The following is a 69,169-nucleotide window of genomic DNA, read 5'->3' on the forward strand; positions in this document are numbered from 1 at the left end:
TTAGTACATTTTGCAAACAGGTTCTGAAACTTCATTGCAGGATCCATAACTTAAATCTCTCCCAAAGGTAGGGGGTATCCTATATAGTGTGCATAAGTAGGAAGATTACACCTATTCTGTTGTAGGATTTTCCAGTGTCCATCAATGAGTATCCAAGATACCCTATTGGGACGCAAAAAGAAAAGGAGTACTTGTGGCACCTTAGAGACTAACAAATTTATTTGAGCATAAGCTTAGTCTCTAAGGTGCCACAAGTACTCCTTTTCTTTTTGCGAATACAGACTAACATGGCTGCTACTCTGAAACCTATTGGGTCTCAGGAGAGCTGGGTTGCATTCCCAGCTCCACCACTGACCTGCAGTGTGACCTTGGGTAAGTCACATCACCTCCCTGAGCCTCAATTTCCCCATCCATAAAATGGGATAACAATACTCATCCTCCTTTGTGAAGTGCTTTCAAATCTATGGGTGAGAAGCACTACAGAAACGCAGCCTATGATTAAACTCTGCCCCTGTTTTTTTGTTCACCCCGTCTGTGGAGAATGGGCAATTAAATATTTCTAGCACACTGGAAAGCATTGAAGGCAGCACACAGAGCAGGCTCCAACAGATTGTTAAAGGAATTGTGGCTTGCAGTGGTATGCTTTATTAATACTAGGCTGAGACCAAAAACATGCTCAATCAGGACATTCCATTCTTAGGTAGCAAATGCCTAGAGAGTTCGAAGAACAAGCCCGAAGCGTGGAGGAGGCAGGGCTGGTAGCTGTCTAGGGCAGCAAAATGTTTAATAATTGGCTGGCTGGCTGCAGCCCAGTAAGAGTGTGGGAGTTCAGGAGAGTTACTGGTTTGCTTATGGCAGCAGAATGTTTCAGGCCCTGTGAGATGTGCAAGGGGGGACACATAATATATCCTGGATTTCCAAGCCACCCACTCTCCTCTCCCTCCCTTGGCGCCAAACACACCACAATATCCCTATTGTTTAGCCAGAGCGCCTGTTACACAAAATCCTGCTGTTCTCTCCAGCTGCCCTAGGGAAGGAGCTCAAATTAGGCCATCCCTGCCAGGCTCCTGAGTAATGGATGCAGTCCATTTTTCTCCCCTGGGTTAGTAAGTGTGAAGGGAAGGATCTGCATAGAACAGCACCAACAAAGCACACGCCCTACCGCACCCAATCTGAGTCACACCCCACTCCAGACTCACTCATCTAACCAGTTTCTGATTTGGTTTCCAGCATCCCCCGCTGACGTACACACCACGCCTGCTACCAGATACCCAGGTACACGGTTTTAACTGACACTGTAAACTCCCTGGGTTGGGCCTGTGACTTCATTATCTGGTAAGCACCATGCATACCTATGGGGCTGTATACAGAGGGTAAATAAATTTTATTCTCAGTATGGTCTTCATCCTCAAAGGAAACCTGCACAACACTTTCCAAAGATGAGCCTGAGAGCTTAAATTCATTACTCTGCTAGACACTAAAAATCATGGACTGAACAGAAACACTGGATTGATGGTTTATTACAAACAATATGGAGACCGGTGCCTGAATAAATCTGTTAAGTCTTTAAAGTGCCACTGGACTCCTCCTTGTTTTTGTGGATACAGACTAACAGGGCTACCCCTCTGATGTAACTATCTGTAACCCATTAACCCCCCCCCATCCCCCTTTCTGTCCTATGATTGCAGAAGTGTTAAAGGGCCACTCTACCTTGAATGGTCCCTTAAAATACAAGTGGTAACTATTATACTTATAAAAAGAAAAGGAGGACTTGTGGCACCTTAGAGACTAACACATTTATCTGAGCATAAGCTTTCGTGAGCTACAGCTCACTTCATCGGATGCATGTAGCTCACGAAAGCTCATGCTCAAATAAATTGGTTAGTCTCTAAGGTGCCACAAGTCCTCCTTTTCTTTTTGCGAATACAGACTAACAGGGCGGCTACTCTGAAACCTTACTATACTTATATGTTGCACGTAGCTGAGCGGCTTCAGGCGGGGAGATAGGGGAGAACCTTTCCCAGCCCTAAGAGCTCCCTGCAGCTCCAAAGCGTGTCTCTCCCACCAACAGATATTGTGCCCATAAAAGCTATTGTCTCACCCACCTTCCTTTTGGCTCTATTATTATTCTCAGTGCCAGGAGAGCTGGAAGCCCCCCGTGGCTAATAGCAGGCACTCAGGGAGCCCCTTGGCACGTCCCCCTCCCCTCCATGGCTCGCTGCGAGACCCCCGGCGTGCTCAAACAGCGGACATGCCCAGGGACAGCTGGACACGAGGTACCGGGTGGCAATGCGGGACACTCCCCCTGGTCCCAGGCTATGCCGAGCGCCCGGGCCCTGCCCCATGGCCGGTGCCAGGCTGGGACCCTCCCCGCCGCGGCTCGGGCCGAGGCAGAGCCGGGGCGCGGGGCTGGGCGGAGGAGCGGCGGGGACAGGTCTGAGCAGAGCCCGGCGCGGGGAGGGAGGCGCAGCCGGCGCCCGCAGGGGGTAGGAGGGAGCTGCGAGCCGCGGCGGGGCACGGGGCGCAGCGGAGCCGCGGCACCGGAGCCCTGCGATCCCCGCCCCGCAGGCGGAGCCCCCCGCCCGCCGGGGCCGAGCGCAGGGACCGGAGCCCGCAGGCCGTTCCCGGCAGCCGCCCAGGCCCGAACCGCCGCCCCGGGCCGGAGAGCGCGGAGCCCTGCCCGCCCCCCATGCGGCTCCCCTCGGCGGCGGCGCCCTGACCTCGGGATCTGTCCTGATGTCCGGTCCCCGGGGCGCCCTGCAGGCCTGGTGCCGCCGCCAGTGCGAGGGCTACCCCGGCGTGGAGATCCGCGACCTCAGCAGCTCCTTCCGCGACGGCCTGGCCTTCTGCGCCATCCTGCACCGGCACCGGCCCGACCTGCTGTGAGTACCGGGGCGGGAGCTGCACCAGGCCCAGCGGCGCCGGGCTCGCCTGAGCCCCGACCCGGCCCCCGCCCGGCCGCCCGGGGGCGCCGCCCCGGCCCCTTCACGGGGCGGGGAAGACCGCACCCGGGAACCCTGAGGGACTGGGGGGACCCTGGGACAGAGGGGTAGGGCCACCGAGAAACGCCCTAGGATAGGGGAAAGGGGGCCTAGGGCCCCCCAGCTCCATGGGGCAGAGGTACCGGGGAGCCATCCTCATACCTGGGCTATAGGGGAAGTGGCCCTGACACCCAGATGTGCAGGAAGCTCTGGGACCCCTCCTGCCTCTGGGGTTGACAAAGGGCGTTAACGGAGTGTCTTTTAGTCCTGGGATTTAAGGAGAGTAGGGGGAGCTGGGCCAGAGGGGCAGCGCTCTGGGGTGGGATGCTTGGAGACTGGCTCCTGGGTGTTTGTGTGTGGGAGCACCTTTAAAGCATTTCCTGGACTGTAAATGCGGTTCTTTCACATTTATTGCATCTGAACAGCCGCATCCCTTGGAATTTAATACTAATAATACATTATATGTGTCTAAGGTCTTTAATCCATGGATCTGAAAACATTTTATCAACCCCATGAATTAAGCTTCGAGTATCTGTTGTTTATTACCCACGTTCTACAGAGAGAGAAACTGAGGCACAGAGTGGTTATGTGACTTGCCCACATTATCCAGTCAGAGTTGGGAATAAAACACAGAATTCTTGATTCCCAGTCCCCTGTGCTAATCACAGGACAAATTACTCTCTTATTTGAAAAAATAAATAAAAATAAAAATGAGGCTTGGGGAAGGAGCCCTAACCCCTATCTCTGGAACTGTCACTATCAAATCCTTCAGGATAATCTGACCAAGACAGTAGGAAGTAAATGGGAAGTGATGTTCCTAATACCATCCCATACCCTGTCGTCCCCAAAATGGGCCTAGACAGTATTACTGCAGCTTGTGTCTGATATGCACTATTCTGTTGGCTAAGGCATTTTTGCATTTATTTTGAAAATTCCCAGTGCTATCTCAGTCAATAAGATTCTTCCTTTCCAACAACTGTTTATAAATGCAGAGCATGTATGGACAAAGCGCTGGAGAATATGCTGTAGGAAATGATCCTGCATTGGCCAGGAATGAGGGATGGACAACTGTTACCTAACAGATGTCCTTCCTAGGCTCCTGTGATTCCGTATGTATGCATATTTTTCAGTGGAGGAGGGTTGTGTGCTGATTCAGCTTCTTCTTGGTCTGATTAAGTGCCAGGGAGGAGGGCATGCTGCTTCAGTGGGGGACTTTCTGATCTTGGGTTAGGGGAGTGCCAGGTGCAGGCTTAACTAGTATAATGCTGCGCTGAACACCAGAAACGAGTGGTGATGACAGTGGAAAATAGCCACTAGGGCTTCCCACCATGCTACTGGCTTGGAATTTAGTATTCTAAATTTTGCAGGAGGCTCTAGGGTAGAAGGGGATGGACTGACAGACAGATTAATGAGAGGGACAGAGACAGGTGAGTTTGGAAATGGTGTTGCTGGGGGTGATGCTCTCCTCCTGGAGAAACCATATAACCAGATAGGCAGCTGAGATGATTTCCACTCCTCCCCCAAGCTGCATGCTGTGGCCAGCTCAGAAATCCACCACCTGTCTGTTCCAGTTTTTGCTGCGACTAGTGATCTGATGCTCTCCCCTTGCCCCCAGTATACACATTTCTTCTCACCCATAGGCAAGTGTCTTAAATCTGACATACAGCACTGCATGTTCCTTCCACAACCAAGGCATTTTTCTTACCACCCCAGCTGAGGTTGCTTAGCACAATAGACTCCTCTTTTGTTTAGGTGCCCTCTGGATGGCCTTCTATTCCAATAAAGATTGCTACCCAATTAACAGGAGACACTGTTTTAATATTAATGTGGCTGAGGAGCTGCAGCACACATCCTGTTGCAGAACGGGCCCATGTAGTTAGGAGAAGGCACATGGGCGATGGGTATAATAGACCCCTGGCGCTGCTGCAGCTGCTGGACCCCCATTTGCGGGCTTTTGGGGGGAATTTTTTGATTTATTATGCCCCATGCAGGTTCCGGGGCAGCTGAGGAGGCGGTATGTGCTATCCAGCTCCCTGGGTTCATCAGTAATCTCCCTGGATCTGGCCAATTTGGGGGAAGTGGCGCTTGGGCCTCTGGCCAGCTCAGAGGGCTACTCTGTCTGACGGGGGGCTGCTCTCGGGGCTCCTCCAGGTGTGTGTGGGGTGTCTCAGGGCTCCAGCTGCGGGGGTGGGAGGTGCGGGCAGAAGGGGCGGAGCCGGGGCTAGCCTCCCTGAAGGGGGGCTCCAACCACCACCCATGAGAAGGCGCTATCTGAACAGGTGGGCTAGAGATCAAGTCTATTGCCTGCCTATTTCAGGAGTCACCTGCACAATGCTCACCGTGGGTCACTAGTGTGGAAGATGCAAACTAAAACAGGGATGAGTAGCAATTCATACTGTTTTTATTTTTGCATTTATCTTGGCAATTGAGGGGCTGAAAAGCAAACCAACAGGGCCAGCATGAAAGTGAGATACCCAAAACCCTACAGTAAGCACCCCGAAGTCATCTGAAGGCTTCTGCGTTAAGTGGAATTACCATCCCCTTAAGCAGCGGTCATTGCTCTTAAATATCAGTGGGCTCAAATCTGTTCCCTGGCAGATGTCCTAACTAAGAGCATCTCAGTTAAGTGGAGTGAACTGTATTGTAAAGACAGACCTAGGGCCTTACAAGGACATAGCAAGTTAAGGAAGAATTTTTCAAGGGGTGGTTGAAGGGTTTGTGTCATCTCCTCTGATTTCAGCCGCTTCAGCATGTCTTGATTTGGAAACTCAAGGATATGGAGTAATAAATCTCTCAGACAGCAGAGCAAAAGCATTCCCCCTGTTCTTCTAAATTGTATTTATAAAGCACCTTCAATCCTCTTGGTAATAGGATCTGGCTGGTAATTGTGAATAGCCTTCTACTACAGTTGCATGGGCTTCCAACGTGATGGGCCATTCCAGCCGCTTTCAGACAACTGTGCTGCTGCTGCTCAAGCCGATTGCAATGGTGTGAACCCAAGAGACCCTGAAGTTCTGGATACACATGCATTCGTATGCTAACACGTTCCAGCTCCATCAGGGTGTGAAACAGCATATGCATGCAGCGGCTGTGCTGAGGTGGATGGCGCTCAGTCATGGAACTCGCTCCTGTGTAGTAATGCTCACCCAGCGCTCTGCTCCGTAGGGTTTCTCCTGGTTCTAGAGTGTCTCAGTTTGTGTCTCTCCTATTTATCTATCAGTTATGTGTAAAGCATCGAGCCTGTCTATTATATGGATGCTCTTGCTGCATGGGGTGTCTGAGTGTTCAGCCCAGAACAGCTGCTGTACGCCCAGGTGAGATGTACTTGTCTTGACAAGTTCTTCCCCTTCACCTCCAAGCTGTTTGAGAAGAGGGATGTGATGCCTTTTCATGAAATTATGCAGAGACCATAGCCTGTCTCTTGTCATTGTTGAAATTAAAGCTAGTTTCCATCCTTGCTCTCCTAAGTCCACTCAAACGAGTCCAATTAATTTGAAATTCCACAGGTGGGATCTTATTGCTGGGTGTAGTTACACCATCCTGGAAAGCTTCAGGCAAACGGGACAAGACTTTTGGAAGCAAGGAGAGTCTAAAAAAAGCAATGAGAGGTGCAAGTGCTCAGCACCTTTAGAATCTGGCCCAAGATAGCTGAAGTTGGGCACCAAAACAGAGGGGTGTTAAAAAGATGAGCCTAAGCAATTTGCTGCTAGGGTACTGTGGTCTCTGGGGCTAGGCACAGGATTGGGAGTCTGGAGATGTGGGTTCTAATTCTGGTTTTGACCCTCACTGGTTTTGTGACCTTGGGCAAGTCACTCAGTTTCTCTGTGCCTGTTTTCCCCACCTGTAAAATGGGCAACAAAGGTCAGTCTCCTGGCTGAGACCTGGACTGAGATTCTGAAAATTTGGAAAAAGAAAAGGAGTACTTGTGGCACCTTAGAGACTAACCAATTTATTTGAGCATAAGCTTTCGTGAGCTACAGCTCACTTCATCGTACTCCTTTTCTTTTTGCGAATACAGACTAACACAGCTGTTACTCTGAAAATTTGGGTTCAATTTGTGGCTTTGCCACAGACTGTGAGTGTGACCTTGGGCAAGACACTTAACTTCTTTTTCCCCATTTGTAAGACTAGAATAATATACCCAGCCCTACTTCACAGGGGGCTGAGAGGATTAATTAGCTAATGCTTGGTCAGTGCTTTGAAAATCTAAAGCACAATCTAAGTATTTAGTGGGCTTCCCTTGCAGCTTGGTGAAGCAGGAAGCAGCTATGTATGTGGGAGAATGAACATCTCTTCCCATTTCCTTGCACTGCTGCCTTGCGCAGAGGTTGTGGAGGGAGACTTTCAGGGTATAGACACCGAAAGAATAGGACAATGTCTGGCCTCGGCATTTTTGGTGGAGAGAGAGAAGTAGACGTACATTGAAAACGAGAGGAGAAGGAGGGACACACCATAGCAACATCAGATCTGAAATATATAGTCTGCTTCGAGTCATCGGTTCAAATCCCGGCAGGGTCAGCTCAACTATTCCTCTTTGAGAGAGGTAGATTTCTATGCAGTATGCTGTGTGGATTTTTCAGACAGGGTCTTAAAAGCTGAAGTCCTCCCTGGTATGTGTGGCCATTAAAGAGCCCACAATGTATTTTGGAAAAATACAGGAGTTTGCTCTAGTATTTGCTGTACAAAATGCCCCCTGGCTCCCAATATTTTGTGGGCTTGTTGGCTGCTGTCCTAAACCACAGAGGCCACTACTGCTGCTGTATCTATGTAGTTGGCAAAGCACTTTTGGATGAAAGATGCTATATCCATGGAAATTATGACTCCAAGTGTGTTCTGCTTTGTTGGGACTTGCTGAATCAGGGCAATCATGCTCCTGGGATGTCTTCCAGGAAACTGATTTAATAATGAGGAATGGTAATACAGATGCTTCATCAGGACAGTATTCCCATGAATCAGGTATTATGGGACTGCCTTAGGCTGATGCCAAAGTAGTGGTATGTATTTAGTGAGGTGCCAGATAGTTGTGAAATTCTAAATTCTGGTATTTCAATCCAGGAGTCGCCAAATAAAGCTAAAGGGGTGTATTTTACTGGAGGCTTACTGATCTGCAGCACCCAAATGCACTGGAAGGCCCTACCCCAATCTGTGTTAGTTATTCCCTCCCTGGGTGCTGTTGTGTGCCCCAGGGAGCAGAACTCGGGCTCCTCAGGGCCATATTATGGAGATCTAAAAGAAGGAGTGTGAGGGACGGGAAAAGAGGGGGATGGGCTGAAACCTATCCACCATTTGTGTGCTACTTTCTCACCATGTAGATCTGAGGGAGGAGACCAAGTGGAGTATAGTGTTTGTGGAATTTATTCTCTGCAATCAAAGTTGAGACCCTTCCACCCTGCCTTACTAGCAAAGCAACCTGTGTCTTCACACTCCCAATCTTTGGTAACGCTCATCATCATCTTCTTTTCACATGCACACCTCACCCATCCAAGCAGAATGGGCCTGTCTGAATAAAGTGGTTTTGGGTTGGCAGAAGAGATTAGGGATAGGGGTGAAGATTATTTTGTATTTGGTCTGGCTTTGGATGCTCCTCATTGGCCAGTGCTATGGTTGCTACAAACTCCACCAAAACCAGTGCCCAGTTTCCAAGCCAATCATGTACACAAGGAAAGCTAGGAAATTCAAATGACAGTTATTATTTTTGAAAAGGGAGATACAAAGTTAACATACTCCAGTCAGCCTTCACTCTGGTCTCGTGTCACTTCTCTCGTGTTGCTGAGCTTCTTGTTTTTAAGAAAAACAGAATGAACAAAGAATTCCCAGACCAAAAAAGCCCTTTAGTTTGAGTTATGATCATAAATATTTATGGGGAAAACACCTGTATGGACCCTTGTCTTTAAAAATAAACCACACAGACAGCTGTGAGCCAGTAAATCCAAAGTTAAGGTTATGGATGATAGAAAAAAATGCCAAATATGAAAACGAAGAGCTAAAATACATCAAATAACCTTAACTCAGCCCTTGTATTCCCACATCCTCCCATTACAAGGTACAATGCTCAGCATACATGGGGATGCGGGTTGGGGTGTGTGTGGACGCATCTGTATGTGCCACTTGCTTGACCAGGGTCTAGCCTCCAACTCCACCGGTCTTTGGTGAGAACAGCAACACCAATGTTTTGCTTCTGAGCAGAGGAAGTATATTCTTGCTGTGTCAGAGACTGTGACTGGGGTTTATTTCAGTCTCTCTCACAGATTTCCTGTGCAACCTTGGGAAAGTCACTAAGGGACTTTCTTCCATCCGTTCTCATGCTGGGAGTAGTCTTATTGCCTGTCTTTGCACTAAGCTTTGTTGTGAAGCTAAACTGGGACAGTAATGATGAGGACATTTTGTTTTCAGTGTAGCCACAACCCGTAAGATTCCTCCTGGGTTAAAGTACTAAATGTAAGTAAGAGTGGCCCATTCTGACCTTTAATTTCTGGGCTTGTGTCCTCGTATGTAAAATGGAGATGATACTTATCTACCTCACAGGTATGCTGTGATGCAGAGTTCATTGTTTAGTGTAGAATGCTGAGATCATCAGCTGGACGGTGCTGTAAAAAGCACAAAGTGATGCTGTCATTACACTTCTTATGCACACCACAGACATATGCAACTCCTATCCTATATTTTCCTCACACCAGGTACTGGAAATCTTACAACCATTTTAACCCATTACTCTCCACACTGGTTGGGCCTCCCCGGCACAGGATATTTTAAACCCTTGCAGATAGGCTACATATATGCTCCACTGGCTATGATTTAAGTTGTCTACAGTTGCATGTGAAATGCCAGAGTATGCTATGGTTTAAAGTGTTCCCAGATGCCTAGATTCTTGTCTGAGTCAGCAAGGCATCCAGTGTTTAACATTTTATCTAGCTGCAATACTGTATTTGATTGATCATCTGCCTCAGATGGGGGTGTTGGGGAGATGAGGGCAGAGTTGTTGTAGTCTGGGACACTTTTTCTGTATTTCTCCATGTTTGGGGTTTTTTTTGATGCGTAATCTTAAATCTTCTACTCTGTCACAGTGGGGCTTCAATACTGGCTGGAGCCTTTAGGTGCTATTGGAATACAGATGATGATGATAAAGTCTGAATTTCCTGGCTTTCAGCCCTTTGTGTTTTTTCAAATAACAAAATTCTCTTATGGTCTCTTGCCCTGTTTGCAGTCTTAAATCTACTTTAAGAAAGGTTTTGTTTGTCTGGGAGTTAGGCTTTTTGTTGTTGAAATGCCCTTGTAATATTGGTTGTCCCTTGAACCTGTTTGTGGTGTCTTGCAGAGCCATTCCTCCCCTTTCTCATATCAATCCTCTGTGCTTTCTTGTTCCAGAGATTTTGATTCACTCTCCAAGGACAATGTCTACGAGAACAACCACCTGGTGAGTCCCCCTGACGCCTTGCACTGAGGGAAAGAGGGAGTCATGGACGTGGGAAATAACATGATAGAGTACGCAGTGTTGGCATAATGTGCACTCGAGGGCTGGGGGATGTAGTGGGAGTCATCTGTACAAGGCAATCTGTTCACTCTGGATAAGGCAGAAGCTTACCTGGGTGAGTTAGGGGACCTAAAGTGTCTTCTTTCGCACGTTCTAAGCTTCCATTAAAGAAAATATAAGCTTCTAGTTTGTCGTTGCCAAGATAACTTTCCAAGTGGGAAACCAATGTGGTGGCATCTTGACAGTTCCATTGTTTCTGCTGTTCTGAACTTTGCCAAACAGCTGAAGATTGAAGCTAACCAGTGTCTGGTTAGTTTCACAGCTGCTGTTCCCAACCTCATGGGCATCAGTACAGCTGTCTAGATTCTTGTCAGCTTCACAGCGCTCCTTGGAAAAGCTATCATTTGCAGTAGAGGCAGGCACTGGAGTTAGTGACAGGGGAGGAAGGCCCAAAAACCAGAGGCTGAGAGTAGAGTTGAAGATCAGTGACCACATAGAATATCAGGGTTGGGAGGGACCTCAGGAGGTCATCTAGTCCAACCCCCTGCTCAAAGCAGGAGCAATCCCCAATTTTTGCCCCAGATCCCTAAATGGCCCTCTCAAGGATTGAACTCACAACCCACATCTTCCCTGTCTTCCTTGCAACAGCCAGGAGGCATGGGTTGGCTTAAATTAGTGGAGACCCTCCTTCTTCACAGCAGCCAGGAGGCTCTGGAGGAGAAAGGAGAGAGAGAAAGCTCCTGTCTCTCAGCAGCTAAAGGTATGGCAGAGCGGGAGCTTCACATCTATCAGACACTAGCCAGAAGCTGACATAAAAGATGGAGCCCCTGAGCATGGTCTAGGGACAGCATCCTCATACTTCCCAGCAGCTGGTGGCACGAGAGCTGGGTTTCTCACCAGGATGGACTTTCATGTCTTGACAAGTAAACGACTGGTAGATGTTTTCAAGTTTTGTTTGATGGGATGCACAGCAAAGGTGCTAGATACACACAAACCACAACCGGAGCGGCTAGTGAAGTATCACGCTTGAGGAAAGAGCGATTCCTGGGCTTTGGTGGCCCAAAGGGCAGTATGATCCTAGGGGAGGGACATTCCTGAGGCCAGCACAGTTTCTGGTGAAGTGATGGTCCCAGAAGTGGTGTGGTGCCAGGTAGAGCCACTGCTCTAGGAGAAGACATGATCCCAGGAGTGCCCTCCATGGAACAGGACTGAATATGGTGTCCTGGGGATGATAGTGTTTCAGTGAAGCAGTGTTCCCTCACCGCCCCATCTCCTCCAGCAAGCCCCACTGTTTGGTGCTCACTGGGGTTGGAGAAATATGCTTATTTGTTCCCCTTTGGCCTGAGAGGTTAGTGGTGGAATGTGCTTGGATCCCCTTGTGGCTACCAAGTGAGTGTAAACAGGAATCCAGTGAGAATGGAATGGTGAGGTTGTCTGACAATATGTGACATGGGAGAGAGCTGGAAAGTCAAGGAGCCATGGAACATAGGCATCACCAGGGCTCATGGAAGGCTTGGGTTCAAACGAAAACAAGTCAGAGGAGCAGCTGGGGATCCCAGGAGTTCGCCCGAAATAATCACACACTCCCATGAACTGAGCTACAACATTTGGGGTTCATTCAATCTCAGAGCTTCCCATACACTATACTCCCACAATGGGATTCTAGCCCTGCTGTCTTCCACAGTCAGTCTGCTTAGACCCTTAGCCCTTCTGCTGTCTGGCTCTGCCTGTAGAGTATTTGTGAGCCCCTTTATGTTATCTCAGGGTTTGTTTTGCCAACCCTGGTTGAGGCACTTGAATGGCAAAGTAGCAGGCCTCAGCAATCCTATCTCAGGGCAAAGATGCAGTAGGTCAGCTACAGACATCTGGGCTGCTGCCAGAGAAGCAACAGCAAGCACAGATATTTCGCTGCAGTGAGGGCAACAGCTCCCTCTGCTGGGCAAGCTTTGATGGCACCACAGAGTCCAACCATGTCCTGTGTGCTGGGCCTCATTATTCCTGGCTGGCAGATGTCCTGTTTGACCACGAATTTATCTGTCCATGAAGGTACTTGATCTGCCCCCCATCCCAGTAGTATCTGCGCACCCTACACATAGTAATGGATATATTCCCCATAACACTGCTGTGAGGCAGGGCAGTATTGTTGTCCCCATTTCGCAGAGAGGGAACGGAACCCAGGCACACACAGATTCCAGGGCTTGCCACAGGTCATACAGGCAGTCTCAGATGGGGCTAGCAATTGAACCCTCAGCCCCCATCCAGTGCCTTAACCACAAGATCATTCTTCATCTCTGAAGATGAGACTGGAATCTTGGCACGGTTCCTAGTGTGGCAAGTGCCCACCTGGCTGAAACCACTGTCCCACGTAGTACTACTGGGCCATGTTATAGGTGGGAGACTGGAGACTGAACTTCTTGCTTTCTCCCCCCTCAGGTCATAACTCTGAGGAGACTTCCTGGAAAGAGTTGGGAACATGATAGAACAAGCACACTGGGTGGTATAGCAGGGGTGAGAGGAGAGGGGAGGGGTGATGGCTGGAGGGTCACTGAGAACAAGGGCACCTCCATCACTAACCATCCCTCCTTTTTATTTCCTCTGATATGCAAGTATGTGCATGAGCCTCTGTTTTCCACAGGGTGGATTTGATTTAAATCAAATTGATTTAAATCATGATTTAAATCACTAGTCAGGAAGACTCGATCTAATCATGGATTTCTACATAAAAGTGCATTCTTGTTGGTTATTATAACCTTAATACATATTCTTCACAACTCAGAGATAGATGTAGGTTTCATTTTTAGAAGGTACACATTATACATTTTTAAACAGTGATTTATTTTGAAAACTTTTCAGATTAGTTTTACAGCTGTATCAGAAAATGAATGATTGTTTGGTTATTTCATTTATCAGAAGTAATTGAAGCAGATATTTATGACGTCATTTTGGGAGGTGAACTATCTCCAATTCAACAGGATAATTATTAATATTTGGAGAATTTTCTTGCTATGCTGTACTAGGAGAAGAACATCACCAGACAGACATTTAAATTGTTTTATTTAACTAAAACAACAATGTTAAGTATTGTGGATTTTTTTCTTCAACAGCAAACATAATATTTTAACAAAACAAGCATATGTCCCTTGCTTCTCACATTTAACTCCAGACTTCTTCTCCTTGTCCAGATCTATTCCACCCCCAACAATCTTCTATTCATTGAACTTTTTGAAACTTTTCACTTTTAGAGAGAGGTAAGGGATTGTCTCTGTGTACACAAATTAGCAGAGGGACAGTAGGGTTCAGGTCTGTTATTTCTCACCTCTATATATTTAAAAACATTTTTGCTGTTAACAAGCATGTTATCTCTGGAGACACAAATCCACAGTTTGAGAACTGCAAAACTAAGCATCTCTGATGGTATCTTCTAGACTGAGCACTGAGTCCCATTGGGTAGATAGAAAGATCAACCTAAATAATCTGTACAGAAGCCACTGGAACCCCATACAACTGGGTCCCTAATCCATGAACTATTTGAACTCATTTACAAAACTTTTCTTAAACATTACATGAATATATTGTCTCATACTATAGAATTAGAATTTATAATCCCTATTTCATGCTGAGATGTTATAGCTCAAAGATATATCTTAATTAACTATCTTTAGATAGGTTTTTTTCCTCAAAAAGCATTTTATCCAAAAAATCCGATTTTTTAAAAAAAATTTTTAAAAAATCATTGATTTTTATCCATCCTGGTTTTCCAGTGGGCTTCAGTTTTAACTCCTGTCCTCCCTCTCTGGAACTCTCACAGGCCTTTGAGTTGGCAGAGCGGGAGCTGGGGATCCCCGCCCTGCTGGATCCCAACGACATGGTCTCCATGGGGGTCCCCGATTGCCTCAGCATCATGACCTACGTGTCTCAGTATTACAACCATTTCACCAGCCCCAACCAAGGTGAGAGCTACGGCCTATCCTTCCAGCTTCCGCCCTGACCCCCTCTGTGTTATTTAAGGGAACTCAACCATGCTTTTGCAATCTCTCACTGTGGCAGTGTCCTCTGTCCCTCTCCACTCGGATAGTGAACTCATCACAGCTTCCTGTTTCCAACCCAGTGCTTCCTTTTCCAACCCAGTGCATTCCTGTGGAATGTGCCACTTCAGGAAGTGACTGGGGAGGAGCGGGGGTGATTTGGCCTCCTTAAGTTAGCAGAAAGTATGCTTGAGTTAATCACCATTCTCATAGCCCAGCAACAGCTGGGAGGGCAAGTAGGTCTCATGGCCAGGAAGTTGGTGAGGAGAGAGTACCCAGATCTTCCCTTGTTTCCATCTTCCTTTGGGGATAGGCATCGCAGCCACAGGTGCTGTTGTACTTCAGGGTGCCCTGGATGGTACCTGGCTCTCACTGGTCCCACTTGAACAGTGAACAAAGGGCGGGGGGAACTGGAGTGATAAGAAGCTTAGTGCCAGCTGCCCAACAGAGCATCTTTCCTGTAGGGAGCTGGGCTTCCCACTCATCCTTCCTAGCTCTACTCCCCTGATCTAACCCCCCAGCCCATAACAGCTTATAGTAAACCTCCTCCTGTCTAATATGCACACCAGCCCTTCTCAAGAGAGACCCTGTGTCCGATCTGAGGACTCCGTCCACGTGTTAACAGACTACAGGTGCTCCCCTCCCTCCAGGTGTTAGTGAGTGTCAGCCCTGGTTGTAGTAGGGGTTTTGTCATATCCTGAGGTCTGCACTCAGGAGCGTGAGCCCCAGGGGGCTGTAATAATACTTAGCACTTACCCAGTGCTTTATATTCTTTAAGCATTATCTAGCTGATCATCACAACACCCTGTGAGATAGTTAAGTGGTGTTATCTCCATTTTACAGATGGGGAAACTGAGGCATAGAGGAGGTGAGTGATTTGCCCAGGGCCAAAGAAGGGAGTCGTCAGAGCTGGGATTAGAATGCAGGGCTTCTTGATTGTCAGTCTTGTGGCTAATCCATTAGCCCATGCCTCTCCCTCCTTCCTGGAACAGGTACTGAGGTGTAAAAAGTGGTGAGGTCCCATCCTGGGTCACAAGGCCAGATGATTTTCCTACACCATGTGCTTTGGATGAATCATCCACTTCTGTCAGTGGCTGATTCCCCTTTTGCTCTGATTCTCTCTCTCTCTCCCTCCAGCCAGAGTCCCTCCGCCCATGAGGCACCCGGCTGCTGCCTCATCACCCCCTCTGCCAGCTCCCAAGAAGCCTGTGCCTGCAGCGGAGAGCACCCCAGCACCACAGGTACCTCATCTATTGTAGCAAGGTTAACTCCATCTTTCAACTTTCTGTGCACTGTACTCATCAATGGAGCATCTGAGTGAGCATCTGGCACAATGAGAGGAATCCAAACAGACGGTCTGTTGCATTCTCATGGCGATCGGGGGAGGTCCCGGATGACTGGAAAAAGGCTAATGTAGTGCCCATCTTTAAAAAAGGGAAGAAGGAGGATCTGGGGAACCACAGGCCAGTCAGCCACAAGTCAGTCCCCGGAAAAATCATGGAGCAGGTCCTCAAGGAATCAATTCTGAAGCACTTAGAGGAGAGGAAAGTGATCAGGAACAGTCAGCATGGATTCACCAAGGGCAAGTCATGCCTGACTAACCTAATTGCCTTCTATGACGAGATAACTGGCTCTGTGGATGAGGGGAAAGCAGTGGATGTGTTATTCCTTGACTTTAGCAAAGCTTTTGATACGGTCTCCCACAGTATTCTTGCCAGCAAGTTAAAGAAGTATGGGCTGGATGAATGGACAGTAAGGTGGATAGAAAGCTGGCTAGATCATCGGGCTCAACGGGTAGTAATCAATGGCTCCATGTCTAGTTGGCAGCTGGTATCAAGCGAAGTGCCCCAAGGGTCAGTCCTGGGGCCAGTTTTGTTCAATATCTTCATTAATGATCTGGAGGATGGCGTGCATTGCACCCTCAGCAAGTTTGCAGATGACACTACACTGGGAGGAGAGGTAGATATGCTGGAGGGTAGGGATAGGATACAGAGGGACCTAGACAAATTGGAGGATTGGGCCAAAAGAAATCTGATGAGTTTCAACAAGGACAAGTGCAGAGCCTGCACTTAGGACAGAAGAATCCCATGCAATGCTACAGACTTGGGACCGAATGTTTAGGCACCAGTTATGCAGAAAAGGACCTAGGGGTTACAGTGGACGAGAAGCTGGATATGAGTCAACAGTGTGCCCTTGTTGCCAAGAAGGCCAGTGGCATTTTGGGCTGTATAAGTAGGGGCATTGCCCTCTATTCAACATTGGTGAGGCCTCATCTGGAGTACTGTGTCCAGTTTTGGGCCCCACACTACAAGAAGGATGTGGAAAAATTGGAGAGAGTCCAGTGGAGGGCAACAAAAATGATTAGGGGGCTGGAGCACATGATTTATGAGGAGAGGCTGAGGGAACTGGGATTGTTTAGTCTGCAGAAGAGAAGAGTGAGGAGGGATTTGAGAGCTGCTTTCAGCTACCTGAAAGGGGGTTCCAAAGAGGAAGGATCTAAACTGTTCTCAGTGGTAGCAGATGACAGAAGGAGGAGTAAAGGTCTCAAGTTGCAGTGAGGGAGGTTTAGGTTGGATGTTAGGAAAAACATTTTCACTACAAGGGTGGTGAAGCACTGGAATGGGTTACTTAGGGAGGTGGTGGAATCTCCTTCCTTGGAGGTTTTCAAGGTCAGGTTTGACAAAGCTCTGGCTGGGATGATTTAGTTGGGGATTGGGCCTGCTTTGAGCAGGGGGTTGGACTAGATGACCTCCTGAGGTCCCTTCCAACCCTGATATTCTGTGATTCTCTGGGACATGAGAGTGAGTGAGTGAATGTGTGTGTTTTGGTGTGTGTTTTGCTTTGTGGTGGGTTACATTGGGAGAAGGGTTCAGCTTGAGGAATTCTCTTTCTCTGGAGGTCTTGGGAATTAAATGCTGCTCACCACCTGCTTCATTCAGTGAAGAGGGGGAAGAAAGTGCAGCGTGCAATGCAAGATTGTTCTCTGAGAAGCCAAAGGTTCCTGTGTAACCCCAAGACCCTTCCCTTTGGGGATGATGGAGTAAGGACACAGTCACTGGGATGGGTGTGGGCAGGGGTTTGCCCTTCCCTTCCCAAAACTCTGCCTCAGGATTCAACAGCAGGCAGGGATGTCTCTTCCCTGGGATGGACTAGGGCTGTGACTGAAGCCCCTGAATTGGGTAGGGGTTAGAAATGTCCCTTTCACCTCTTCCCTTCCTGGATCGGGCAATGGTTAGGAAGGAGGATGAGGATGTCCATTCTGTGCTGGGACAGGACTCAGGGAGCCTTCCTGGGGTTTGGGCTGGGGGATTGGGACAGCCCTTTCTCCGGGACTGGCAGGGGGTGGGCTGAAACCTAAATGTCGGGGGTGAGATAATTGCTATTTCTTTATATTGTCCTGTTCTTCTGGGTGGGGTTACACCCGAAGTTCAGCTGCTGAGCAGATCTCTCTTCTTTTACTGCAGTAGTGCCTGTGGCCCCAGTCAGGATTAGGACCCCATTGTGCTGAGTGTGGTACAGACGCTTCGTAAAAGACAGTCCCTACCCCAAAGAGCTTCCATTTGAAATACACTCTGTCTCGATTGCTGCCCCTCCAGTCTGCACTCTCCTTGTGTTCTGCCTCAGGATGATGTTGCCGAAGGCTTGGCGGAGCGATCCCAGCGCAACACGCTCAGCAGCACCTGTGCGGCCTGCCACCAGCACGTCCACCTGGTTCAGCGCTACCTGGCCGACGGCAAACTGTACCACCGCCAGTGCTTCAGGTAAGCCGCCCGCAGGCCCAGAGCAACCCTCCATCGCTGCCCCTCAGCACAGGCAAACTGTACCGCCGCCAGTGCGTCAGGTAAGCTGCCCCCAGGCCCAGAGCAACCCTCCATCGCTGCCCCTCAGCACAGGCAAACTGTACCGCCGCCAGTGCGTCAGGTAAACCACCCCGAGCCCCAAATTAACCCCTCCCTGCCTGAGTTGACCTGTAGCCACCAGATTAATGTTGTCTGTGTGTTTGTGTGTGTCAGAACACTGACACTGAGGTGTTGGAACAGACCAGTAGGCCAGTCCAGGAGCCTGTCTGCAGCCGTGTCTAATGACAGGAGCTTTTAGAGGAAGGCAAAACAAACTCTTAATACATATCCCTGTGCAGTACTGTCTGATGGTAGGAAGAGGATTTCTACCTGTTGCTGTCTCATACCCTGAAGACTGAGGATTGAGACCTTGGTAACTTTACCCTACATGTTGTATCTCCAAATGTTCTCTTTAGCAACTTCTCATTCTTTATTGACTGTTTTGAGTGATTCGCCTCAGTAATATCCTGCAGCCGTGAGTTCCATGGGTTAATTGAGGTAAAAATAGCCTCTTTTCTCCATGTTCAAACTTTCTGCCTTTTAATTTCATTGCATCCTCCCTCAGTCTTGAGCTTATTTCTCTAGATTTTAGCGTAAGCAATGGTAAACCAGATGTCACTACAAGAGCCCTGAGTGCCCTGGCACCTAATTGATCTTACAGCCACCAGCTGCACTGAAACCAACTGGAATCAACCAGCTCAGCTCTTGTGGTAGTGAGTGCTTGAGTGGGCTTTTCTTTTTGGCTCTCATTGTACATAGTAAGGACATACCAGCCCGAGCAGGGCTAACTTCCTTATTCCTGATTTGTATTACGGTAGTGCCAAGAGAGCCCTGTTCAAACAAGTAGTGAGACAGGCCCTGCCCTGAAGAGCTTATAGTCTAACTAAATATGGGAAAAGGTGAAAGAAAGATTATTATTCCCATTTTATAGACAATGGACAGAGGCAAAGAGAGATTGAGTGACTTGCCCAGGGAGTCTGTGGCAGAGTTTGGAACTGAACCCCGGTCTCCCGAGTCCCAGTCTAGTGCACTAACCATATGGCCATCCTTCCTCCCTCCCTCAGCCTTTTAAATCTTCCCTCTTGTAGAAGGCCCTTTTCCCACCCTCTCAGGACAGTTTGTGTCTCTCTCTGGCAGGTGTAAGGAATGTTCCAGCACACTACTCCCTGGATCCTATAAGCCTGGGCCAGAGTTGGGCACTTTTGTGTGCACCCAGCACCGGGGCAAACTGGGCCTGAGTGGGAGGACGGAGTGCAGGCCCAGTCCTGACTTTCAGCACCTGGGCAAGAGGACTGAGGCTGGGGCAGCCACTGTGGGTGAGGATGTCCCCCCCGAGGAGGAGGGGAAAGAGGACGGTGTCCAAGTATCCCTGGCAATTGCATCAAAGAGCCACCCACCAGGAGAGAAGGAGGCGGATGTAGCGGAGAAGGGCCACGCACCCAATGGAGCAGAGACAGCAGTGTCCCCTGTCCGTGCAGAGAACGAAACGCTCCGCTCTGAGCCCTGCTCCCAAACTCCACCCAGGCCTCCTCTCCCCAGCAAACCACCAGTGCCCAGCCAGGACAAAGCCAGCCCACTGGATGGACGGCTCAAGGACACTCGTCCCACCCCCGCCCCAAGGAGGGGCGCAGACGCAGCAGCCCCGTCACCACCAAGCTCTCACCCCGTCCCTCGGCCTAGATCCAACCTGCAGAGTGAGGCCTCTGAGCCAGGACCTGGCCTGGTGAATGGTAAGAAGGTGCAAGGATGTCGTGTGCGGTGGTCCCCATTTCCCCATTGCAGTGCAGCTTACGCTCAGCAAAGCCTCTGTCCCCGATGAGGCTCAGAGATGCCTGAGCCCCTCTCAAAGTGACACCCCCAGATCTCTGATCGAACCTTGGTCTCGATCGCTGAGCCTCAATCTGCCAGCTGCCCCCAGAAGGGGCAGAGTAGTGCAGATGGGTCTGGTGCCCTAGTGGTACGCAGTATTTGGGCCTGACAGAGTGTCTCAATGGCGTGTTAACAGCCACTCTCCGCAGCACTACTCCACAGCTTGCAGGAGGCGTGAGTGAGGGCAGCTGCAAGGGGTGTGTTTGGGTTAACAAGATCACCCAGGCTGGAATCTGGCCTGCGTGCTGCGGCTGACACCCCTGTGCCAAGGGAGAAAATGCTGTGGGATCTGCAGAGAGCAGGAGCAGCCAGAAGACAACAGGAAATCCATTGAGCTTTTCATCTGCTTCCTAATGGCCTTTTGGTTTTCTTACCGTGTGTCCTGTATCTTTCCCGTTGCCTGTCTAGGTAGGGTACCTGAACCTGGCCCCCCAGTCCCCAAACCAAGAGGGAGACCCACCTCCTCAGATCGGTAGGTCCTTTGGCTTGCCCTGAAACCATATAGAACAGAAGGGATTGTGCATGTGGTTAACTCATAACCTCTCCTTCCAGCCCCACCCTGCCCTGGCTGATCAGCTGGCATTGGGGAGGGCGGGCCTTGTGGCTAAGGCCTGGGGAGACCCCAGTTCTGTTCCAGGCTGGGACTCAGTGCGGGGCTAGGGCAGTGCTTCCCAGACATTTTACTGAGCCCGCTCACCAATTCCATTTGGTCTCTTTTGCAACTCACCCATTGGGAGTGGGGAAGAATCATAGACCAGTGTCCTTTGCCTCCTCCTCGCCCCACCGAGGGATCACCAGCTACCCTCAGCAGCTCCATCTGCCCTTGCACCATGACCCTAATCCCCCAGCCCAGTGTGGAGGGGAGGTCTTGGCTGGAGAACATCCCATCCCTCACACACCCTCCAGTGGTGGCTCCTGTCCCGTGGGGCTGGACCCAACTCCCCACCCCAGATGTTGCAATTTGTGGCTCGGGGTTGCAGTCCACCCTGTCATGACAGAGGGGCAGCTGGGCCAAACCTAAGTGGGGAGCTGGCCCCAGCCCTGTAGGACAGGAGCTGCTGCTGTGGGATGAATGCAGGGCGGCTTTGCCCTCCAGCCGCCCTCTTGGGGCCTCCCCTCTGCACTGGGCCCACAACCCGTGTTGAACCTTCCTGCAATCCACTGTTTGGAAACCACTGGCCTAGAGCAAGTCCCTTCTCTCCTTGTGCCAGCCTTTCCCCATCTGTACCTGGGGGGGATAGTGCAGTGTCTGCCATTCAGGAAGACTTGTAAAGCGCTTGGAGATCTTCATGTGAAAGGGGCTGTGGAAAGGCAAAGAACACATTTAGTACTCGTATCTCAATGTCTGTACTTTGGCCCGTTAACCTTTTACCCCCAATCGGGGATATTGCAGATTATGTATTCCTTATGCCATCCGATCTTAAACTGAACTTGCACCCCTTGATAATCTGTATGTTATTCCCTGATAACCAGAAACTTCTGCGCTTAAACTCTGTACTGTTCGCTTTTTTAAACATCATCTTAATAACATTTTTTAAATTTGATTGATGTATTCAGGGTTCCAAGCCACCCTGAATTGGCAACACTGAACAGCTGGGGAGGCGGAAATGCTTGGCTGCCTGGGGGAATGTTCCACTGGGGAACATTCCTGGGCAGGGGTTTCTGTTTTGTGCGTATGGCTGTAATGGTGACACTTTGCACCTATACAATGCTTTTGGTCTAAAGATCTCCAAGTGATTTGCAAACACTGGTCTGTATCATTGTCCCCATTTCAAAGAGAGAGAAACTTTGAGGCACATAACGAGTAAAAGCACCTCACCTGCTTCAGTGAGCAGTGGGGCAGTTGGGCACCTGTGACATTTTCTTGAATTGATTATTGGCTGAAAACTGATTCAGTGAACTGCCCCCACTGCATCCCCCTCCCCAACTCATTGTGTAAAGAGAAGTGACTCGTGCTGGGGGAGGGGCAATTCTCCAGCTCAGCGAGCATGCCCAAAGATCCCAATAAACAGCCCAGCTGGCTGGAGCTATTTGCTTATGAACCCCACGGCCCCCAGCCATTAGCAGCATGTCCACTAGGGGTGGGAGATAGTTTAATCTTTCTTGCTGTGGTGCGAATGGGGGATGGGAGACCGTCCTCATTTCCTGGGACTGGCCAATTAATATTGTTTGCCAGACAGTGAAATCAGGGCACAGATCTCTGGTTCCCAGCCTCGTTAGTGAGGCTGGAAGGTTTGTGCTTCCCCAGCCTGTGAACCCACGCGCCCAGTCATACCCTCAGCCTGTCTCTGGGGGTGAGTGCTCTGCAGAGAGAAGGCAGGGGGAGCCTTAACCTGATGTTTTCCCCCTTATGAGCAATGTCCTACCTGGTTTGTCGTGAATTCTCTCTTCCATGTGTCGTCCTCATCCGCTCTCCCTCCCTGGCCCCACTCTTCTCTTCATCTAGAGCGGGAGCTGCTGTGAGACCAAAGGACCCTCCATGGATTGCGTTGGTCCAGCCAGAGCCCAAGAGGAAGCCGGCTCCTCCCCCACCAGGCAGCGGCCAGGAGACCCCCACGAGGGCCTTAGAGGAAGAGGAGGAGCAGGGGAAAGGGAGGGAAAGGGAGAGCAGATCCGCCAGCAGGGAGCCCAAAGCCTACAACCCCTTTGAGGAGGAGGAGGAGGAGGAAGGTGCAACACCAAAGAGCACGCCAAAGCAGGATCAGAGTGAGAGCACGACAAAACCCACTCATCCCTGGTACCGCATCACCCCCACCAGCAGCCCCAAGACAAAGAAACGTCCGGCTCCACAAGCACCCAGCGCCTCCCCCCTAGGTGAGTCCCTCCCACACAGTTCCATGCCCAGAACATCCTACACAAAACTCCTGTCTCTGTCCCCTTTGGACACCAGGGATAGGCAGCCCCGGCGCTTTCACCTCTCCAGCAGGCAGGGCAAATCCTAATGTCTATGCCAGCTGGCTGGGCTCTGTGCTACCAAATCCTGCTTCCCATCCAGCCTCACAGGGTTGGGGTCTGAGGGGTCTCGCTCCTGAAGGTGCCTCTTGAAGTCTCCATCTGTAGCTGGTGTGTGTGTGTGGGTATTTGTTACTTCCCGTTCCCCTCTGACCTCTCTCTTTCCTTTGTAGTTCACCACCCCATCTCCAGGCTCTCTCACTCAGAGCCATCCTCCTGCACCCCATCACCTGCCCTCAGCCTTGAGAGCATCAACTCCGAGTGTTCAGCCAAGGCTGCTGGTGACCTGGATGAGGCTTCAGTGCCCAAGAGCTCCTCCGAACCCACAGTCCATGCGCCGGCTGCTTCCAAGATCTCCTGTGCAGACACTCCACTCACCAGTGTCTCCTCCAGTGACAGCCCCGCAGCCCCAGCCAGCCTGTCTGCCAACTCCTCCTTCTCTTCCTCCAGTGAGCTGGCCAGCTCCAGTGGGGAGGCACAGGGGGGAGCTCAGCAAACCAGCAGGAGCTTTTCTGCCAGCAATTTAAAGACCAGCCCCAGCCCACTGCCCCCCAAGCCTCCTGCTGGTGCTAGTCCCACACCCACCCTGTTGGCCTCAGACACAGGTGGAGGAGGCCCCAAGAATTCCCCATCGCCCAAGCCGCAGCTGAAGGTAGGTTGGTGCATTTCTCCTAATTCCTCCTTTTCTCCCACCCCTCCCCATCCCTCATCACAACAATCATCCTGTCCTCCAAGGACGCCCAGAGGAGATGCCCTTCAGTGCCCTTTGGGAGCGGAAACCCACCCTTGCCAATAGGCCTCTGGTCTTGAGCTGCTTGCTGTTTTTCCACCTCTCCACCTGGAGACATCTCCACGCTGGAGCTGAGGGTCAGGCTACAAGTCTCCAACTCTCTGCTATCATATGGTGATGTTTTCACCCCAAAGCAGCTCTGGCACCACCAAGTGGTGAGACTCTGTACTTTGGCTTTCAGTAGGAACATGCTGCTCTCGACCCATTTGTGCACCATTGTTGGCACAAAATGTGACCACCAAGAGCCAGGTCAGGCAGAGCCAGAGCTAAGATTCTCACAGTCTGGTGGGGTAAGTGCTAGGTAAATGGTAATCATGCTCTTATTCACCCTGCCTCATGGTACAAATCAAAACAAATGAAAACACTGCTCAAAGCAAAATAGCTTTTCATGCTGTTTATGATTAAGCTGTGGAACTCACTGCCACATGACATTACTGAGGGAAATGACTTAGTGTGATCGAAAAAGACTAAATATTGATACAGATACGAATAGTATCTGCAGTGACACTGACTAGGATAAAATGATCAGGGATATAAATTCTTATGCCTCAGGGGACATGCTAATCACTGGTTGGAGTTAGGAAGACAAACCTCCCATCATGCAGTGAGATGCATTCTGGGGGTTTATATCAGCCTTGGATGCTTCCAAGGGTATCTGCTATCATAGACAGGATACCAGAGTATCCAAAGGGCTGCCTACGCTCTTGAATTTTGTAGCTACAGTTCCCCACCAATGCAGCTCCGGCATGGAAGCAATATAGAAACTGTGGTGTAGACAGGACTTGGGTGGTTTTTAGCACTCTGGTATCAAACCATGCTCTGGAGCTGCACTGGTGGGGAATTACACCTGCAGAGTTTGCTCCTGTAGACAAGGGCTGGTGGACCAGCTGTCTACTCCACCATGGTAGAAGTGGGGATAGTGGCTTAGCTGGACCATTGCTCTGCTCCAGTATGGTAGTTCTTGTGAGAGGGCATTTGCTCAGTGTTCATAACCTGCCTGGGATCTGCTTTCATGCTATCTCCTGGGCACCAAATCATCTTCTTGTTTTTTTTCCCCAGTCTTCATGCAAAGAGAATCCCTTCAACCGGAAGTCGTCACCTGTCACCTCCCCCTCGGCACAGAAACCCCCAAAAGGATCCAAGCCAGCGCGCCCTCCTGCACCAGGACATGGCTTCCCGCTGATCAAACGCAAGGTAAAGGGGACAGAGAAGCACAGGGGCAAATGTCACCTCCGCACTGTCTGCTGGGACTGCAGCTCTGCTTGCTGAACCCCCATTTCCTTTCCTAGCTTCCAGCAGCGGGAGGGATGTGTGGCTGGCTGTTGAGGGATCTGCAGGATGGGTGGAGAGCCCCCTTGTGCGCACACACTGCCTAGAAGGCTCTTCAGAGGGGTGTACATTGACTTGCATCAGTAGTGGCTCCCTTTGGGAGCTGCAGGTTGGCCAGACTGCCTAGAACCAGCCACCCAGGGCCTGACTTTGACTCCCACTCTCTTCTCCCCTCCACTTGGGGAACGAAATGGTCCCTTCAGTCTCTGCCCCAGGCATGTCCTGATTCACCAATAGCCAGACCTCAGGAGGGAGTTGTCTGAACAAGAGGGGTTTGCTGAATGAGGGGGGTAAAGGGTATCCACTCCCCCAAGATCACTGGGGGCCAGTTTGAGCTGTCGATGGAGAGCGATTTTAATGTGTGGGCTGCAAGTGCATCTTCCTCCAGCAGTGCCATTAGTCTGTGTGTGATGGAGCAGGGTGGTTTCCCCCAGGAGATGTTTGATTTTTTCTGATGCTGCGTTAGTCCTGTGGGAGGGAGTTGGTCACTCCCATTGCTCTCCCTCCTCCACAGAAGAGTGCTAGTTTCCCCTGCTCTTTCCACTGCCCGTCAGGGAGTGCGTTGGGGTCCCCAGGCAGGATGCTGGAGCAGATGGGTCAAGGGCTGCCCAGGGAAAGCAGCTGCCCGTAGCAATGGGTGTTCCTGTTTGTGTGGTTTGGTAGGTCCAGGCGGATCAGTATGTCCCAGTGGAGGATATTTACGGAGAGATGGACACCATTGAGCAGCGGCTGGACGAGCTGGAGCACCGAGGGGTGGAACTGGAGGAGAAACTCCGTAGTGTCGAGAATGGTAACATGGATTGTACCAACCGTGGGGGTTGGGTGGGGATGGGGGAGGGGAAGAGAATATGTGTCATAGAGGACAGGGAATTTTAAGATGTAAGGGCCGTACCACCCATTATAGGGGGGAATGAGGAAGGAGAAGTAGTGGTAATATGCTCTCTGTTTAAGGCTAGGGTGATGAAGGATCAAGGGAGTTGAGTGGGGGAAGGGTGGGGCCATGCCAACTGGCTTGGGCTATGAGGAAAATGGATCAGAACCATCACTTCTCCATGGGAGGCTGAGAACTGTTTAATTCACTCCACTTCTCATGTGTTCAGGCGCTGGATGAGGTCAGGTTGATTATAAGTGAATCTCTCCCTCCCCAGCGTGGCAGAGCCTGCCTTGGCCTGCTGCGTTGTGTGGACAGAAAGCCCTGAGGAGCGTATCTGAATTCTTTCTCTGCCTGGTTTGACTGGCAGACAGCCCCGAGGACAGCCTGCTGGTGGACTGGTTCAAGCTCATCCACGAGAAGCACATGCTGGTGCGCCGTGAGTCTGAGCTCATCTACATGTGAGTAGGGGGAATGCACTGACATGCTGCCTCCAAAGCTGGGGAGGACGGAAGAGCTCCCTATTCCCACCTGAGATGCTTTACCAGAAGGCCCTGGTAGGCTTCCTGGTCAAGGGGTGGGGCTAGAGATCTATGAAGACATTTGACTCTTTGTCCAAGAGTACTTGGAACTCCCCAGAGACTGGAGCTGCAAGAGCTGTGGGCTTCCCTATAGCCAGTGCTCCTGCAGTGTTCCCCACTGCACCTCCTTCTGTAAGAGCCTGTGAGCTCCCTATAGCCACCATGCCTACATCAGTCTTTACTGGATGAGGCTGGGGCTAGCATTGCTGGGAGTACAGCCAAGGCTCCTGCCCTTTCACTGCAAGTCTCTTGATGGGTAAGGCTAAGGTCACAGTTGTTACTTTCAAACCTGACCCCATGGAGATCACTTCCCAGAGAGGACATCTGCTTTCCGGAGGGATCTCTCTGAGCCTTGCAATGGGTTTTTGATGGTGTTTCTCTTTCTTTGCAGTTATAAGCAGCAGAACTTGGAGCAGCGTCAGGCTGATGTAGAGTATGAACTGCGGTGCCTTCTCAATAAGCCAGGTAAATCTCTTAGTACTGGTGAAACACCACCGTGAGCAGGTTCTCTGTCCCCCCAATGCCCATTATACCTTCAGTCATGGCTAGTCCCTGGGTAAAAGGGACCAAATGAGACTTGCCTTTGATGGATATTAATACTCCTCCTTAAGTGGCTGCAGGGTGGCTGTTGAGTAACGAGGCAGTCCCTCCCCAGCACCAATTCCTGAGCATGCTGTCTAGGCTGTATTCCCAGTCCCTGCATTGAGAGGCCATCATTCTAACCTCGTATAGAGGTCCACAGAGTCATCTGCTAGGCTCAGGACAGGAATCAAACCCAGGTCTCTTGTATGGCACTCCATTCCACTGAGCTCCTTGCCCAAGGGAAACTTAGTCATTTAACTCCCTGTCTTTTCTGGGGTGGGTAGCTAAGGACTGGACGGATGACGACCGAGAGAGGGAGACGGTGCTAATGCAGGAGCTGGTCACCATTATTGAACAACGTAATGCCATTGTCAACTGCCTGGACGAGGACCGGCAGAGGTAACATGGTGGAAAGGGGGAGATCTGGCCAAAACCCGGCTGCCTTTACTGCCCTGTCTGAGTGACACAGTGGAGAAGGTGGTGCAGCCCACCTGTATGGGGTGAACGTGTACTGTGTAATGCAACACCATGATGCCACTGTTACTGACAGAACTTCCGGAGGGTCCCCCGTTCCTTGTTCCTGTGAATCAATGCTACTGATTTGTGGGGATGGTGTGTGTCTGTGTATCTCTGGATGATGTCTGTCCTGGTATGTGTATATGGGGAATATGTCATAACTGTAGCAAGGGATTATGGGATACCAATGACCATAGTGGTCATGAGCAGTGGGGAGCTCTTCTCTTCCAACAATGTTGTGGCTGTTGTCCTCAGAGTGGAATCTCAACAGTTTCCCACTGTTTCTTTCAGAGAGGAAGAGGAGGATAAATTGTTGGAAGCCATGATTAAAAAGAAAGGTAAGAAAGTGAATGGGAGCCTCATTCCAATACTGGAGGACTTCAGAGTCCTGGTGGCTCTCTCTCGCTCCCAAGGAGAGGGCAGAAGAATAAAGGGCATTAGTATAAATGCACATGAACATGTGTATGTGTCGAGAGATTTATTCTATTCTATATAGGTTCTTATATCACACCCACCACTTCTGAGAATCTTCCACAAACGCATTATGTAATCTGAGTAGCCCCCGTCACCTTTTCTCCTCTCCTCCTCTTCCCAGAGGGAGAAGTGTGTGCAGGGGAGTGTGTTAGAATGTATAGATAATATACACACACGTTGGTATGTGTTTATGTTAGAGAAGGCACAGTCAAAGAAATATGCTTTGCACTTGGAGCAGAAGGTGGTGAGGTTTGTGTTGGATGAATGCACTATAAGGTGGGTAGAAAGTTGGCTAGATTGTCGGGCTCAACGGGTAGTGATCAATGGCTCCATGTCTAGTTGGCAGCCGGTGTCAAGTGGAGTGCCCCAGGGGTCGGTCCTGGGGCCGGTTTTGTTCAATATCTTCATAAATGATCTGGAGGATGGTGTGGTTTGCACTCTCAGCAAATTTGCGGATGATACTAAACTGGGAGGAGTGGTAGATACGCTGGAGGGCAGGGATAGGATACAGAGGGACCTAGACAAATTGGAGGATTGGGCCAAAAGAAATCTGATGAGGTTCAATAAGGATAAGTGCAGGGTCCTGCACTTAGGACGGAAGAACCCAATGCACAGCTACAGACTTGGGACCGAATGGCTAGGCAGCAGTTCTGTGGAAAAGGACCTAGGGGTGACAGTGGACGAGAAGCTGGATATGAGTCAGCAGCGTGCCCTTGTTGCCAAGAAGGCCAATGGCATTTTGGGATGTATAAGTAGGGGCATAGCGAGCAGATCGAGGGACGTGATCGTCCCCCTCTATTCGACATTGGTGAGGCCTCATCTGGAGTACTGTGTCCAGTTTTGGGCCCCACACTACAAGAAGGATGTGGATAAATTGGAGAGAGTCCAGCGAAGGGCAACAAAAATGATTAGGGGACTGGAACACATGACTTATGAGGAGAGGCTGAGGGAACTGGGATTGTTTAGTCTATGGAAGAGAAGAATGAGGGGGGATTTGATAGCTGCTTTCAACTACCTGAGAGGTGGTTCCAGAGAGGATGGTTCTAGACTATTCTCAGTGGTAGAAGAGGACAGGACAAGGAGTAATGGTCTCAAGTTGCAGTGCGGGAGGTTTAGGTTGGATATTAGGAAAAACTTTTTCACTAGGAGGGTGGTGAAACACTGGAATGCGTTACCTAGGGAGGTGGTAGAATCTCCTTCCTTAGAAGTTTTTAAGGTCAGGCTTGACAAAGCCCTGGTTGGGATGATTTAGTTGGGGATTGGGCCTGATTTGAGCAGGGGGTTGGACTAGATGACCTCCTGAGGTCCCTTCCAATGCTGATATTCTATGATTCTATGGTCCTCAATTCCTGTGGGAGTTCATTCCACAGTCTGAGAACAGCTCCTGAGAAAGCTCTGTCTCCTGTGTCTAATCTCAGGAACCTGCAGTGAAAGTGTAAGTGTGGGTATGTCTCCCTCTCTAATCTCAGTGACCTGCCCTGAATGTGTGTGTGTTTTCATTGAGGCACTGGTGGCTCACACAGATGCATGCATCAAGTAGTTTAGCCCCAGTCTGCATACATCACACAGGTGGGGCATCACTCCTGGGCTCTGTCCTTTAGAAAATAACCTCTCCCTGCAACTCTTCTTCAGAATTTCACAAGGAAACTGAGGGCAAGAAGAAAGGAAAGTTCAAGCCCATGAAGGTGCTGAAGCTGCTTGGCAATAAACATGAATCAAAGAGCAAGTCACCCAAGGAGAAAAGCTAGAGCAGGAGCAAGCCAGAAGCAAGGATGGATGCACTGCTGTCCGACTGCATCAGCCCTCCCTGTGGCTGGCTGGATACCTGCCACTGGGGCTTCTGCCTCCCACTCCTTTCCAGAAGCTGTCTCTCCCCTCTCGTCAACCCCCACATGCCAACCCTGATTTCTCCCAGGGAAACTCAGCTTTCAGCCACAGATGTGGAGTTGCCCAAAAAAGAGGAGACATGGCGAGTCTGATCAACAGTACTCCCCCTTCCTAAGGCTGTTGGGAGCCTAATCAGAGGAGCAAAGTTACTATCCACAAGCTTTGGGGAGTGGGGAGGAGGTGAAATAGCTTTAGGAGACATTACCCAGTTGTGTTTGTTATTATTATTATTTTATTATTAACTGTCTGAGCAGTAAGTAAAGGATTTTGGTGTTTGTGGGAAACTTGCACTAATCGCCCCGTCCCTCACTCTAACTGTGATAGTCACATGTGCCTCGTACTCTCTGCCTTGGGGGACTGTACACAGTTGTCCCTCCCCAACCTCCAGTTCTTTCCCTTGCAGTCAGAATTCCCACTCTTAACTTTTGTAAAAGACTCTGGGGTTTATAAGAAGGATTATTTTATTGGCTCTAAATTCACACTGAAAAACTAAACGAAAATGAAAGAACCCCCCCAAAACTTTCCATGCCTTAAGTTCCTTTAAAAAAAAAAAAAAAAAAAAGTCACCACTGTCCTGTTTGTGAAGAGATTCCCCTCTCCCGACGAGGCACCCCACGAGCATCAGGGCTGGGCGGTATCAATGACAGGGCTAGGCGGAACGGCTAAGGAAAAGGGATTATGGGGAGTCTAATTGGACATATCCAAGATACCCCACCCAGGACATCTAACCCTCACTGCAGCTGCTAAATAGACCCACTCTTGTGGTTTTGGGGGGGCAGGGAGGGAGGAACATTCTTTTTCCAGGGAAGGGGAAAAGAATGCAAGACTTTATTCAGGGCCAGCAAGGTTGTCCTGTTGCCTTGCTCTCTAGTGCTGCCCTCTGCCAGCTTGGGGAGTGGGGAGGGAATCTCAGCTGACCCTTCTCCAGCTTTGTCTGTATTTATCATTTTAAAAGTGCAAAAGGGGGGATTTGGGGTTTTTTTTATAGCTTCATTACTAGATGGATTCAACCCCACCCGGCTTTTTAAACCCTTGTTTGATTTGTCGTGTATATGCGTTGGGGGATGGGGAGAGCAGTCTTCTCTCCTTCCTTTCTTTTTTCTGCCTTCTCTAAGGTGAGGAGCTATTTATTGAGCTGTTTGATTGGTCTGAGTTAGACACTGAGTTTTGTGGGTGTTGGTTGGTCAGCTGTTGTCTTGCCTTGTTAGCAGAGTAACTACCAGCCCAGAGCAAACCGCTGCATTCCCTTTATAAAAATACTACAGGTTTGATCCAAACCACTCTTGCTTCCAGCAGTGTCCTGGACCATTGCTGGAGTATATTTTTATACAGAAAAAATCCCTGTTTACAAAACCATTGAGGGAGCTGAGTTTATCATGTTGCTCCCAAGGGCCACCAGTACTGGTTGGGGCAGCGTACTCAGCCCCTAGGAATGGAGGGCCCCATCACACTCTTGCAACCCCCAACAGGCTGATCCAGGAGCAGTGGTCACCTTTCTATGGTCATCTCTGGGCAGGGGAGATCCCAAAGCACAACTTACCCTCTCCAAAGCAAAGCAGTCAATTTGGCCTTGTAGAGTGCGGCCGAGCCACTGTCAAAGGCCATGAGAATTGCTGCAGTCTGACACCCCCAGTCCTACTCCCTTCAGTATTTTGATTTGTAAACTGCTACACTGTACTAACTCTGGGATTGCCATTCAGCTGCAGAAAAATAAAACCAGTGGAGTTAAAAAACTACTGCCACCCTTTGTTGCTTATCCTTACCCGTGCTTGGCTCACCTTAGGTACCTGATTACCTCGGTAGCACATGCACCTCTTAATCTCAGGGTTATGGGTTTGAGTCCAGTGTTGGGTACTTGCCTGGCTTGTGGAGGTTTGGTGGATTTACTGCTGACAAATAGTTCAGCCTCTGAATTTAAGAAAAGGATGAGATTGGGGATTCCAACCGCCTCTTGGTTCAATACAGGGGTAACTGGGTAAAATTGTTTAGTTTGTGTTATGGAGGAAGTAGGACTAGTAATGATCCCTTCTGGCTTTAAAATCTATGAATACCTTAGCCCCCTGCCTTTGGCCATGTCAATCCTTGTCAAGATGTTCCCAGGGAACAGAAAACAAAGGATCATGGAACAGACTCTCCTGTGCTGTGAACCTGAACTCCTCCCCGGCCCAACGCAGTGTAGCCGTGTTTCTAAGCCTGCATGTTTTAGTGCATGAGCAAGAGACAAGTTCCTAGACACACACACACACACAAAATCTCTCCAAGATGCAATCACATTAAAATTAAGGCTAACATTTATGTAAGGCAGTGTGGTTGCTCCTCCCTCACCTGCTCTGCAGCAGCAGCTGGCACAGTTTCCAGGGCTGTGCTGACATGAGTGATTATATGGATTCAGTGATGAGGAAGTAAACAATCACATTAATTTTCAGCTTCCACCAGAAACAACCAGAACCCCCAGAGTTTGGGCCATATAAAGGGACAGAGATTTTCCTTCCGGGTGTCTGTTGTGCAGATCAGCTTTGTTCTGACACCTTAAGGCGTGTGCCATAGGTGGAAGGAGACCTTGCTTCACCATTTTTCAGAGGCGACTGGAGCATGCTGAGGTCTTTTCATCTCCTCCTAGCCCCTCCAGAGGGAGGGAACCAGGCTAACTCCCTGATTTGGTTCACCTAACCATCAAGTTCACCCAGCCATGAAACAGCTGCCTGAAGGGAGACTAGTCAGTGTTGGTAGGATTTTGCAAAGACTTTCTCCTGTTATGTACTATGCATAAATAGTTACTGCCCTCTTGGGTTTACGCAACAGGTGCTACTGACATTCCTCCAAGAGGATCTGCCTTAGATGGATAGGCATAGACCAGTTCTGTGACCCTTCTATGGTGGAGGCCCAGCCCTGTTAGAAGGGCAAGAAAAGAAGGGGCGGGAATGGTCTGCTCTGGTGTGTGGTCTTGGTCTAGCTATTGGGATCAGCTTTGTTCCCTACAGGGAGGATTTTTGCCATTGCCTCTCTCATGTCCTCACTCCTCTTCTTATCGATGATCTCCATCTCCCGCAGTTTCTGCAAAGAGCAGATCAAAAAGGATGAATTGCTGAGAATGCCAGAAGCTCCTATTTCCTGCCAAGCCTGAGAATGAAGGATCCTCTTCCCCAGTGAAATTACATAGAGAAATGACAAAGGGGCTGGAGGCCTCTCTCCTGCCCCAACCTCCTAAATTCATCCCTCTTTTTCTACCTCATCCCCTGAAAGAAAAGGCCGGGCTCTCCTCCTCCCAAATCTAGGCCACATCTAGTTATTGGATAGAAACCCTAGAACTCAGATCCTCCAACACCGAGGTTCCCTCAATCCAACATGCTACAGGGGCCAGAGGGGTTCCCAAGGTACCTGTGAGATTTCAGTGAGGATGATCCCTCGATACTGCTTGCTCTGGCCCAGAGCCTCCATCTCTGCCAGGAATTCCTTCCTCTCCTGAATTTCAGTCACCACTGAGTCCAAGACAAAGAGACATGGACAGAACCAGTCAAAGTGGGGACACACCAGCATTGCCTGAACTCTGACCTCCCCACTTCCCAGCCCTGTTAGAATGGGGGGTGGGGGGTAATATCTAGAATGACACTGACTTTGCCCTCATCACCACAGTATCTTAGCACCCCCTGCATTTAAGGATAGAAATAGCCATCTCTTTATTTCTCTCTCTTCTTGGCCTATAGGAAATACAGCTTGATTTGGGGCTGGGGCGTGTTTGTAAAAGCTTATTCAGTGCAGTGGGATGCTGGGACTCACCCCACAGGATTCTACATGCCAAAGCAGAGCAGTGGTCCAGCTAAGGCCCAGTCTACATTAAAAGTTTTGCCAACTTTATTGGTTCAGAGTGTGAAAAAAATCACGCCCCAAACTGACATAGCTATGTCAGCAAAAGTCCTACTGTAGGTGCAGTTATACTAGCAAAAAAGTGTTTTTGCCAGTGTAGCTTATTTTATATGGGGAAGTGGTATAAACTATACTGCCAAAAGCACTTTTCTGCTGGTATGAGCTGCATCTCCACTAGAAGGGTTTGCTGGTATAGCTATGGTACTGTACTACTAGTGTAGCTATATCGGCAAAACTTTCTAGTCTAGATAAGGTCTAATCCAGCATCCCACCTGCCACAACAAATCTCAGCTCACTAGTGCATGAAGCCCACCACCCTGCCTTTTGTAAGGGGCCTGTATCTAAGGCCTTCCTTTGTGCCTTGGCCTATTTCCATACGTACGTTCTTCAAACCGGTCAGGTTCAGGTATTTCCTCTTTCTCTGTCTGCACTGGCTTCTGCTGTGGCTTCTGCTCCACCGCGTCCTTTCCAGTCGCTAGGATATTTTGGAGCCTTTGCTTCTCCCTCTCTAAGTCGCCTGTGGAAAATAAAGAAAACAAATATTTGCCAGACTGAGGCAGAAGTGCAGTCTCCCCACCAAGGCCCTGCTGGCAGCTGTGCCTGGACACACACAGCTGGAAATTCTATATAAGTAATTTCACAGGAAATATCTATCACGGTACATCCCATTCCCATCCTATACACAGCACAGGCATTACATGTACTGTACTGACAGCAAAAGTCCCAGCTCCATTTACATCAGTGGTCTGATATCAGTTTATAAGCCATAAAGTTATGAGAGAATTGCACTGTCACAATAAGGTAAAGTGAAATCCTGTTCTGTCAATGAGCCACCCAGCCAGCAGGCAGGGTTAGGATGTGATCATCAGTGAAGGTAGGCGCTGTCAAAAGTCCCCTCACAGCTCTGGCTTTTGTGCACCTGCCAGTGGATTAGAGAGAAGGCAGAAGGAGGTTGGAAAGCAGACAAGAGTGTTCTGGAGACTGGAGGAAAATGGGAGGAAAGGAAAGAGAGGAGGCAAAACTGATCCCTTAGCAAAATTTGCTCACTTACGAGTGGCCCGGGGTTTGAATTTCTCTCGGGTGTAGGCATCACCTGCCCGGCAGATCTCGGCAGGTCGGAGATGAGGTCTGGCCAACAGAGTGACTGAAAGACAAGGCTTTGGTGGAGAGGATGCAGGCTGTGCAAGCTGTGGTTCTTTGCTGGATGTTGGGTTGCAGTGAGTGGGCAGGGAAACACCTCCTGGGAAAGGAAGGGAAGACAATGGCAGGTTAGGAACAGCGGAGTCTGTAGGTTGGTGATATCCCTGGACCACATGATGCAGTTCCAGTATTAGTCTCATTCCCTGGACCAGTTACATGGGGAAATCCCATCCAGTCCTTATTAATAACTACCAAATTTAGCCTTAAATGATGGAGATTAGATGGGGGGTTCAAGAGAGGAAGACTGTACTCCATGAGAGCAGCTTCCATTACTGTTGTATGATGAAAGAGATGAGAACAGCTGCGGTGGACCAAATGCTGAGGAGAAAGAAATACCACCCCCCAATATCTTCCCATTCCTCCAGTCTATAGGCAAATACCCTCTGTAAAAAGAATGCTCTATGTATCTGGGCCGCATGAATGCTTCACCATAGCACCTGTAAGGTGTACATAGGGGTTAGGAGCAGAAGGTCAATAAGCAGCAACCTGCAGAAGGCAGAGTGCATGTGTGGGGGTTGGGGGTGGACAAAGCTGAGGCATCACTCACGTTTCATGCAGTTCATAAGGTGGTGTTGCTGGAAATTGGTAAGTCTGGATTCCTTCATCATCACTGAAAGGAAAAAACCATCTATAAAGACCCCAGCCTGAGAACTCAGCAGAAACAGCCTGAGGAACTACCTGTTCACTTTAGGCAACCAGAACAAAAGAGGGGAACGGCTTTGGAGGAAACTCCATATTTGTAATCGAGATCCTTTGGGAAAAGACCCAAGTGATTCATGATTCCTAAAAGATTTAGGCTGAGAATTTCAAAGGTGAGTGCCTAAAGTTAGGTTACTAACTCCATGTTTACACACCTAAATAAGTGGCCTAATTTTCAAAAGTATTGGCATTCTCCCTCATAAAAAAGGAAACACCAGCTTTAAAAATGGTACATAAGGGCTGTGGTGGAGGTAAAACTGTTCTCCCAAATTTGAAAGCAAATGAGAACAGCATTTGCAGTAACAGTAGCAAGGGAACTAGTTATAAGAGCTTTAGCTGATCACCAATTGGGGGATCAGGATGGCATTACCCACATGGCATAGTAATGTGGAATTAGTACAACAAAGGGCTTTTATGTCTTCAACTTCGGCAATGGTAGGAGAAGGGAGACAGAACGAGGTTATTATTTAATATGTTGTAGAACCCAGAAGTCTGCTTGGCAATAGCTGTTGTGTAAAAATCTAGAGTGACTGACAGGTAGATTGTATTAGACAGGCACTTTACAGGAAATACACAGAAGACAGGTTCCTGCCCTAAAAAGCTTATACACTAAATGATGGATTTGAGATGTGAGAATATAACAGAGAGCAGGAAAGAGATGGGTGAGGAATGGCATGGGTTACGGTGATACAATGATGGCTTTAGTCAGTTTAGGCAGATATACAGTTTAGTGGTTCAAATTGTGTATGTGGAGAAGAGGGGGTTGCAGAAGGGGTCTTTAGGAGTTATTTTAATAAGATGAGGAAGGAGGATGAGAGAATGGATTTAGGAAGAGCATTCCAAGCATCACAAGCAACATTGAGTACTAATGTTTTTTCTCTTCTATGTAGGTTCTTTCACCATCTTAATCACTGTGGTACCTGGGCACCTGCCAGTAGTGCATTAAGCGAGATGACTAACATCTGTTAGATGTGGTTCGTTCTCTCTTTCATCTTCCCCATGGGAGAGAACTGTGTGAGCAGTAGAGTGTTTTGGTTTGTTTTTTTTAAATGTACATACTGCTGTTATAAATGGAACAATGATCAAGCCAGAAGCATGATATGAGTTTAAAGGGGGGTCAATGGCCTTTTCACTGTACTCCATTCTGTCTTCCTGTTACCTTTCATCAGCTCTTTTGTTTCTTGGCCATAATGAGTTGTCCCTGGAGAATGCCAGAAACCAGTTCCTTTTGGGACAGCTGACGCTGCTCTTCTTCCCTCCTGGGAAGACATTGTGAAACCCTGAAAATGAAAGTGAGGCAAGGAGTCAGGAAATAATATTCAACTTCTAATGGTTCAACTCAAAAGAACATTCTCTCTTCACAGCCCTCAGTCATACTAGGGTCCCATTACACAGTCTCTAGTACCTCAAAATCAATCTTAATACTTACTTAAATATAGCTAATCCATTGAAGTCTTGACCCTGGAAAAGTCACCATAGTGTTTGAGGGACTGGCTGGAATCTCCCATGCCCTTTTTTATTCTCCCCTCTGTTGCAGTGACAAACCTGCTTCCAGTTGTGAAACCCTAGAATCCACCACAGTCATACTAAGCACTGCTCAGAGTGGAATACCTCAACACTGCAAATTAAGGTGCTGTAATTGTAGCACAGGTAGACATACCCACACTAGTTTTAATCTACAGAGCGCAGGTAACAATGGTAGAGAAAGTGTGGGAGCATGGACTTCAGCATTGTTAGCAATCCAAGTATGTGCTAAGGGTCCCCTGCAGGCTTGTGCTGGGATTGTTAGCCTGTGCTGAAGCTCATGCCACCACGTCTTCGCTGCTACAGTTACCCATGCTAGCTCAATTAAAGCTGGTGTGGGTATGCTTAAACACACTACAATTACACCTTACTTTGCAGTGAAGCCATACCATGGGATGCATGGACTCAACACATTTACATGCTTGATCTCAGAACATGGCATCCATGGCACTTTCTCTCCTGAGGGGATAACAGGTTTGCTGCCTGTTCTGAATATACCTAATGTAATCTGAAGAAGAGCTCTGTGTAGCTCAAAAGCTTGTCTCTTTCACCAGAAGTTGGTCCAATAAAAGATATTACCTCACCCACCTTGTCTCCCTATAAAATCTTAGTTAATGCTGGTTTGGTCTATAGCAGGGGTAGTCAATTATTTTTGTCAAGGTCCAAATTTCTGGGTCAAGGTATACCCAAGGTCCAGGTTCCGGGGGAAATAATAAAAAAATACTAACAATAATTATAATAAGTAAATAAAATAAAAAGATTTTGGGATCTGTTCAAAAGTGTCTGGCAGTCCAGATTTGGCCCAGTCTCCCTATTGACTACCCCTGGTCTATAGTCTTCAAGGATCTTTAGCACTGCCAGACACAAACACATGCACCTCCCACCAGTCAACTCCCACCACTGGCTGAAGGAAACATCCTTTTCCCGTCACACGGGGTGCAGTGATGTAGGTTCAGTTCACATCTGTGATACCACAGATGACACCAGCATCCAATGCCCTAGAGAAGACACCTTGCTCCACAGTACAGTGCCACGGGGGGACACTCCTCACACCTTGGCACAATGCAACAGGGAGCTGTCCTCTCATCCCACTCTGCATTGCCACAGGACAGTGTCCCACCACAATGCAATGCCATGAAACAACACCCCATCCGCCCCATTGTGTAATGCAATAGGATGACGCCCAGAGCAATGCCGTGGGGCAACACAATAATGCAACAAAGCAAGGCCCATGACCACACAGTGCAACGGCACCTGGCGTTGCCTCCAAGCCACCACATGCCACAGGGTGATGCCCCCCCCACCTGACACAATAATGGCCCCTCTCATGCCCAACAAGGGTGCAATGCTGTGATGTGCCACAGCCCCTCTCCCACACAGCGGGGCACCCAGGGCGGTGCAAGGCCCCCTTCAACGGGGCCTCGCCGCCACCCAGCGCCCAGTGGGAGGGGAAAGCCTATGGGGTGACGTCCCATCAGAGGCTCGGATGCCCCAGATGGCGAGAACGAAGTGCCAAGGCCACCTTCCAGTCTCCACGGAAACCCGTGCTGGTCCCTGATTGGCGGGTGGCCCGGCCCCATCCCGACCCCGGGGAGGGCGGAGATTCGGGTGCTCGCAGCGATTCCTTCCACCCCGCTCGATCCGCTCGCTCACCCGAAGTTAGCGGCTCCCGTTACCATGGGAACCCGCTCCACCGCCCGCTTCCGCTGACGTCAGCGCCGGCCCCGGAAGTGGATGATTGGAGGTCGCGGGCCGCGCTCGTGGCCTGTGAGGACGCCCCGCCGCTGGGGGGTCTGCGGTTGGTGGCGCGCCGGGCCGGCAGCATGTCCGACAACGAGGACAAGTGAGAAAGAGGCGGCGGGGGAGGGGGGCTCGTGCCCGGGGGTGAAGGGTCAGGAGGGGCTCGGCAGGGGGCGGCCCAGCGGGGTGGGGTGAGGACGCCAAGGGACGCGGGCTAGTGCGGGGGCGGGGGGCAAGTGGGGCCGGGTGGAGGGCAGCGGGTGGGGGGTATTGCAGGGGAGAAGCAGGGGGGCAGTGCCGGGTGGCCCGAGGGGAGCAACGGGGTGGGGAGGCAGCAGGGCTGCGTTCGGTTCTCTGAGGTGGGCGGCGGCAACAGCAGCAGCCGCCGCCGCCTATCGGCTGGGATCTGGCTGTAGAGCGATAAGTGACCTTATGGCACCTTAGAGACTAACCAATTTATTTGAGCATGAGCTTTCGTGAGCTACAGCTCGCTTCATCGGATGCATACCGTGGAAACTGCAGCAGACTTTATATACACACAGAGAATATGAAACAATACCTCCTCCCACCCCACTGTCCTGCTGGTAATAGCTTATCTAAAGTGATCATCAGGTTAGGCCATTTCCAGCACAAATCCAGGTTTTCTCACCCTCCACCCCCCCACACAAATTCACTCTCCTGCTGGTGATAGCCCATCCAAAGTGACAACTCTTTACACAATGTGCATAATAATCAAGTTGGGCCATTTCCTGCACAAATCTTGCCATAAAAAAGATGGAGAAAAGTTGTTCTCTTGCCACAGAGGGCAGAACAAGACTCAGTGGGTTGTGCAGGAAATGGCCCAACTTGATTATTATGCACATTGTGTAAAGAGTTGTCACTTTGGATGGGCTATCACCAGCAGGAGAGTGAATTTGTGTGGGGGGGTGGAGGGTGAGAAAACCTGGATTTGTGCTGGAAATGGCCTAACCTGATGATCACTTTAGATAAGCTATTACCAGCAGGACAGTGGGGTGGGAGGAGGTATTGTTTCACATTCTCTGTGTATATATAAAATCTGCTGCAGTTTCCATGGTATGCATCCGATGAAGTGAGCTGTAGCTCACGAAAGCTCATGCTCAAATAAATTGGTTAGTCTCTAAGGTGCCACAAGTACTCCTTTTCTTTTTGCGAATACAGACTAACACGGCTGTTACTCTGAAATAAGTGACCTTGTGTCTTTTGTCACCCACAGCTTTGATGGTGATGACTTTGATGATGTGGAGGAAGATGAAGGACTGGATGATTTGGAAAACGCAGAGGAGGTTCGTGCTCAAACCCTTCCTCCCCTCAGCACTCTGCATAGTGCCCATGTGCTTCACATAGCCTCCTTTTTTATACAGCATTTACGTTTTTCCCAGGCCACTCCCAGTTCCTGTCATCCAGGGAGCTAGTGACTGGGAATGGCAATTGAACCGAAGTCCCTACAATGGCACCTCAGGGTGCTGGCTCTTAGAGCACTCAGCTGCCACAAAAAAGATGGAGAAAAGTTGTTCTCTTGCCACAGAGGGCAGAACAAGACTCAGTGGGTTCACACTACAGCATAGCAGAGTTAGATTAAATCTCAGGAAACACTTCCTAACTGTAAGAACAATAGGACAATGGAATAGACGCCTAGGGAGGTTATGGAAACTCCTTCACTGGAGGTTTTCAAAAAGAGGCTGGATAGCCACCTGTCTTGGATGATTTAGATACAACAACTCCTGCATCTTGGTAGTGCGTTAGACTAGATGACCCTTGGGGTCCCTTCTAACCCTGTGATTCTATGATCTTGGTCCTATCACACTCTAGAGAGTGAGACACTGGGAATGGGATTAGAACCCGAGTCTCCAATATGGAAGTTCAAAGAACCAGTTGTTAGGACACTGGACCCAGAACCTCAGAAAGCCAGTCTTGGGTATCTCTGTATATTAATCAGATAAATACACTTCCCAACTGGGCTTTCTACTCTGCCTTACTCAAAGTCGTTGGTTAGGATTCTGTGTAGACTTTAAACCTTCATTCTTTGATGGTTCCACAGTCTGACAAAATCTGTTAAGGACCTAGAGCTCCCTCAATGTGCTTACAATAGCTTATATTCCTTTATTTCTTCAGGAGGGTCAAGAGAATGTAGAAATCCTTCCATCTGGAGAGAGACAGCAGGCAAATCAGAAGCGGATCACGACTCCGTACATGACCAAATATGAGCGAGCCAGAGTCCTGGGCACTCGTGCACTCCAGATAGCGTAAGTGCACTTGTTCCATGCCCCAGCCTTGGCAGTGGCATCTCATGACATTTTTCCATGTTTAAGTTACTTTCTTACTGTTCGGGATCTTCCATAGCTCTGAGGATTCCCCACCTGCCCTGTGAGGTTCTGTCTCATAGCTACTGCCAGCTGTGAAATGCAAGGGCTTGGAAATGGAAACTTGAGCCCCTAGACAAGTCTCTGCAGCCTTCCTAGAGCATTATATCCAGGACAGTGCTACTGATGGCTTATGCTTTATGCCATCTGTCTCGGTTGCCTCTGAAGTGGGAGGCATTTCTCATCTGGAATCAGCCCTCTCTGCTTAAGTCAACAGGAGGGTGGGAGTAGTGTTCTAGGTGTATCTCCTTCCTTACCCAAGGGGAAACCAAACTCTGCTGAGAAACTCAGGATGTTTGCAAATGCCAAGACCCCAGGGCAAATTCGAGGTCTTCATCAACAAATGTCATAGGACTGTAGAAAGTATGAATGGAAAACATATGCCTAAACTTTTAGATTGCAATTATTTTGAGGGCAGGGACTGACTTTTACTTACTTGGGCAACAGCTGGGACAGCGGTGCCCCAGCTTGGTTAGTTTCCCCCCACTACTACACTCTAAATGTTGTTCATGTACCATCCCACCTGCTGCTCATGGAGGACTGCTTTCTCTAGTGCTTTGTCCAGTCTAATTTTAAATTATGCAAGTCAATAGGTCTTGCACTTTTTGCGAGACTGTACCACAGCCTAAGAATCTCAGCCTTAGGAAAGTTTATTTATATCCATTTGAAATAATCCCTTTGCTTGTTTTCATCCTGTTACTCATGGTTATACCCTTTCAAATCACCCCAAACAATTCCTCTCCCTTACACCTTACAAATAATTGTCAGTTTCAGAATGGTAGCCGTGTTATCTGTATCAGCAAAAAGAATGAGGAGTCCTTGTGGCACCTTAGAGGCACCTTGTGGCACCTTAACAAATTTATTTGAGCATAAGCTTTCGTGGGCTAAAACCCACTTCATCAGATCCATGCAGTGGAAAATACAGTAGGAAGAGATAGATATATATATATATATATATATATACACACACAGGGAACATGAAAAAATGGGTGTTCCCATACACACTATAACGAGAGTGATCAATTAAGGTGAGCTATTATCAGCAGGAGAAAAAAACTTTTGTAGTGATAATCAGGTTGGCCCATTTCCAACAGTTGACACGAAACTGAGAGTAATAGTAGGGGAGGAAAATAGTTTTACTTTGTGTAATGACTCATCCACTCCCAGTCTTTATTCAAGCCTAATTTAATGGTGTCCAGTTTGCAAATTAATTCCAATTCAGCAGTCTCTTGTTGGAGTCTGTTTTTGAAGTTTTTTTGTTGTAATATTGCGACTTTTAGGTCTATAATCGAGTGACCAGGGAGATTGAAGTGTTCTCAGACTTGTTTTTGAATGTTATAATTCTTGATGTCTGATTTTGTGTCCATTTATTCTTTTACGTAGAGACAGTCCGGTTTGGCCAATGTACATGGCAGAGGGGCATTGTAGGTGGCTATTGAGTCTCTCCTTAGTCATTGCTTTGCAAAGATATTATTTGCCTGGCCATCATTTGGCAAAGCAATTCTTTGCATGTTCTTTTAATTCTCTGGAAGGCAAAAAAATTAAAAAAAAAAAAAAAAAAGTGGGTCCACCATGGTTCAGAATCCAAAACAGGCTGGTGCCTGTTGCTACATTGTCTACTCAAGCTGTCTTTAATTCCAAATCTAGGCCAGCAGCATCCCCTAGTGGCCAAGTGCACACATGCAGTAGAACCTCAGAGTTACGAACACCTTGGGAATGGAGCTTGTTTGTAACTCCCAATTGTTTGTAGCTCTGAAAAAAACATTATGGTGGTTCAGTCAAAAGGATACAACTGAACATTGACTTAATACAGCTTTGAAACTTTACTATGCAGAATAAAAATGCTGCTTTCCCCTTTTTTTTCAGTAGTTTATGTTTAACACTATACTGTATTTGCCTTTTTGTTTTATTTTTTTTTTTTTGGTCTACTGCTGCTGCTGATTGCATACTTATGGTTCTAAATGAGGTGTGTGGTTGACTGGTCAGTTTGTAACTCTGGTGTTCATAACTCTGAGGTTCTACAGTAATAGCACACGCTTCCTTTGCTGCCGTCTCTTAAAAGGAGAGGTATAGATAATCCTCATCTTTGACACCGCGCTCTCACATCCCCTCCAAAAAATACATTAAATTTTGACGGGATGATATCAGTGTGCCTTTTATTGGCTAATAAATGGTACTTATTACTGGGTTAATTTTAAAGTCACTGTTTTCTGTCCTCACATTAAAATATGTCAGGAAGTGACCCCTGAAGGGGTGTGGGCTTCATTGTGAATCTCAAATCCCAGCCTGTGAGCAAAGACTGAGAGAAGGGCCTTCAACTAAAAACTCTGCCTGTGGCCACTTTTTACCCTGTCACTAACTGCCAGACATGCTACTGCCACAATAGGAAAGGATCTTGGGATGGGGATGAGAGAGATTCATGAAGAGCTTTGTCCTCCAAGCCAACAGAGACCTTACAAATCAGAATTGCACCTGTAATTCCGTCCTTCATACTCTGCTGGACTTTATCTGGGTAACAGTCATGTTTGTGAAGCAAGTATCCCCACATGCTTTACCATATTTCTTCCACTCTCTTCTGTCTCCCTCGTGATTGTGGAAATCTTTCCTCTTAGGATGTGTGCTCCAGTCATGGTAGAGTTGGAAGGAGAGACAGATCCTCTGCTGATTGCAATGAAAGAACTCAAGTAAGTCCTGGAGATTTTGGCAGTGAGATATCCTTAGATTTACGTTCCTCTCCTCAACACCCCAATGATGACGGTTTATTTCCATTAGTTCCTGAGGCTACAGTTTGCGCACACTCATGATAACAGACGGGGAATACAATCTCCATGTTCATTCAGGCAATCTGTCCTTGCATCTGTGTCCCTCTAAATCAGGTTTGTGTCTAGAATGGAATTCCTGGCCTGGGAGTATGAATCCCCTTTCCTCTTTTCAGTTCGGAATCTGTTCCCAGCAGCAGGTAGCTTGGGTGTCTGTATTCTCCAGTCCTAAGAACTTCTGCAAAGTCCTACTGGTAGCAACATTTTCCTGTTTTACTTATTATATTTTGGAATTCATATTTTTTCTTTAATAGGATCCTAAGGGCCCCATCATGAACTTGTTGGGGTCGGAGAAGTCTCTGATTGGAACTGATTCAAATGTAGCCATTTGGACAAATTCATATTTGCACATATTTCCCCTGAAAAAATAATGTTGCTTAATAGATTAAAATCACTACAAACACATGGTGGCCACATTAAGAATTCCCTGACACTCCACCTGTTCCCTCCTGTATTGTTTCTCCCTCCTTCCCAATTCCTTGTGCCATAGCTTCTGTGGCATATGAGAGAGAGAGACATGCATACACACCTACTAGCTGCCTAGCCTGATTCCCGCCACCTCTCTGGCAGTGGAGCTTTGGATTGGTATCTGGATACTGACACACATCATTTGAATTTCAACATACTCCAAAGAAGTGGATTTGTCCCTTTTCATCTCCTTTCTGTAAATCATCTCACCTCTGGCTGTGTGAAAGTGTTGGGTGGAGGCTGTTGAGTGGGTGACTGGTGGGTCACAGCTCACCCTCCGTTCAGAACTCCCTGCTGGCCCAGAGTTCCGAGCACAGCCTGTGATCTAGCAGACCGGGCCATCAAATAGCAAACGGTTTCCCCACTTACACTCATCAGATACTGGTTTTTGAGAGGAACTGGTGTTTTTGTTTGGTTGGGATTTTTATGCTTCAATTCATTGTAGTTTGTCCTGCAGACTTTACACCCTCATGAGAGAGCCTTATCTTAACTGCATTCCTTCACCTTTGTCAGCAGCCAGTAACTTCTCAGTTTGTGCTCATGGCTGATCTCCTGAAACAGCTAGAGTTGGTTCTGGTCAGTGCTAGAGTGCAAGACCTGGGAAATAATCAGAGGTGTTGTAGGACGTAGTAATTTTTCTTGACAGGGAGTGCTATGCCCTCTGTCAATACCAAGTCAATGCCTCAGGATGGTGCTAATTGAGTGCTTTGCTACTGGAGAGGCCATCTTTTGGATAAGACTTAAAACCATTATTCTGAATGCTTGTGACCATTAAAGATCCCATGTTGTTTTTCACAAACGTAGAGTTGTAAGCCTCAGGCCCTGGCCCAATTCCAATCTGGTTAATTACATTCTGCTGACTTAAAAATGCCTCATGTAGATTAAATTGAATTCAATGTTTTCTAACTTTCTGTCTTGAACTGTGGTGCACTGTTGCTGCGCACAGTTAGCAGCAGCTGCATTCTGATTTAGAGGCAGCCATTTTTGGTGGTGGTGGAAATGATCTCTGTTCCGTGCATATTTAAAATATATCTAGTACTTTGGATGAAAGATACTATGTAAATGTTAGTTGTTTATGAAATTCTTCACAACTCTCATTGCGCTATCTGAAGTGGTTTGTGGAGAACTCATCACTGTGGGTTTCCTGTCCGTCAGAACAGTAGCTTCATTTTTCAGTTCCATTGCCTCTCCCACATGCCTCTTGGGATGCGCAGTCTCGTACAGTTGTGATGTTCAGTGGCTTTAGATTGTTTCCAGTGTAGGAATTCAGCACTGCAAAGTGCTGAGCTCCTCAGTTTTTTGACTTCTTTGGGGGTCCACAGCACCTTATAGGATCTGACCTTCCAAGGGAAAGAACTTTCACTGTAATACCGAATCATGAGCACCCCACCACTACACCAGAAATCTGCTAATGAAACAAAACCAGTGAGTTACTAGCTCTCACCAGCATGGCACATCTGGACTTCTGTAGCTTGCTGAGAGGGTGTAATTAAAGCTTTGGCATTTCCATTTACCTCTCTGTCCTCTCTTCAGAGCTCGGAAGATTCCCATAATCATCCGCAGGTACCTGCCAGATGGAAGCTATGAAGACTGGGGTGTGGATGAGCTAATTATCACAGACTGACCTGCTTCCCGTCAATATCCCTGGTTCCTCCTTCATCTGCATACGCTTTCATTTTTGTTTATATTTGTGTAAATAAATAATAAAACCCCATTTTTAAGCAAATTGTGGGTTTTTTCCCCCCTTACACAGTTCAGTCTGCTGTGGCTGGCAGGAGATGGCCTCTTCCTCCTTTCCATCAATTTAGATCTGTAGTTATTCCTTCCCTCTGCCTCAGCCAGCCCTGGCCTCTCTCTTTAGAAGCACAGTGCCTGTTAACTTGCTCTTAGGCTCACTGAGTAGTGTGAGGTGCCTTTCCCTCAGTGCTTCTGCCTCAGAAGCCCTGTGCTTGTAAGCTAGTGTAAAGATTGAGGGGAGCAGCTGTTCCCCCTACTTAGTGGCCCCTCATTATATTAAACCTTTGCTCTATAAAAATGATCCTGCAGCTGCCTAGCTTCCAGAAACCCTCTGAAGCAATTCTGAGCCCTCTGCCCACACCCCTTTTTACAACAGCCAGGGGTTGGAGTGGAGGAGACACCTCCATTGCCTTCCAGTAGACAGCAGGGCCTTTGTGCCCTGGAGCAGGTTGCCGTGGAAACCCCCAATTTCCTCTCTGATCAGGGCTGGCTCTGGGGGCTTCTCAGGAGTATCGTAGAGCCGCTCTCATCAAATCCACCATTGTTTCTCCACTCCTGCCCCCCACTTCTTATCAATCACCAGGATCCCCTTTCAGTGGCAATGCCCCAGCAGGAAGCGCAGTTGCCGGCCTGAATCCCCACCAACTGGGAACCTGTTCAACAACTATAAGCGCAGTCTGTGCTTCTACTACATATACAGTCATCCCCTCACCCCATAAGTCTACCAATGTCTTAGCCATTGCCCTACTGTATGTATATGTGCCTTCCCCACCCCCACCCCTACAATAGTTAGAGAACCATTAACAGTTTGAGTATTTTTAAACAGTCTGACTGAAGTGGTGAAGAAGTGGTGAAGTTGTCCTTTAAGACAGCAACAGTCACGTTAACCTCCACTGCTGACGTGGTCCAAGAGAGGAGCACAAATAGGGGCCCACTCCTCTGCCACTAAGAGAAGCTGTTTCTCCATGGTAAAGTCCTTACGGGCCTAAAGACTGCTGCTGCCTCTAGATTTTGCCCCGAAGCCTTTGTGTGTGTGTTAGGACTTCAGCTCTTGGGGCAAAAAAGCCAACAGGAGGGTAGAACAGCTAGTGCCTTTCATCAGGGCTGATTGCATTCTTAAAAATTGCTCTTGGGTTTAAAAAGAACAAAACCACCACCAATCTTTGGTTGTGCATGCTGCCCTCTGCTGTCGGTTCATACCTGAATCACAGGAGCTGTTTTGCCCTTGGATAACGTTTCGGTGCCTGTGCTCTTAGAGATGGTTAACATTTGTAAAATATATACCCCCCTACACACTGTGCGTGCCCACCCACTTTCCCTAAGGGTTTATATCCAACTGCCTGAAGAATTGTTATACAGCCCTACAACCTCTGTACGTTACTCATATAATCACATAACAAATCATGTAGGCACCAATTAATCTCCCTCTTGTGTGTAGGGATATGAAACATAAATAAGGGGATGGCATCTGAGGCAAGTTTAAAAGAGCTGAATAGGTCATTGGCCAAATGAGGTAAAGGGGGGACATATACCCAGCTGCATCGAGGGATAGGGTGTAAACTCCCAGGAAGCCAAGTATTTGCTGTCCATGCCATCCTTGCCAAGAAAAGGTTAATCCACAGAGCGATGGCCTTCAGCCCTCTTCCCCCACCCCTCCATGGAATCCTTTAATCACGTTGGCGCGGTGAAATTTCAGTCATGAACGGTGTCTTTGTGCAATCGTTTTGGCGTCCGCAATGGAGCGCAAGGGTCGTTTTCTCGGCCCTTTTTTTTTTAAATGGCTTCTTTGTTTCATACCCGCCTTCTCCCCCCACCCCACCCTGCAGCATTGCATCTGTATCAGATACGATTAAAGGGATAGCAAAGGACTCTGGGCCAGCTCCTGCTTGGCTGCAAGGGGAGTGTTTAACCCCTTTGTTCCCAGTCCAGAGGCTAAGGGTGGGGTTGTTCTGGATCCTGTATCAGCTGGGGGTAGTGGCCTGGACGATACTAGGCCCCCCCTCCCACTAGATGCTGATCAAGTGAGAACCCCACCTTCTTTCTTAAACTGGAGAGATATGGGAGGACATTTGTATCATGTGAGTAGGAATTTTCTTTTCCCACTCCTCACCTACCCTTCACCCCCTGTGCTTAGCCCCCTTTTTCCCCACACAGTCAGTCCCTTCCCCCAAGCTGTCAAGCAATGTCATCAGTCGATCGTCCTGCAGACCCTTCCCCCAGTCAGTGGTTTATAGTGAGATCTCCCCGTTCTCCTCCCTTTTAAAGGCTTTGCCCACTGCTCTGGTTCCCTTTCATTTCCCCGCACCGAACGGACTAGTCTATGTGTTTAGGTCTGAGTCGTTCCACTGATGGTGCTTGTGTGCTGCACATCTCTGGGGCACCTGAACTGAGTGAGCTCTTCCTAAGACTCCCATTGACTTCAATGGGTTTTTGGGTCTGGTCTGTAGTTCCTAGAACACATACATGTCCTGCTCACCCACTGTGCACTTTGCATACACAAACACAGTAAACCAGTCACATGCCTCTGCTTAGGAAACCTTGGATCTTCCTAGCTCTTGTGTCCCTTTCCTAGCTGTGCATCCTCTGGTTCTATCTCACTAACACTGCCCTGGGGAGATTTTGTTCTGAAGTGGGGCGGGGTCTATTGTGTTCTGCTCATGGAGGGAAGTAGGCTGGTGTTCATGTGTGCAGGATCCACGTAGGAGGGCAGTAGGCCCTGCTTAGTGGGTGCCAGATGTAATTTGGAGGTCAGAAGCTATTGAGAGTATTCAGGAATGTGTGTGGGGAAAGAGGGCTTCTGGAAGGAAAGTATCATGATCTAGTGCTTGTAGCTGAGACTCGAGATTAGAAGAGAAACAAGAGGCTTCTAGTCCAGGCAACACTATTAACTCACTGTCAATATCCTTTCAGTGTTGGGCCTGGAAGAAATGTGTACACGCACACAGGGTTTGTGCCATATAAAGGCACCCCTTCCCTCTTACTGGGGAGGAAGGATAAAATGTGGCTGAAAGGGGAAAAATGTTAAAATAGAAAAAAATGGACACACACAAATGAAACCTTTAAGTTTATTATTCCATACATTTAATGCAGAGTTAATGGTGCTAGGACAGCATATTCTGGGGACAGGGAGAGGGGCTTGGTGGGTGGGAAAGGTATAATGGAATAAATAAGGGGAGGGGACAGCAATGGGTTACATGCATACAGGGGAGCAAACGTACTACATGCTCTTTTCAAACATGACAGGAGTCAGCCAAAGCTAAGGGTGGAGAGAAAGGTGTATAAAGGTCATCCTCAGCAGTCTCAGTCGGAGGAGAAAAATGGTAGTGAAGATCACAAGTTGTGCTTGGTCAATCTGTCCCATCTTCCCAGACCTACATATCAGCTGGGGGTTCCATCATGTGTTTTGGTGGCCAATGGGAGGGCATCATCTTCTCCCACCTTGAGTTCTGACGTCCTTCATGTCAGCATGCTCTCTGGCACTGTGAAGCCATGCTAGTCCTGAAGATGTGGGATGGGCAAGCAGACCACCCAAGAGAGCTAGTGGGGGGATGAAGATGAAGACAAGAAGGAGGGGAACCAGTCTGACCACTGAGGATGGTTGCTTCCAGTTTGAAACCCAAAAGGGAAGGCGAGTTCATTTTCCTTTTACGTGGACTAATTGTCTTTATGCTTATCCAACAGTGAGTGCTTTCCCCCCATTTGGTGCCACAACACTATCTTCCCATTCTTTATGAGGGTAGGCCTGAGGTGTTGGCAAACTGGAACAAGCAATGAACAGGCAGGAGGGGATGCATTCTTTAGTTCAGCTCTGCTTGGGGGCCCAACCTTGCAGGTTTAAGGTGATTATTTTAGCAGACTGTGTTTGGGCAAATGGGATTCACGCTGATGCTTCTGGTTGCCACAATATCTTCAGCTACTCTTCCCTCACATCCCATGCACGCACACACACACACGCCAGAAGGACAAACACTGCCTTGGCAGAGTATCTTTTGGAATATTAGAGGGTGAATGGAAGGATTTAGAAGGGACCAGGAAATGTTTGAAACAAACTAGCCATACAAAATAATCGTAAGAAAGGAGGATTCCATCCCTGTTGCCTTTACAGTCCAAGAGGCCACACATACCCACCCTCCTGCCCCCACATGTATGTTGTGACACAAATAAGGCTAGAACCAGCTATATGGTTCCCGAGTCCAGTACAGTACAGTAAAGAGAGGGTGGGTTGAGGGGAGGATACGATACGGCTGTGGAAGTCAATAGGAAAGCAACCATAGGTTGGTCTTCCAACAGGGATCAAGAGTCATGCTTGTGTGAATTTTAGATAGGAACATTGCAGAGCACTGATCACAAAGAAGTTGACTTTACTGCCCTACCTCTCCTCCCACAACATGTCCACCAGGGTGCTCAGCCAGCTGCTCTTCACCCACAACAGGTGACAAAGAGTTGGCCATTGTGGCCTATCCGAAACACTTGCTAAATCACTGAAGCAGTTGGGGGGGCAGTTAAGGATGGGGGGTATCTCTTATCTTACAGTCCAGGATGTGCACAACGAAACCCACCATGACCAGTCACTCCATGCCTAGAATCATCCTCATCTAGAAGGCCAAAAGGGTTTTGCAAGCCAATCAGGTTGGCATACATTGAATTGGGAGGGGGAAAGGGGTAAAACCTTCCTCTAGGCGGTGAGCCAGCGATAACCGGGGTCAAGATAGGCATATCTGGATACTCAGTGGGTTCTGATGGCTGGATTACACTGAATGACCTCGGAGTTCGGAGGCCCTTCTGCCTGTGCTGATTCTTCGGAGCCTTTCTGTTGCTGCTTTGGTCACTGTTCCCCTTTTCCTATGGTCTGGAGAGAGTTGTATACACGGGCTGTTCCCAATGTGTGGGGCTGTGGGACTGTGGCACAGAGGGTGCAGGGTCAGAGATGGCAGTGTATAGGGGACGTTGCGAGGGTCCCATGTATGAGAAGGCAGAGTAGAGGCCAGAGGCTTGGCTGGAGTGGCTATAGTAGGGTCCCGAGGGCTGGTGGTCTGGGTAGTCAAACTGGGGCCTGGAGATGGAGGGGAAAGCCGAGCCATAGTGGGGCAGGCTCAGGGACGTGTATGCTATCTGGGAAGTGGAGGGCTGGTCAGTGTAATGGCCTCCAGGGGCAGAACCCTCTGTTTTCACCTGTGCCTTGGAGTCCACCACCGATGACGTGCCAGCAGACAAGGAGACTCCATGCTGCTTGGAGATCCAGGCAGAGTGTCCACTGGCTGCAGCCAGGGCACTCCCGAGGCCGTAGCCAGCGGCCGCTGCTGCCGCATAGCCCCCAACATGGCCCGGATGGCCAGCGTGTCCATTGGGTGGCAGGTACTGGTCGAATTCATTGACGTCGAAGGTCTCCATGTTGGACATCACTTCATGGCTGATCTCCCCTATATCCACGTTGCCAAAGTCAATGTGAGGCTTTCCCCCTTCCCCAAGAGAGCGCCCTTCCCGTTTGGAGTCAGCTTTGCCTGCCTGGAGTTCTGTCTTTGGAGTTGTTGGAGGAGTGGGGGGTCCATGGCTCTGACCTGTGAAGTGAAAACCATTTGGGGGGAAAGAGAAAGAAAATGTGATACCAGTTCACAATATAGCCCTGGTACAGCCTGACAGGCAATAAAATAGCTCAGCCAGCTACATGCAACAGCTCTGCTCCTCGTACTGTGCAGACCTGATACTGCCAGGCCTCCCTGGGAACCTCACTGTAGAGGGACAAGAAGGGAGGAGGTGGCTAGCCATAACCACAATGGCAACTGTGCACATGAACACTGTGGGAGATGACTTCCCACCTATCCAAAGGGATGGAAACACCTGTGGAGTGCAGGCGTCCCCAATGCTGGTGACAGCACCGAGCATATAGGAGTCATACTCAACTACTGGGTCCCACCATGGGGAGAGGATCCAGCTCACAAGGTAGTGCCCCAAGACTTTTAGAGAGCCATCGATTCTCCAGATGGCTTGGGGGACTCTCCTTGGGAGGAGGATGAGCTGGTAGTAAACTGCTGGTGTAGCTGCAGACATGGGACTGACCTGAGGAGTGCTCGGGGTGCCCGTCAGACATGGGGGATCCTTCCCCAGGATGTCTGTGATCCAAGTGGGCATTCTTATAGTGGGCCTGGATAGCTGCAGCCCCGCCAGCTTCTCCCTCGGCTTGGCCCTCACCCTCGCCCTGGGAGGCCTTGCCATTTTTCCGCCGTCGCGGCTGGTACTTGTAATCGGGGTGGTCCTTCTTGTGCTGCATCCTAAGTCGCTCTGCCTCTTCGATGAAGGGCCGCTTGTCGCTTTCATTCAATAACCTACAGAGACCAGAGAAAGAGGAAGAGATAGGAACAGGGGTGTCAAAATCCTACTGTAAAGCATCATGGGCACTAGAGATCCACCCCATTTCAGATACTGCCAAGCATCATAGAGACAGTAGAGAAGTATTTAAATAGAGTCCCTTTTTTTATTGTTGTTAATGAGTAAACCCTGACACTGTGATCAATGCTGTTCAGACCCAGAGGAAGACATGGTCACTCCCCCAAGTGGATTACAATCTATAACCCATATAAATTCACTTCCTCCCATTCCATGCTTGTACTTGCCTTAGGGGACAAAGTAATCATACTGTGATGACTGAAATCAGTGCAGGGCTTTATAGTTACCAGACAAGCTGGACTAAAAGAACTTGCTACAAACGTGAAAAATGTGACTATTGCTTGAATTATGGAAGGGTGGCAAATCTTCGTTACCCATAATGCTCTTTGTCATGTATCTCTGTCTTTCTCAGATCAACTTGTCTTGGTCACCTTAGCTTCAGAGTTTCTGTGTCCTGTTCTAACCTTCCATCCTTGCCATTTTGTAGGTTTTGTTCTATCAGCTTGAGTGTGAGCGATCACTTAGCACAGAATGGCTATTGCATTTGCCAGCACAGTGGCTGTGCTGCTGGGATCTGCCCCTTAAATCCTGGAATCCCCTAAGAGTGAGTTACAGAAGATGCTGGAGGAAAAACACACGTGCTTTGCTTCTACTTCGAGGGTTCTTGATGACACAGCTACCATTTGTAATCCCAGATGTGGTTGATGTGGTTCCTGTGCTAAGGATCTGAGAGTTGCAGGTGCTGAGCCACACCAGGATCAGACATGTAAATCAGGATCAGTTTGTAAATCATCTAGATACTATGGTGCTGGACACTGTAACAATAGATTAACTTTGATCATTGGGTGAAAGGCTCTATGGAAATGTAAAATCATTCCCCATATACCTGTCAGATCTAGGGCTGCTCCAGTCAAGACAGGATCACCTAGGAAATTTTGTAACAGAACCACTTTGGATGATGTAAGAAGAGATGAAACCCATTTGATCAGTCATTTTCTCTTAATTTTGAAAATGTTTGATTTAATTTTTCATTTCTTTTTCCTACTTTTCACGTGGCCTCCAGAGCATTCTGGTTTCAGCCAGAAAGAATCCAGAACACTGAAAAGGGGAAAGGCTGTTCTTATGGGTATTGCAACCCAGCCAAAACTCTGAGGCCGCAGAAATCTCAAAAGCAAAAACTTGTTCCTTTATAAGATTTCCAGCCCTGATTTTTCCAGCCCAAAGAGAGTTGGACAAAGCTTTGGGGATATTCAGCCAAATGTTGGAGAGGATTCTCTGAACCCCTCCTGAAGCTTTAGAGGCTCTGCTTTTGCTAATTCCACTGATTAGATTTAACCCTTTGCAGAGCAGAGGATTAAAAAGCATGAATCTGTCTTAGACAATTTAGGAGGAGCAGCAGATGGGGTTTGAGAGGCCTGTTGGTAAAAAAGATTAGGAAAATCTATAGGATCGCAAGCAGGTACTGACCAGCATCAAAGCACCTCCATTTTTCTCCTTCTGTTCCTCCAGCCAATAGCCAGAGGGTGTGATCTGCTTTGGAACCTCTTAAGGTGCTGACCTGGGTTCACACCAGGCAGCCCTGAGAAGGTCATGGCCGCACATTGCATTCCACCACTGCCTTAATCCAGGAGATTAAACAACTGAGCCACCATGAGTCCAACACCAGCTTTCCTGTCTCCCTCCCACTGCCATACACCATGCTCACACGTCCCGAAGAGCTCTAATCCCCCACCCTGAATTGCTCCACACACAGCCTTCCATCACATCTAAAGGGACATGCATATCCTCAAGCTCCTCAGCACTCCTAGCCCCTCCTGTTGTACAGCAAACAAGACACCGAGACTGGGAATGAAACCCACATCTTCCACATGAGCTCAACCTCTCAGCCCCTACTGGTTCCAAGGAGTTCCAGTATCCTTCACCTTTATTTGTGGGTGGTACCAAGCATATAGGGTTACTGAAGCAGAACTGGCAAAGGAAACCCACAGTGGAGAGAGAAGCTGAGACCTCTATATTCGTCTCACTGATGACCTAAATTACAATGACCTTGGGAACTCTAGGAGATGAACCTGGGTCCACTGAGTTTGCACGCCCTCCCCATCTTCCTGCCAGCATCCTGTAACCCTACAGACAGCAGGATTGCACAAAGTCCATTCCCCCCATCTTTGTCTTCTCTCTCCCAGTCTCTCTGCTCCCTCCTCCCTCCCTGGGATCAGAGCTCAAATCGGCTTTAACAAAGTGAAACCGGTGTGAGCAGGCAGAGGCCAGGAGATTTGGGGGATTTAGATTTCACTTATTTCCTGCTCCTGCACCCCCGGTCTACAATGCAGTGGAATCTTGCAGGGACACAGAAGGGAATGGATCACATAGCACATGGGAGTAAGTGGGTCTGAATTGAACCCTCTCCCTGCCGTGGGGAATGCTCAGCACAGAACCCATTGGACACCCCTGTTTTGGTGGGAACGGAGCGATAAAAACTCTGTCTCCCTCTTTTGTTCTCTCCTTCACCACCATATCTCCGCTCACTTGGGGCGTTGTGCTGAATGGCGGGGGGAACCCAAGCCCAGCTTCTTGCATGTCAGGTGACTGGAACACCCTGATGCATGGCCCCTCCCCGTCACCCACTAGCGGCAGCTGCAGATGAGTCAGTGTGGCAGGAGGGTCTCAGTCTCACCAAGCTGATGCAGCGCACGCAGGCACGGGTGAGGGAAGGATTGAACAGGAGGTTAAAACATCGCAGGGAGGGGGAGATCTCACACACACAGCAGCCCTGATCTTCCAGGCATGGCTCGGCTCTCTGGACCCACTGCCTAGCTAAAGCGGGGTGTGGTTAGAGAAAGGTTCTGCTGCTGTCCAGATAAAAGATCCCTTCACCCAATAGCCAGCACTTTGCTGCTCCTTTCTACCCATGTCTCATCTGTTTCCGGCCCTGGAGATGGTTCTGGCATTTGGGCTAGTGTTCGTGCTGACCTTTTCAACAGTCGTTAGGTCCCACTCCATTTGAGAACTGTTCCCTGCCCTGTAAGGAGCAGGAAGTGCCCCACCCAGGTGAGGAAAGCAGCCAAGGGGAGCCTTTGGGAAGGACATGTGAGGAAGTCCCCCTTCCCCCTGCATCCTCAGGTAATCATGCATCCTCGGGTTAGGGGGTCAGTCCAGCCTGCAGTGCTGACCAGGATACTGCTGGAGAGGGGAATAACTTCTCTCAGCACTCCCACCAATGGGAGGCCCAGAACAATAAGTGGGTGTCTAAAGCCAGCTGTACCCATAAGAGAGCCATCAACCCACCCTCAGTATCACTCACACACACACATGCCAGTTATGCTGGGGAGGTTAATAGAAGCTCATGGCCTTGCTGAGGCATGAACACCCACTGCCCCAGGCTGGGCCATCACCTTGCCAATTGTCTCAAAGTGTTTGCAAATTAAATTGGGCACTAGGGTCACATCTGAGAATGGAAATCTTCATTTGGGGCCCAAGGGGACTCTGCAGCGAGGTTAACACCCCTTCTGCCACTGTGTATCTTAGTCCTGATGTCTATCCCTTTCCCAGTGTGTTCCTAGGACTTGCACACAAGCTGTGCTGATGCACCTCTCTCCTGGCCTGCACCACACCCTGCTATTCTAGTCCTGCCCCTGTCCAGCTCAGCCAGTGCACCTCAGGCCTGACCTGGAGCAGTGTCCATTCCATCATTCTGTTGATCAGTGATTTCCTCCCTGCCTCGCCCTGCAGTCGGGAGCCTGGCTGGAATCTGGGCCCACAGGTAGTGCTCCACTGCCATTAGCATCCTGTTTGCCTTTGCCCGGCCAGCAGCTGCAAAGTCTACATTCTCCCACGCTGCAACACAGTCCTGGCAGTTTGTCTTTGTTATTCCCCAAAGGATGAGGATCCTGATTCTAACCCTCTCATAAGCAGAATGAGTCGGTATAGGTGTGTGGGGTCAGCCTCGACACCCAGCACAACCTCCCAAAGGAACGTTTGTCTACATAACACTGATGCAATTTGGCACAGCCATCTGCCTCCGTGGCTCCCTCTGTCTCCCTGTTTGCCTCCCTCCATCTCCTGCAGAATGGCCCGTTTCTTATCCCACAGATCCCAAGCGCTTTACACAGCACTTGGTTTGAGCTCAGCAGCACAGTGGCTGCATGAGCAAACGTGGCAGCCATCCTCCGTTCAGCGATCACTCAAACAGAGCTAGCCGAGGGGCTAGATTCCATTTTGTAGAGAGGATCATGTTGGTTGGGACCCTGAGGTTTCTCAATCTATTGGACTCTTTCCAAGAAGACACACAGGATTTTTAACTATCCCGTAGGCAGCATCACCTTCTCCACTGACCAGATATGGGCAGAAACAAGCTCAGTTTAATGTTGCTTTCAACTGATCTCTCTCTTCCCCTACTCACTTATAGTGGATTTCTCTCTGCCTTAGGTATTTCTAATGCACCCATTACAACAGCATCTAAGCACTGATAAAAAATGAGATCCACCTACATGGAAGTATATCTAGATGGCCCAAATTTTCAAAAGTGACTGAAGTGATATTGGGTGCCCAATTAGGCACCTTACAGGATTCTGATTTTCAGACAATTAGGTCCCTCTTCAGGCATCTCAAGTTAGGCACCCAAAATTGCTAGCCAATTTTGAAAGTCTGGATCATGCTGCATAGTGTGGAGTTCAGAGTGGGAGGAGACTGGCATCAGAAGATTATCTGGAGGACTGTGGGAGATCATAGGGGCTATGATAGTGTAGTAAATTTCCTATGGGTCAATCACATTTTGGGTGACTTCCCCTGGCTTTTGTGGTTTCATTTTATTTTCCCACACCTAACAATGCCAACAAAGGCAGTGCAGACCCCATACATGCACGCCCCCAACTTGCTGTGCCGCATTGCCCAACACAGACTGGTAAGAATATCTCCGAAGGCAGCAGGCTCCCTGCCAGTCCATTAGCAAAGACAACACAAATAACAGACGTGGGGAGAAGGAGGGAGACTTTTCCCTTTTAAAAAAAGCAAAAGTCCAAGGCCCTGACCTTGAAAGCTGCTCTGCACGACAGACCCTTATGCCCACGCAGAACCCCATTGACTTCAGCGGGCTGCATGTGGGCTCTGCAGTCTGCCTGCAGGATCAGGAACACTACAGCTCTCAATAGTGTTAGGACAGTGTCTAAGGTCTATCACGGCAGCACTGCAGGGGAACAGTCACCTACAATGCTGTCGCATATCTGGACAGTAGAGCGCTCTGGTCTCTTAGGCCTGTTACTGGAGTATTTAAGGGCTCATATACTGCTGTCTTGTATCTTGAGGCCAGAACTTTAATGTAGCGCTTAAGGAGGTCATTGCTACGAAATCCTGCAGAATCTTTGGAATGGTACAGTAGCATTTTTTTAAATAATATTTTTAAAAATTAAAATGGGGAGTCTTTCTCCAATAGAATAAAATGTTGGGGTGGAAGTGGGAAGAGAAATCAGGAAGAAATCAAAAGGAATGGTTAGGAGCAAAGCATACAGGAGCTAATTGTTAGTAAAGGACAAACAATTGAAAGTGTAAGGAAAGAAGCAAATGGACAGCATAACGCAACTGCTTTACAAAGTGGGAGAGAGGAAATAAGAGCAATGATAAATGCTCAGTACAGTCACTTTGCTATCAGAAAGGAGACAACAGGGGTGAGTTAGTGCAATGTGAACTAACTGGGATCATCATTCTGCATGGTATCCAGAGGCGAGCACAAGGTTGGAGTAATCATTGGAAAGGCAGAGGGAGAGGGGAATGGGAAGGGTTAAAAAACACCCAGGCATGGGAATCATATTTGAGGCCTACCACAATTCCCTGCTTTAACTCTCCAAGAAAATCATTTTGTTTGAGTTCCATGAAGGGCAGAGGGGTTTGGATAAATTTATTGATGTGATCAACACCCAGGGGCTCAGTTCTCCCACACAGGTAGAGTTGACTGAAGTCAGCGGGAGAATCGAGCCACAGGTGGCAATGGGATGGTCATGAGGGTGGGGTTTGCTTCTGTTTTGGAAAAGTGTCTGGTCTCCCTGCTGCAGTTTTCAGGAGACATCTCCTGCCCCACCCAGCACTGGGCAGTCAAGGGCAGTGCCAGGGAAGGGAAGGGTATGAAAGGGGGCCTGTTTCTATCTCTGTGGACTTCCGGGGCCATTCATGTGAAGCTGATGGTTTTGATTTGTGGCAGGAGGCCCAAGGCAGGGAAGTGATGGTGGCGGGACGGGGTGTATCTCGGACAATCCCAGGACGGGGGGAGGCGTTTATAATCATTTGCTGGAGATATTCATTGAAACCATCAGGCAGAAAAGTGGAACCGCTGGCCTTGTGTCACATGGGTGTTACGTGGTCCCTCCACCCTCATCTCTTAGCAGAACCCATCAGTCCCAATTGGGGTGACTTCATGTAGGGACCCTGGGGGCAGGGAGGATGGGGAAAGGACCCAAAATTAAAAGGGCTTTTACAAACTGAGGGGGGTAGTGCAGGTCCGAGGGATGAGCATGTATCTGCGTTGGGAAGAAGGAAATGTGTACGTGTGTATGCATAGTGGGAGTGGGAAGCCTGTGTCAGCCTGTACCAACTCGCTACAGGAATGGCCGCTGACTTGCTGTTATTACTTATTTATTACACGCCACAGGCCTGCAAACAGAGGCAGAGGTGCAGGCCCTGCAGTCTGAGGAGACACAAACAATGCTGTTCAGCCATAAAAAGCTGTGAATGGCAAGGCAGGATGGCATACTGGGTGCATCGGTTGGAGTCTTTTTCTAACAGCCCCCTCTCTCCACCATCCCTCACTGTCCTCTTGTTTTCACCGCTTTATGCTGGGATAACCCACTCCCACCCCCCTCTTATGCAGTACCTGTGCTGCCAATTTTAAATTGACATCTCCTTGAGCGGGATCTAGAACCAGCAGCTAGCTGGGTCTGTGGCTGGCCATCAGAGAACACATTCTTTGGGCGGGATATGTGATTGGGTTTCACTGCCCGGCTACCTGCTCTCTCTCCTTTGTCCCAGACAGGAGTCCAACCCACTAGGTGGAGCTCTGGGGGTTAGGGCCATCTAGCCCGTGATCTCCCAGACCTGGTTCAAACAGGAGATCATGAGTGTAATGAGTTTGGTGGGGGTCAGCCTAGTTAACCTTTGTGGGCCTTGATTTGCCAAACAAACACATACAAACAGAGAGATTGTGCAACTGAGCCTTGGGAGAGGACCAGGACTGTAGTGGCATGGGGTGCTACAGGCCAGGAATGAGGTACGCTGGCACAGCTGCTGGGGAAGAGGTGGCTAGAGTGGAATAGCCAGGTGAGGGCTGCAGGTCAAGACTGGCAGAGCTTTGCAGAGGAAGCTCCCTTTATAGCTGATGCTAATAAGCATTGCTGGTTCCTCACTTTCCTGTGCTTTTCCCTTACCCCTGTGATCTTCCCCCTTGATGAGGAACTCCCTTTAATAGATGCCCCTTTAATCTCATTCTGTTCCCAGCCTTTAGCTTGACATGCAGCCTCTCCATGATTCCATTTGCCCTCACCCTTATGCCCTCCTTACCTCCAGAGCTTCCCGAGGGTCTTACTGAGCTCTGCATTGTGGAGGTGAGGGTACTGGTCAGCCAATTTCCTGCGGGCAGCTTGTGCCCACACCATGAAGGCGTTCATGGGCCGCTTGACATGGGGTTTGCTTTTGTTGCTCCCATTGACCCGCACAGGCATGGGCACCAGGGTCCAATCGTAGCCACTCAGCACCTGGCTCACTGCCTCCCGGATGCACACGGGGAACTTATCGTCGTCCGTCTCTGAGTCTTGCTGTTCCTTCTTGACCTTCCCCATCTCGCCGCTCCCGGAGCTGGTGAGGTGAGAGGTGGTATCTGATGCCATGGAAGGTCCTGGTGAGAGGCAGTGATGGTCTTCGGAACCCACCGGGCTCATTTCCACCTCTGAAAGGTCTTGGTCATCTGTCATTATGTCTCTTGTTCTTGCTCTTTCTTCCTTCTCAATATCCCGTCTTCCCACTGGGGAAAAAAAAAAAAAAGAGGAAGGAAAGAAAAAACAAACACCAAAACTAAAAAGACTTGAACCTCTCCCAGAAACTGACCATGAAACAGGAGCCACTTGATAAAAGTGAAGCAAAGGAGCTGCCATGCGTGCAGCTTTCGGGACCCACAAAACCCATGATCTAGTGGGGGAGGGGATCCTGATTAATTGGAAGCTCCCGATCTGTGCTCTATTCTGGAGTTTAAGTTGGGCATGTGGAGGGGTCTGCTGCTGGCTAAGCACATTGGTGACATGAGTAGAAAAGGAGAGATCACAAGAAGAAATGGACCCCATTCTCTAAGAATAACCTTACTCAGGGCCCTCCCCAAAATTTGGCCCTTGGGAATGACACTTTCTCTTTAAAACCTGCTTTGAATGTCTGACCAAGAACATAGATGGGGGGAAATGAGTGGCTTCAGTATTAATAAATCAGAATGAAAAGATCTCCAGGTTGCATGAGAAAGTTTAGCAAGAGTCGCTGAGTAGAGGCAAATCCTGAGCGCACCCCTGAGTTGCCAGGCAGGGAATCTGATGCAGACTGGGAGAATGTGTTTGTGAGCGGAAATGCTAACACTTTGTATATATGCATATATTTCTTTTTAAGCCTCTGTGGCAAAGCCACGTCTTTAACTTGCCCGTTTCACGCATCCCCCCGTCTCTCTCTCTGCGGTCACCTCCAAAAGTCTCTGCCACCACACACCAGTTCCCCCACCTTATTAAAGAAATGCTCAAAAAATAAAGCCCCCCCCCCCCAAAATGGTTAGAAAAATGTGTCTCCCTTGGTTTAGTTGCAAAAGGAGCCAATATGGAGCAGGGGTTGTTATCCCCCTAGTGAGGGAGGCACGGACTTTTCCTGAAGAAGAGACTGAAAAAGTAATAGAAGGTAGAAAAAGAGCGAGTGAACGAGCGTATGAGTGAGTTCAGGTAGGAAAACTTACGTTGGCTGGTCTGCCTGGCAAATCCTGAGAGGGCTGTAATTTGTATCCCAATAGCCCCTCTGTTCTCCTCTCAGTGCCCTGGCAGCGGACGGGAGCCCTGCGTGGAGGAGACTCTCAGACGAGTGCCATTCCTAGAGGGAGGCTTGGTTTTTACTAATCCCCTGGCTGGATGTCTCTCTGACTGGCTTGCTGCTAAGCACCGGGGGAGGGAAGGGCAGAAGGTGGAGCTAAGCACTCCTTATAGCTGGAATACATTGATTTGATGCAGGCAGGGAGGGGACCCTGACAACCCCCCTAAACTCCACCTCAGCCACATGCACGCTCCTCGCTTTCTCGAGTGCAGGCTTCTTTGGGAAAGCTGTAGTCAACTTTTATTTTATTCTTTTTTCCCTCCTCTTGGGGATTTAAAATAGGGCGTTGTTCATGCCATTGGGCATAGGTAGTGAGGGGTCTGCATTGTTATCCAAGTGGACTGCATTTAAGTCCCTGGCCTGGTCTCTCTTGGCCTTGGCCAGCAGGGTTTGTTCTAGGGGCCAGGCCTGGTGACCTAGGAGTTAGCATGGAGAGGTGGGTTCTAGTCACAGCTGCTTGCTGTCCATGGACCAGCAGGACCTGAGCGCACTGCAGAGGGTGGGCCTGGTGTCATGGGGGGTAGTGCTATCCTATAAAGGAGACCCAGATTCAATGACCACTCCTGGTCTTTCCCTCTCTAGGGCTAGTGGGGGCTGGGACTAGTCCAGGGGTTTCCTGGGGATGGTGTGTACTGGATACATTACAGGGGTTGGGGGATTAATACTTTGTGGTCATGCAGAAGACATGGGCTTGATTCCTTCTCCTGGGCTTTCATGCCCCCAAGGTGGGACTGACACAGCACACGCATGCCAGTGGGGTGTCAGGAGTGTTTTGGGTCTCACCCATGCTGCTGAAAACCCAGTAATGTATCCATTCAGGAGTCCCCCTGCAAAGTTGCCTAAACCAGGAACCAGCTTTCCCATATCCTCCAATGGTACCAACCAGACCAGTACAGAATTCTTGGAATGGAGTCCGAAGTGGAGTGTCAGCTTGAACACATTTCCATGCCGGGCCAGGAATCAGAGAGTGAAGAAAGGATGAGTTATGGTGAGACACAGAGAAATAATTCCATGAAAGGAGTTCTAAGGACATTATGAACCCCTGGAGCAGAGCTTGACTCACTAGAAGGCCCAGTGATGGAATGACAGAGTAAATAATGGCAGGGGCCACCCAGAGACAGAGGGAAATAATGCCACTGACAGGCGGTGAGCAATTGAGCTACAGTTCCCAGAATGAACCTGGAATTGACAACTAGGATTGTGTTATCTGATTGACAGAGTATGACCATTTTCCCTCCACAATTCTCAATGGTTTCTTTTTCCTCATGCATCTCAGTGTGGTGAGGGCTGGAGCCACAGCATGGCACCAAGGACAGCTGCATTAGAGCCCAAAGGAGAAGACTGTGTTGGAACCTTAATGAAGCCAGGTTAGGGGATGACGGGGTTGGGACTCCCTTATGCTGATGGCAAGCACAGGATCACTGGCACCAATTACTTGGCATGTGTGTAGTATTCAGATGTGCCAAAGGCGTTTATAATCTGGGGAGGGCTTGGCACCAAATAACCCCCCACCAGGGGGCTGACTTTAACCCTTCCTCCTTCCTCCAGCACTGTCTGTCTGTCCATGTGACAAAAGACCAAAGCAAGAGTCTGGTGGTTCTCTCCTATCCAAGAAACACAAGGACTCATGGCACCTTCCCTAGTACTGTCCCGTCTTCCCTGGGACAGTGAGGTGTGTAAGCCCCACCCTCTTTCTTTCTCTTTCTCACACACACTTCCCAATGGAGATCTCAGGGGAGAAATCTCAGGCCCTGATTCCTAGATTAAAATGGTGCAGATGCTGGTGAGGTGAGTCCCAGTTGTTATCACACAGGTGTGTTCCCCTATTGGGAAGAAACCCTACATGTGTATTCCCAGCAGAGATTCTCGTGGGTTGTGGGGAGAGCTCCCACTGATCTTATGAGGGTTGTTTGGCATTTTTAGCCTCTCTCCATTGGGATTTTCATGACCTGCTAAAACTGCCCCCCTAAAGGGAAAAGAACTGGAGCAGGTAACCTCTTTCCAAGAGCCATAATAATAGGCGCATGCTAGATGCAGTGTCGCTGTATCCCACAGACTTTGCTGAACTGAGCATGTCTTCTTTAGTCCGTGAGGTTCATCATTAGGCTAACAAGAGCCTGTGTGAGGGATACAGGAATCTCCATGGAGAAGAGGAACAGCCTGAGGGAGGGGGAAGGGGTCGTCTCCTGGTCCCACTGGGAGGTAGCCACAGCTGAGAAACACTGGCCTGATTGTTCCCCTGTCTGCGGCTAATACCAACCTGGGATGGGGGAAGGGCAAAGCAGGATACAATAAGATGGGGCATTTGTTTCCCATCCCTCCAGGTGCAGGTTCCTGCTGACCTCAGGAGACAGAGAGAATGGGGAAGGGATGTTTTTTCCCAGGAGTGGGATTACAAGGTCCTGGTGGCCAAGTGGTAGGGAATAAGGCATCCGAGGGTTGAAGCGCCTGCTCTAAGAGAACCCCACTTAAATCTGGGGGGGGGGGGGGGGAAGGTGGGACTGGAGATCCCACCTCTTCAATGCTTATGTGTCCCCAGGGATTTGAGGGTGGAGAGCGTACTCTGACCTTTCCTAGTGTTGGGACAAAGAGACAAAACCAGAATGAAGCAGTTCTTTTAAAGCATGAAATTGTGGACCATCACTTTGTTTGTTTGTTTGTTTATGTTGCAGTAGCACATAGGGGCCCCTGTCACAGACCAGAACTCCAGTATGCCAGGTGCTGTACAAACACATGACAAAAGGACAGTTACTGCCCCCTTATGTTGCGGTAACACCTAGGGGCCTCAGTCAAGGATCAGTGCACAATTACACTAGTCACTGTACAAACACATCCCCAAAAGCTGGTCCCTGCCCAAGGAGAGTTTACCATCTAGGTAGTTTCTGCTGAAATGTCGTGTCAATGGCACCTCCTATTAAACTGGGAAAGGAATTTTTCTTCTTTCTTCCTCTCTCCCTTCCCCTTCTTTTTCTCTTTCTTTGCCCCATCTCTCTTGGTCCATCCTTCTTTTTCTTTACTTCTGTGTCTTGATTTCCCCTCTCTTCTTTTTCCTTCTGCTCTTGTGATTGGTTTCCAGTTCCCGCTGTGTTCCTCAAAGGCTGGAGGGCAGCACAGGTTTTGCAGCCTAATTTCCTGTCCTGGTAACTTTTCCTATTGTACCAAGGCAGCATGGTGGGAAGTAGCCAAGGGGATTTTCCCTCGGTCACTGTGGCTGATGCTGTGGCACGATTTCTCCAGTGGAGACGAGAGGACGCAGAGTGAGAGAAGAACAGCGACCGTCTCTCTGCGAGGAGTTGTGGGTGACACTTTTCTATCTACAGATGAAAGTTGTTGCCTCTCTGAGGAGGTCTGGAAGGGTATGTCTAGACTGCAGCTGCAAGGTGTGATTTCCAGCAGGAGCAGAGATACTCACTCTAACTCTGATCGAGCTAGCATGCTATAGTGTGAGCAGCGGGATGGGCTGTCAGCCCTGACTATGATCCCATCCAAGACCATACGTAGCGGCTAACCCCTCCGACCGTTTACATTGCCACGGTGACACTTCTATTTTTAGCACTCTAGCTTGATCAAAGCTAGCACGGGTTTCTATTCAAGCTGGAAATGACACCTTTGAGCTCCCGTGTACACCTACTCTATGGCTGAGAAGCCGCCCACCACATCCAATGTATTTCAGCACTCATCTTCTTTCTAAGGATAAGGGTCCCCTGGGTTCTGCACTGGGTACCTATGGTACTCAGGCAACAATCTCTTTAAGGCTTCCATCCCTTTTTCCCAGTTAAATTACATTTTTTTCATTATCTCTGTAAAGCTACGATCTCCGGGTCCCAACTTCTGGTTTTAGACTAGGAAGGATAGTCCAATGGTTAGGCCACTAGCCTGGGACTCAGGGGACCCTGCTGTGCCACACACTTCCTGTGTAACCTTGGATAAATCACTTAGTCTCTCTGTGCCTCAGTTTCCCATCTGCAAAATGAGGATAATAGCACTTCCCTGCCTCACAGAGGTGTTGTGAGGATGAATACTTTAAGACTGTGAGGCCCTCAAGTACTACAGTAATAGGGGCCATATAAGTACCTTAGATAGATCCCAACTGAGAGGGTTTCCAAATCCTCCCATATAATGACACATAAAGCCAGTGGTTCCTCTGCTTAATCCTTTAAGTCTGAGGTCCCCCAGAGCCAGTACTTGGCACCCATCCAGTTATACCTCTTTAATAATATCTCAACACACACACACACATCCCATTGTGACGCTTAGGTTGAATAAATGGATGCTGTTTGTTTGGGGGCTCCTCTTGATAACCTCCAGTAGGGTGCAGCTGTGACAACATGACAACTCCAGGACTTAAACCTGTGACAGTCAATGACACCCTCACTCTGTGATCTGGGCTGGTTGTGTGTTTCATGCTTCTTACTGTTACATACAATTCTCTAAATAATATAGGACTGGCCTGTCTAGGGGACCTTCAACCACTATATGTCCCATCGCTGCACTTAGGATTGTTAGGGTAGGAATTACTGGCTGACCTGCAGTACAATCTCAAAGAGGGAGACTGGCAGGTAGGCAAATGTCCATCAAGAGCCCATGGCTTTGAACTGCTCTCCCATGGGCTATGACTCTGTCTATTATTTTAAAGTGCTCCCCCGTTCCTCTTTTTTTCATCCTGCCAAGCTCTCCATGCAGGAGGAGGCTCCACGGGTGAATTGCATAGCACTCCAAGCTCTTATTACCTTCCATTCCCACTGCAAGGGAGTAAGGTTAGGCACCAATGTGGGATCGGGCTTTTAGCCAAGCATTAAGGGTCGAGACAGGAAGAATAGGTGAGCCACTGGCAAGCCAGCAGGAAGGGTGAACGTTCCCAGGAGCAATCTGAAGGCAGGATCCAGGCTCAGTGTAACTGTGAGGAGTTACAGTGCAGTAATACATCAGTGAGATACCAAGAGGCCAATTCATCTCTGGGACAACTCCATGGAAGTCACTAGGGACGAATTTGGCCCAAAGAGTCTATATGGTGTGTGACTGGGAAGGGAAGGTCAAGAGTTCCATTGGGGTGTGACTCAGGAAGGACGAAGAGTCTGTCTGAAGGAGGGGATGGGAAGAGAGAGTCTCCTTGCAGAAAGGAGGTGAGGGGAAGAAGAGCAACAAGTCTGGGGATGCCCTCTGTTTTGAAGAAAGCTTTGGGTGCCCCAGGGCCGCACTTATTCTTAACCGACCTCTAATTCGAGCTCCAGAGCGAGCTTGTGCGTGTGATCACATACGCACCACAAATACCTGAGCTGCTTCACCCCAGCAGCAATCTGGGTAAAACAGACAGTGGCTGCTTTTGTGCCATGTCCCTTCTCGGGGGCACAGGACTGGTATTGTCCTGGGACCGCATGGGAAAATGGGAGGGGCTCACAATGAAATCTTTCCATACAGTAAAACAGCGTCAGAGTGGGGGGAACAGACACTGGAAAACACAGACACACAACAGCCAAACAATAACGCCAGTGTGCCGAGGGAAAGGGAGACCCATGAATTGGAAGTTTGATAAGGGTTCTCTCTCTCTCTCTCAACAACCCCTTCAGTTTCCCTCTACACCCCCCTCCCTCCCTTGCCTGCTTTCTTGTTTGGGCCTTTAACAGTGCGCTGTCTTTGTTTGAGATACAGGTGAATGACAATCATGTGATTAACACACACACACATAAAAAGCTTTTTAAAAGCGTCCAGCTTGCCTCAGACCCGAACAGGAGAGAGGAGACAGGGCTAGCCGGAGCAGAGAGAGCAACAGCCGGACTGCAGGGCAGGGCAGTGCTCTTTTGCTGGGAACCAACTCCTCTTTGAAATGGCCAGACCCGGTCCTGCAGCCGTCGTTTGGTGCGTTCCCTCTGGGATTGAGGACACATGCTGCTTTTATGCGAAAGAGGTGGGGAAGCAGGAAGAAGAGTTGGAGAATGTAGGGTGGGGTGGGTTATTATCTTGCTGGGTCCCTCTCTCGTTATTTTTGTTCTCCTTCCCCCACGCTACCCTCCCCCACGTCCCATTGGCAGGGGCAGTGGATTGGCATGGATTTCGGCTGGCTACCTCTCTCTCTCCAGTGATATCAGGAAGCCTCGATGGAGCTAAAATGAGGGACCTTCCCAGTGCCGTATTGGGGGGGATAGCAGAGACAGCTGAAGGTTTGTCCTTTCCTTATGTTGCTAATCTGGTTGAGGGGGACCTGGGGAAACAAAGGTGGTAAGGGCTCCCCCCCGTTGCCTCTCAGGGGACAGCAGTGCCTCCCTCCTGTTTCCCCCTTTGCCTATCCAAGCTTCAGTAATACTCATGACCTGCCCCAGATGCCACCGAACACATCGGCTCTGCCTTCACAGGTGTGCGATGTGCCGCCTTCTGACATGACAGAAGCAGGTGTGGAGAATTCCACCTCTTCCACGGTGCCAGGTGTATGGGGGGAAGGGGAATCATTCTCACTGGAAAGAGGGGAGAGTAGAGGGGATATAAGTCCAGTAATCATGGGTGGGAGGAGGATTGAGAGGTGGATTCCTTCTGTCTTGTGCCCCACTGGGGAGAGAGCAAGGGTTGGATGGCTGGAGGGAAGATCCTAGACAGAGAGGACGTCAGACATACCCTGGATATCCCATTGCCTCAGACAGAAACAGAGCATCCAATATACATAGTGAGAAGTGAGAACTGTTTCTCCCTTCCGGTGTGAAGATGTCACAGGGCAGTGCCGTGATATCACACCACATCATTATGGAAATGGCTGTGAAGTCAACTACACTGCTCTGTGACATCACTGGAGGAAAAGGAGGCCAGAGAGAGGAGTATAGAAAGAGAGCCAGAAAGGTTTCAGTGACACACAAATAGCTGCATAATCATGAAGGCAGTCAAAGGGGAATGCCAGGAAGGAACCCAACAGATTAGCAGGGTCTCAGTAAAATATGCTCTTTGTTTAAAGCTGGTCTGAGAGTGACACTCAGAGAGAGGGAGGGAGAGGGGAGGAAAAGAGTCTCTTCTTTATTATTCTTGTAAAATGACACTGTCAAATCTATGGATCTGATTCTGCTCTCACACCAATTTGACACCAGTGTAACGCTATTGACTTCAGTGAAGT

The 69,169-nt window shown here is 49.0% G+C and overlaps 4 protein-coding genes across 5 annotated transcripts; 2 read left to right on the forward strand and 2 right to left on the reverse strand.

Annotated features, from left to right (window-relative positions):
• Positions 1 to 2,356: 2,356 nt before the first annotated feature.
• On the forward strand, positions 2,357 to 31,903 carry MICALL1 (MICAL like 1). Of its 2 annotated transcripts, none has more exons than XM_077829578.1 (16): positions 2,357 to 2,882; positions 10,347 to 10,395; positions 14,261 to 14,402; positions 15,615 to 15,718; positions 18,102 to 18,238; positions 19,454 to 20,046; positions 20,594 to 20,657; positions 22,632 to 22,999; positions 23,311 to 23,789; positions 24,987 to 25,121; positions 25,920 to 26,046; positions 26,498 to 26,588; positions 27,100 to 27,173; positions 27,575 to 27,689; positions 28,098 to 28,144; positions 29,913 to 31,903. In XM_077829578.1, exons 1-16 carry the CDS (start codon positions 2,737 to 2,739, stop codon positions 30,026 to 30,028), a joined length of 2,787 nt encoding a protein of 928 aa, XP_077685704.1. In that variant the 5' UTR covers positions 2,357 to 2,736; the 3' UTR covers positions 30,029 to 31,903. The 2 variants fall into 2 exon arrangements, with proteins under 2 accessions (XP_077685704.1, XP_077685714.1); XM_077829588.1 differs by having other exon boundaries at positions 20,594 to 20,656; positions 22,637 to 22,999.
• A 1,213-nt stretch (positions 31,904 to 33,116) lies between these two features.
• C1H22orf23 (chromosome 1 C22orf23 homolog) lies at positions 33,117 to 39,177 on the reverse strand. Its single transcript, XM_077829599.1, has 7 exons — positions 39,108 to 39,177; positions 37,090 to 37,210; positions 35,779 to 35,841; positions 35,083 to 35,271; positions 34,414 to 34,548; positions 33,546 to 33,646; positions 33,117 to 33,221 (listed from the first exon to the last, which is right to left on the reverse strand). The coding sequence occupies exons 2-7, from the start codon at positions 37,199 to 37,201 to the stop codon at positions 33,117 to 33,119; spliced, it is 705 nt and encodes a 234-aa protein (XP_077685725.1). The 5' UTR covers positions 37,202 to 37,210; positions 39,108 to 39,177.
• Positions 39,172 to 46,576, forward strand: POLR2F (RNA polymerase II, I and III subunit F). Its single transcript, XM_077829608.1, has 5 exons — positions 39,172 to 39,297; positions 40,429 to 40,498; positions 41,328 to 41,458; positions 44,188 to 44,259; positions 46,396 to 46,576. Exons 1-5 carry the CDS (start codon positions 39,278 to 39,280, stop codon positions 46,484 to 46,486), a joined length of 384 nt encoding a protein of 127 aa, XP_077685734.1. The 5' UTR covers positions 39,172 to 39,277; the 3' UTR covers positions 46,487 to 46,576.
• Positions 46,577 to 51,441: 4,865 nt separating this feature from the next.
• On the reverse strand, positions 51,442 to 60,935 carry SOX10 (SRY-box transcription factor 10). The gene is made up of 3 exons (XM_077807584.1): positions 60,526 to 60,935; positions 52,657 to 52,922; positions 51,442 to 52,157 (listed from the first exon to the last, which is right to left on the reverse strand). The coding sequence occupies exons 1-3, from the start codon at positions 60,933 to 60,935 to the stop codon at positions 51,442 to 51,444; spliced, it is 1,392 nt and encodes a 463-aa protein (XP_077663710.1).
• Between the last annotated feature and the right edge of the window lie 8,234 nt (positions 60,936 to 69,169).

This window comes from Eretmochelys imbricata, chromosome 1 (assembly GCF_965152235.1).
Source record: "Eretmochelys imbricata isolate rEreImb1 chromosome 1, rEreImb1.hap1, whole genome shotgun sequence".
NCBI lineage: Eukaryota > Metazoa > Chordata > Testudines > Cheloniidae > Eretmochelys > Eretmochelys imbricata.

What these genes read in the sequence shown, in the direction of transcription:
- MICALL1 (XM_077829578.1), top strand. Translation starts at nt 2,737, where the DNA reads ATGTCCGGTCCCCGGGGCGCCCTGCAGGCCTGGTGCCGCCGCCAGTGC. An exon ending in TACCACCGCCAGTGCTTCAG is followed by an intron (nt 18,239 to 19,453) that starts GTAAGCCGCCCG and finishes TCTCTCTGGCAG; the next exon opens with GTGTAAGGAATGTTCCAGCA. An exon ending in AGACCCACCTCCTCAGATCG is followed by an intron (nt 20,658 to 22,631) that starts GTAGGTCCTTTG and finishes CTCTTCATCTAG; the next exon opens with AGCGGGAGCTGCTGTGAGAC.
- POLR2F (XM_077829608.1), top strand. Translation starts at nt 39,278, where the DNA reads ATGTCCGACAACGAGGACAA. An exon ending in ACTCGTGCACTCCAGATAGC is followed by an intron (nt 41,459 to 44,187) that starts GTAAGTGCACTT and finishes CTTTCCTCTTAG; the next exon opens with GATGTGTGCTCCAGTCATGG. An exon ending in ATTGCAATGAAAGAACTCAA is followed by an intron (nt 44,260 to 46,395) that starts GTAAGTCCTGGA and finishes TCCTCTCTTCAG; the next exon opens with AGCTCGGAAGATTCCCATAA.
- SOX10 (XM_077807584.1), bottom strand. Translation starts at nt 60,935, where the DNA reads ATGACAGATGACCAAGACCTTTCAGAGGTGGAAATGAGCCCGGTGGGT. An exon ending in ACCCTCGGGAAGCTCTGGAG is followed by an intron (nt 52,923 to 60,525) that starts GTAAGGAGGGCA and finishes TGGTCTCTGTAG; the next exon opens with GTTATTGAATGAAAGCGACA. An exon ending in GCACCCCGAGCACTCCTCAG is followed by an intron (nt 52,158 to 52,656) that starts GTCAGTCCCATG and finishes TTCACTTCACAG; the next exon opens with GTCAGAGCCATGGACCCCCC.
- C1H22orf23 (XM_077829599.1), bottom strand. Translation starts at nt 37,201, where the DNA reads ATGTCTTCCCAGGAGGGAAGAAGAGCAGCGTCAGCTGTCCCAAAAGGA. An exon ending in AACAAAAGAGCTGATGAAAG is followed by an intron (nt 35,842 to 37,089) that starts GTAACAGGAAGA and finishes TTTTCCTTTCAG; the next exon opens with TGATGATGAAGGAATCCAGA. An exon ending in TCCTCACTGAAATCTCACAG is followed by an intron (nt 33,222 to 33,545) that starts GTACCTTGGGAA and finishes TGCTCTTTGCAG; the next exon opens with AAACTGCGGGAGATGGAGAT.